The following is a 69,714-nucleotide window of genomic DNA, read 5'->3' on the forward strand; positions in this document are numbered from 1 at the left end:
AGATTCAAATTTTAAAAATATTGTTGGAAAGAACATTCATGAATTCGAACATAAATAATAAAATGAACACGAAACATTAAAAATAAAAATTTCTGTTAATTAAATATAAATCTTTTCTAGATTAACTCAAGAAAGAACTTCATTTTCATGTTATACATACATATATATATATATACATATACATTCATATATTCTTCTATACCATATATAATAAGTGTGACTCATTCATGAGTCAAAATACTATGCCGATTATAGAATAACTCAAATTAAAATTACTATACTAAAATTGATTAGAAATATTTAAAAGTTTTAAATTTTAATAAAAACAAAATCTAAAATAACATCCACTTAGTAAATTACTTTTTCTTTTCTCAAAACATGATTATTTTTTAATTATTGATATATTACATATTTAAATAATTATATTTACCCAATATAAAAATAAATTGATATATTTACTTCTTTAAATACATATAATTAAATTAAAATTATAGTTTCAAACCTAAATTTAAATCACAATCAAAATTTTATATGTATAATTGAACCTAATCAAAATTCATGTATCAAATGACACATTAAATCAAGATTTTACTAGTTTGTTATAATTTATCTTTATTTTTTAAGAAAATTATTATATGTACATGAAACAGAAAAAATATTTTCTTTTGTCAAGATACTCTTGTATATATATTCCATAGTGCCACGAAAACCAAGGATGCACACCACAAGGGAACTTGTCGCTACCGTTACATTCACCAATACTAGTCGTCTTCAACATTTTAGGAGTAGGGTAATTGAGTTACAGATGCTAATACAGTCGAGCTGGTATACAGATTTACATATTACTTCAAACCATGCGGATTCATATCTAATTCGAAGCTTTATAGCGTCAACATGTCCTTTACGAGCAGTTTGTGTCATAGCTTGCAAGCCCCAGCAGCTCAGGACCTTCCAGTCGAGGGTTTTTCTCAAAGCTATATACAATGGAAAAATAATGAAGATCAGTGACTTCGCACAAGGAAAACAAAAGAAACAGAACTGCTAATAAACTTAACCCCCGGCAGCAAAGAAACAAAAGTACAGGTGAATCTAAATAATATAAATATTAGCAATGTACTCAATGAGACAAGCACAATGACAGGGTCCATCAAACTGTGCTTCCATCAAAGCCAGTTCAAGCAGAGATGACGTAGAAACCTATAGGCAGATTATTGATAATAAACACTTAAAATTATAGAAGCTATACTCGCCCAAGACTCATCCCCGTGCACTATGGTGTAAAGGATATCAGAACACATAAGATCTTTCTGCAAAACTGTCCATTAACAACCAAGACTGATAGCAGAACCATAGAGAAGGGCAGAAAGTCACAGCCAAGGACTATGCCTCAGCTTATCTATGCCGGTTACAAATTCACCTTAATCTTTTCCAGAGGGTTTAAATGACGCAGCTATTTAGTTTTGATTTTTAAAGATTCCTTGAGTAACTCTTGACTGTCAAGGTCTTTATAGTTTTATCTCAACAACAAAATTAACTTTAGTACCACGTGTGCATGAAAAAAGAGTTAGAAATCCGGCTTAATCTTTAAGCAGGTTTTAAGGGTTGCACAGATCATTACATCCTAGTAACAGATCATGAATTTTGAAGAGATTGAAAGAAATAAAGAGAGAGTGAGAGAAGGTGTAATCTTACTTGTTCAAAGGAATGTGCTCAAATGGTCCACTGGTAGGAATTGTTCCACACAAGTCATTGTTTGAGACGTCACTAGAATGAAAGAGGTAAAGTTTAAAAGACCATAAGTCTAAGGCTTCACAAAACAATCCATATAAGAGTCTTTTATGAAAATTAAGACTCTAAAAGTCACAATACTTACACAACTTTGAGGCTTGAAATACCGGCAAGTTCCCTAGGGATTGGTCCAGTTAATTTGTTGTCATTAAGCCGTCTGTAAAATGAAAGAGTGAGAAACTAACAATTGAGGTTACAAAGATGTATAAACTAAACACCAAAAGAAAAGGGAGGGTTGAAATAACTAGAAATAGTGTAATCACAGGTCACTCTTTGAACATTAGTACATAACAACCGTTAGTTGATGGCCATAATTTACTTAAGCCATGGTCTAATTATGCATGAAGAGATTAACATTTGGACGAGAGAACTCACAAAAATACAAGAGACTTCAATTTCCCTAGTGAAGGAGGAATGGTCCCTGAGATGTTGTTGTTATATAGGTCCAAACTAATGAGGCTCTTCAAGTTCCCAAGTTCAGTTGGGATGGTTCCCTGGATGTTATTTTTGTAAAGCTCCCTGCATGACCGAGAAATAGCTAGAAGTGAATAACAATGTCAGCATCAACAGTTTATACCAAAATACCATACACCACTATAAGTTTTTAATGCATGGCAATGTATAATCAACAAGTGAAAAAATTATGCACAGATAATAAACACATGCAAATATGTTGGGAGCTCCAGAATCCAGATATTAGGGGCAGGATGGGACAAAGGTTAAAGGGGAAAAGAACATACAGATACTGCAAATGCTCAAGCTTCCCAAGCTCAGGTACCAAATGTCCAGACAGGTTAGAATTACCTAAATCTCTGCAAAAAGAAAGTTAAAAAATTACCAATTGAGATGACATGGCAAAATTCCATAATTTCAGAGGGAGGTAATTCTCTAAAGAAAAAACATATAAGTATGCAAACGTACATAAACCTCTTTCTAATTTGAAAACTACAACTAAAATTGTTTCATCAAAACCAGCAAAAAGTACCCACTTGTATATTTTTTGTCACAAAGCACAAACCTGTTCTTCTCAAAGGGACATGCAGATTATACACAAAACCAGTAGATACCCTAACTTCCGTAAAAACAAACACTAAAAACATCTAATGATCCAAATTGAAGAATAGACAAAAAAATTAAACAACCAGGCAAGAAGAAGATCTTATGTTCCATAATAAAGGGAAAGGGAGATCAACATACATATATAGTTCTTATTCAGGCAGGCAATTGTGCTACTTCCATAGACTCAAACACGCATATGCTAAAGAAATTATGAAGCAATTCTGCTTATAACATCCTAACTCGACCATAGGCATAAAACCACTATTTTAAGATCTAAAGCATCAATTAAAAGATATCACTATTGCAATAAAGGGAACTATTGTGACAAATCTATCACTATTGCAGATAAAAATACTTTAGCATGCTCCATATTTGCCTTTTACAGTGGTCACCCAATCCAACAGTTTTCTAGAGAATTTGCCCTTTTTCCCGTTCAAAAAAAGGTGGGGGGGGGGGGATAAACAAAAATAAATCAATTAACTTAATCCAAACCCAATTTAAACCGAGCAAATATACCCCCAAAATTACAAGCTTCAGATAATACAACAGTTTCTCAGCATCCATTTTACAAAATAGACATTAAATTCAATTATTTTAAGTTACCAATTCGCAAACGATCAAACAAGGAAACCAACATGTTATTACATGTCCCAGAAATCAGTTTAATTTAATTCTTTTACGTAAAAAAAGATAAATAAATTAAAAAGAAAAGGAGAAAGAGAAATCAGCATACACTCGAGTGACTCGATTATTTTGGTTACAAGTGATGTGAAACCAAGTACAAGGATTAACAAGGTTCGGATCCCAGCTCTGGAGTATGTTATCTGGATCGGTCAAACTTTTTCTCAACGTGTAAAGAGCATCTCCTTCAGAGTTTCCAAAAACAGACGGAACCAGAGTTAGGGCTACAGAGAAAGCCCATAGCCAGATCGGTGCCGCCATGGATGATGATGATGTTAGGTTCAGCTGCTCTGTTAGGGCCGGTTTTTGATGATATTGGAAAAAGAGGAAAACAAAAGAGAAAATGATGAGAATGGAAATGAAGGGGGAAAAAGTAAGCTTTTTTAAAGATGCTTACCCACTACCACTTCTTCTACCAAATTTCCAAAGAGAATCGGCTTTGGGAATGGCAGAGCAAAATATGGGCTCTATTTTTATGTTCTTTTTTTCTTTTAAGTAGTAGTAATATCAGCCTAAAAACACTATTTGGAATTATTTTGTTTATTAGTTTTGAAACTTTATATGAACATATTAATGTTTTTTTAATATTTTAAAAGGATATGCCATTGGTTTTCTAATCACACTCTGTCGCCAATTTTGCATTAATAAAGAATATCGAATCCATTGAAATCATTAATTTATAAAATAAAAATTAAATGCAACATTTGAATTTAGCGACGGTGGGAGAAGGAACCAAAGGGAAACGTTGGATTTGGGTTTGGGGTGAGTTGGTCTTTGGTTTGACTAAATTGATTAATTTTTGTCGTCGGCCAACTTTGCGTACATAACGTGCAACCACTAAAGTCTTGTGTTGACCGGACAATCCCGTGTCACCTTACGTCCACTTCCTTATCTTTACTTTTGCTAACTCAAAGCATTTGACGGAGTTTATCTCTCGAATAAATAGTAACTATTTAAAATAATAAATCTTATTAGAGGAACCTTTATACTTTTTAATAGTTTATGTATTTTAAAATTAAATGGCTTAAACTGTAGTTATAAAAATAAATCATTCAAAGAAAAAAAAAGGAAGCGGCAGATATTCAATTTTTATTTTAAATTTTGAGTTAAATTTTTAGCAAAAATTGAAGTTTTAGTTCATGAAAAACTCCTAAATTGCATTTTGAATGGGTCTTCAACCAAAGTCTAACCAAAGGAAAACGGAAACCAAATCAAACGTCAAGTTTTTAAGTAAATTTGAGGTTAAAAGGATAACTTTAGGTAGGTAAGTTTCCAACTTTTAATATAGGTGGGTGTCTAAAGTCAAAATCTCATACTTAAAATACTATGGTTTTCATTGCATTTGGAGATTGGCTCGAGTAATTTCTTAAGGTTATAATTTACTTAATTTCTTTTCCTTTTGTATATTTCAATTTGAATTTATTGTTTTTATTTTTGAGAATTTAGTTTATCTATTTTCTAAATTTAAAATTTTAGATTTATTTATTAATACTGTTAAATTTCTTTGTATGGTATTTTGAAATTTTAAAAATAAATTCATTTGATATACATGTAACACATAAACGTTTTAATTAGAATAAAATATTTAGACTAACTAATGATGTTATAAAACTGAGATGTCAAATTATGTTAAAATTAAAATAGATAGAAATCAAAATCAAATTTAACCATTCTTATAATTCAAAAAACAGAGAGATTAAAATTGAAAGAGCTTATAAAATTATATAAAATTATAAAAATTCATACAAACTTATAAAATTCTTAAAAAGTATAAAAAATTTATATTCTAAAATATTTAATATTAATATGTATAAATTATAAAAAATCATTTATTGATTCCTTAATTTGAAAATTAAACCTCTACCATTATAATGAACACATAGCATCGACCAATCATTAGAGAATAAGAACACTTGTCAAAATATTTCATTCTGACATATACTCATTACAATAGTAAGATAATGATATTTTGTTTTATAGTATGTAATCGTACTGAAAATATTTACAGCGTACAACACTTAGCAAACACTTTTCAACTTTTAAAGGTCCAACCATTACATTGTACTTCAAATATTGTAGATAAAAAAAATTGTCAATAAAAAGGCAAGGACCCAACCAATAATTCTTTTTAATAATTTTTATAGTATGATATTTTTTTTTTAATTCATTGGAATTTTTAATAAGCTTTTAAAAATATATTTTTACATATTTTAATAAAATTTTAAAATAAATGAACGAGTATATTATAATTGTGGAAGGGAAAAATGGTTTACGAATATTAGGACCAAACCTTAAACATCATGCCAATCAAATTGAAACCCACACAAGTGTCCCATTGAGCCAATGATGTAATTCACTATAAGTTTTTATGATTTCTTTAAAATAAATTTTAATAGTTTATATAAGTTTTAAATATTTTTATTGTTTTTAAGTTTTTATGAATTTTTATAATTACTTTACAAGTTTTATATTTATATATATATTTGCAATTTTATAATTTCATGTAAAATTTTGTTTTAATATTTTTTATGTTTTTTAATTATTTATGAGGACATTGAAAGATTATATCACATGTCGCTATTTGATTAGTCCATTATTAATTTTAACTAGTAAAAATAGAAATTAGTAATAAAAAGTTTAAATGATATTTTTAATTATCGACAATGACTCAATTATATGCAAATTAATTGAGGAACTTGATTGAAATTAAAAAAGAACTAATTACTTTTTATATTTATAAGTAAAAATAAATTTAACTCAAGACTAAAATATGCATTTCATTCCTACAAAATCTAGATATTTAGTTTAGCTAGACTGACAGAAGTTTCCAAATAATCAAGTCGAGATTAAATTTATATATCTGTGATTTCAATTTGAAAGAAAAATACAACTTATACTATATTCAGTAATTCAAATCACAGATTACTTCTTTCAAAAAGAGTATCACAGTTGACTACATATTTGTTGTTGGAATGGTTTTGAGGAATCTGACCAGCTCCACCACATTGTCCCCTATACATATACCTCTCGAATATGTTCCACTCCCTTCCATAATTAGGGTCCATTTAGATAGTGGTGGGTTTAATATATTAATTTACTATTGCAGTAAAATAAATAATTTAAAACCTTTAAATGAAAATAGTTAAAAAGTTAAATAAATATATGTTGTTATGCATTGGTAATAACATATTAATTTATTTTTAAATTAATAAGATTGTTTAAGGTGTTTAAATTTTTTAATGTAAAATAACCAAAGAATGTGAATGTGAGGGGACAAGATAACATAGGGAGCAAGGATATAAAAGGGGAAAAAAAATAGCAGTGGGGGTCCGATGAATAAAGCTGCAGTCGGTGCGATGGAAATGAACTCCATCATGCCATCCAAACTACTTGCTGCAACACATTTGACCCATAAAGTGCCCAAATCGTGTCACTTAGAAGGAACGTTTAAATCCAAATGAAGCATAACAATTTTAGATAGATATCATATAAAAATTTTACTGTGTTGGTATATTTTATTAAATCATAAACCTTTTTTTACATATTTTATATTTATATAAAATTTGATAAATTTTGTCTAATCATGTTTCATATTATATCAATATAATTATTTAATATTATTATTGAGATAGTGTTACTATTAATCGAGTCATAAATTCAATTATGAATTTACTAAAAGCACAATATTTTTACTGAGCAATATAAAACACATACACATAAAAAAATTCAAAACCAAAATATTATATCTTTACTCTAATTTTATCATCTCAACTAATATTTAATTATTTTAACATTATCTTGTAAAGTTATTATATAATTATCTTCGTGTGTAAAAACTAATAAAGTTTAAAACATATATTTATTCTGTAAAACACACACGTATATGTGTTCTTGTTTTATAGTGTTGTGCTTTAATTTGTCTATTTTGAAAATGAAATTAATTAAGCAATGTTCGAATATGTAAAATGAAGGTCAAAAACATTCTTTGCTTACACGTGGTCTCTCGCTCTTTTCTCTTTTTACTTTTTCATTATAGATTAGTGGTTAAATTCAGTATTAATCTGACTAAACTTGTAATTTAATTTCTGTAACTTTTAATATAATATAATTTTTATATTGTTATAATGTTATTTAGTCTAAATAGTTAATACCATTATTTTTTATTAAAATATTATATAGTTACATATACTTTGAGCAAGGGCGAATTTAAGGGGCTAGCAGAGACCCGGCCCCCTAAAAATAGAAAATTTTTTATTTTGACCCATTAAAATTTTTAAAAATTTATGTTAGTAAAGGTAAAATTACACTTTGACCTCCTAAAAATGATAAATTTTTTATTTAATCCTTTAAAAATTACATTTTTATTACAGTAAAAATTATAATTTAATTTCGGCTCACCTAAACAAATTTTCTGGCTTCGCCCTTGAATTTGAGTGCATTAAGAGTCTTAAAAACTTCATGACTTATCATTTCATTTGAGTTTGCTTTGCTCTTTGTTTTTTTTTCTATTACATTATAAGACAATTATCAAATTTTAAATTTACCTCTTATATTATGTTGAAACTTGAGATTTAATCTATATGTTTTAATTTTTATATAATTTGGTTCATCTATTTTATAGCATCACTAGTTAGTCGAAATAATTAATATCATTAATTGTTTCAATCAAATGTTGACGTAATTTTTCTTAAGAACACTACAACAAAACAAAATTATTATGTCACGATAAATTTGAATAGGTGTTTTAAGAAAAAAACATAATCAATATATTCAATATTAGTTTTATGGTTACATAACTACACTTTTGTTTTAAAGTGTCACTTCAGGAAATTTAATATAAAATTTTAATATTAATGACAACTAAACCTAGATTTATAAATTTGAAAAGTAAAGGAACTAAGCTCCGAAAATAAAAGTAAATGATAGATTCTAAATGTGCAATGCATATAAAGGCTTAGATTGTAATTTAACATAAAAAATAATTAACCCAGCACAAAATATGAAGTAAAAGAAAACAAAGTAAGAATATATACTTGATTGTGTTAAGAAAAAGTGTAAATCAAAGTTAATTAGTACTTTTGATGTAATGGAAGTATAATGAATGGGTGTGGGTGGTAAAATAAATTAGGTGGGCCAATTCATAATTGGGGGAAGAATCTAAGAAAGAAAAATGAAGACAGTAGAGTTCAAATTGGTTTCAAACTTGGAACAAAATCATAGACTTCAATGAAGAATTTCCTCATTTTCCCAACACATGAAACCATTGCAATAATTATTTCCATTCCAATTTAATAAAAATGTCTTTAAATAAGTCTTTATATATTTTACCACATAATCCTTTACCTTTAATTTGTCTTAAATTTTTTTCAATGAAAAGTTTTAATAAAATAATATTACAAGTGAATAAGAGTCGAAATTCGATATAATGAATAGTTTTAAACCCTAAATTAAATGAAAGGAAATGGTATTGTGAAAATCTCCCATCAAAGCTCTTGTATCAGTCGATAAAATCTCTCTTGTATTTAAGGGACAAACAAATGAGTGAATAGCAGGGTGGATCTAGGGGGCCTTGACCCCTTAAAATAAAAAAAAATTATTTAAGTTTTTTATAATTTATAAAATTTTAAATTAATAACAACAATATCGCACATTAACTTTTTAAAAATGATAAAATTTTTCTTTAATTTTTTAAAAATTATAAAAATATAAATTATTAAAATGATGAAATCATATTATTATTATAAAATATACAATTTAATTTGAATCTCAAAATAATTTTCTTCGCTCTTGTGAACAAAACCCTATCAAACAATTAAAAATAAATAAATATATATTATAGATGGAGCAGTGAAATTTGATTTGAAAGCAGGAGGAATGAAATTTATGAAGCAGATGTAAAGGCAGAGGAAATGTGCTCCTTGTTTGGGTAGAAATTAAATAATAAAGTAGTACAGAAGAAATATAAAATGGGTTTGATTTATAAATTTGGGAGGTGTTTTTGGTAGTTTAGTTCTTTAAGTAGAAATGAAGTCGAAACGAATTCAAAGGTAATGGTAAGTGAATATGAATCACATGGACATGGGTGCAAATAAGGTTCATGAAATAATTTTCAAGGAGCCCATTTTAAGTGGTCCTGAGATAAATCAGCACTTGTAAGTTTATTTTGGTCTCGCATCACAATTCAAGCCCATGTTCCAAGATTGGCATTGCAGCAATTTCCGGGGAAAAAAAAACATACAGCCAGCCTTTCGATTAATTTTTTAAAATCAGTTCACAGTCGAGTTGATAAATTTTATTTTAGCACTCAAACTTAATTTATTCTTTTTTTGAATTGAATCTAATCAAACGAGTAAAGTCGAATCAAGTTAACAAATCATATTATTTATACTCAATGTTGCATTTATATAGACTGATTATTTAACTAGTAGACGAAGTACAATATTATTTAACTACATAATTAATATAATAGTTTTGCCTTTTGAGTAAATATTTGTTAAAACGACATAGTTTTATCTTTTTTATTTAAATTTTGGATAACTCAATTGAGTTAAACCGAAAATTTATTTAAATTAATTCAAATAACTCGATTAACTCAAATTACTTAATTCAAAATTAAAATTTGTGTCAATTTTATCAAATTAAATTAAATTTTGCTCACCAAGATGATTTTCCTTTTTTTTGCGATTCTTTTCAAACGGTAATGAAGTCATTTTAAGGAATAAAATTTCAGCGAAAATTAAAACAAATTTAACACGTGGCTAAATTATATGTCATACTAAGAACAGCAAAATTCTCATGAAACCTGTTATAATATGTATAGATTAGATTAGAAAAATTAGGATAGTGAACATTAAATTAGGTGTAACTTAAGATTTCAATATTTATAATTAAAATTAATATTTTATTATATTAATATAATTTTCATTAAAATATAAAAAGTAAATAATAAAAAGAAAACACAAATATTTAGATATATTATCATTTTAAAATAAAATAAATTATATTTATTAAATAACAGCATGCTTTAAAAAGTTAAACCTTTTAATAAAACTCAAGTGTTAAATATGAAATTATCACAAAACTATAAAAGAAATATATTAAAAGATTAAAATTAAAGAAAATTATTGTGAAAAGTTTTGCAATTTAAATGAAATAAACTATTAAAATTAAAAATAAAAAATATACTATTTATCTTATCACTTTCAATGTTTTTCTACTGGAAATTTTTATCTACTTGTCACTTTCAAAGTTTTTCTATTGAAAAGTATCCTATGGTTTTAAATATTTGTTATTAAATACTGAAAATATTGATTTTAATAAAATATCAAACTGATCCTAATTGAAATTGATCATTTACTTTTGATATCAAACTTAGGCCTTATTTGATAAACTATGAAAATTTAAATTATTTAATTCTTTATGTACATTTGATAATCTAAAATAAAAATTATTTGATAAAATTTATTCTATAAAAATGTAGAAAATAATAGATAGATAATAAAATAAAATGATTTATTTGGAATAAAATAAAATATTCAAAATTTAAGAATAAAAGGTAGAGTAAAATAATTCATAATTTAAAATTTATATTCTTTCAAACAATTTAATTATATTTCCCACATGAATAAAAGGAAAGATCACATCACAAGAACTATCACCTGTTTTGTTTTAGATGGGTCTGTTGAAACATACCTTTCACGCATTACAACTACTTTTTTTTTGGGGGGGCCAAATACAAATACAGAGTTTAAATCTCGTTTACAGACAATTTTTTCTTAACCTAACCTGATAAACTCCAATATCTATACCACTTAGGCCTTCCTTACAAGTCATCTAATTATGGATTATTTTCTTTTTTTTCAATTCAACGATAATTTTTTAAATTCGCCATCCAATTATAGATTTATTTCTTTTTCAATCATCCAATTAATTGAGAATTTTTTCCCATTCTCGTTAATTGTATTAACAGAAGGATGATGGTGCAGTTGAAAATCGGTATAATAACAAATTTAGTTCTCGACTCTTACATATTATATCAATTTAGTTATAATTTTAAAAATGAACCTTCAAAATTTACAAATAATCTCAATTTTATCCTAATTCTAAAAATCAAAGAAATATATAAAATTACATAAATATTTTCAAAAATAATAATACATTTAAATTTTGTATTAATAATTATATTAATATTAAATAAATAAATAAATCCTCCTCCACTATCCTTCCGTTAATGAAATTAATGAAAATGGACCAAAAAATTAAAACCATATAAAAATACATAAATATTATATGTAAAAATTGAGGGCTAAATTTGTTATTATACTGACTTTTCAGCTGCCATGTCACCCTTTCATTAGTGCAATTAACAAAAATGGACCCAAAGAATATTGATTATTCAGGTGACCAATTTAAAAATTTTCATAATTGGGTGACAAAAATAAATAAATTTATAGTTGAGTGATCAAAAAATGAAATGTCCCGTGATTGGGTGACCTGTGGTGTAGTTTACCCATTTTTTTTACATGAGAAGGTGATGGCCAAATATAAATTATAATCCATATACTTTTTAAATGACACTTGTGCAATATCATTTGCTTCTTTTTTTTTTTTTTTTTTTACATAAGAAGCTAATGGCCAAACATCAATTCTAATCCTCTACTTTTTTAGATTTATAATAATAGTTAAATTCTAGATTTAATCCCTATTTTCACTCGCTTTGAAATTTAATCTTTATACTTTAATTTTAACATAATTTGGTATCTTAACTTTTATAATGTCTTTAGTTAGTCTAAATAATTTATTCTTAAAAAATGGTGATGTAAATTTTAAAATTGTTAACACTGTTAAAATTTTTAATTAAATTCAAGTCCATTACAATGTCATTATTTGTTACATGTATATCAAGTGAGATTTTTTTGTAATTTCAAATGTCACACCAACAAATTTAATAGAAAAATTTTAACAATGTTAAGAAATGGACTTAAATTATTAGATTTGAAAAGTAGAGGGACTAAATCCTTGAAAATAGAAGTATAAGGATTAAACTCCAAATATACAAAGAGTACAAGAACTTTGAGCATACTACAACTTGTAACAACCCAATAGTCAGGGGTGTTAGAAAGTGAAGCTCGGGACTCCGTTCCCATAAAACGAACTTGTAAATATTTTTATTAAATATTTACGATGTTAGTTTAGTAGCGAATTAAAATTTTGATAAGTAATTTTCATGAAATTAAGAGTTATTAAAGTATAGTGACTAAATCGCATAGGTATTAAAAGTTGAATTATAAATTAAAATAAATTAAATTAAATGGGCTAAAGTAGCCATTATAGCGTTGCTCTTCTAAGTGGACGGTCATAATGTGGCATTCATGATATATTATGTTAATTTAATGCATATATATACATGTTATAATAATAATAGTTATAATAATAAAAGCAAAAGGAAAGACACGATTGCATGCAGATTAGAAAGAAAGAAAAGAAAAAGAAGAACACGTACGACCTAGGGGTTTGGAGTTCAAATCTAAAATTGGTTAGTCAATTTAGTTTATTATTTTGTAAAATTTATGTTTTTGGAGTTTCGGTATTTAGAATTACTAGACCCATGCTATAAACTTTAGTATTGTTTAAGATTTTAGATATTGCTATTGTTGAGTACTTGAAATATTAGGGTTAATTTGATAGATTTTGAAGTTAGTGGTGAAAAAGACTAAATAGTGAAGTTACAAAGTCCATTATAATGTCATTATTTGTTACATGTATATTAAATGAGTTTTTTTAATTTCAAATGTCATACCAACAAATTTAATAGAAAAAGTTAATATTATTAACAAATGGACTTAAATTATTAAATTTGAAAGGTAGAATGACTAAATTCTTAAAAATAGAAATATAAGGATTAAACCCAAATATACAAATAGTACAAAAACTTTTAATTTTTTACTCAATAATTTAGTAAAATAAATAAATAACTACCCCAACGCAAAACATGGGTAGTAACCATAACAATTGAATGTATATTTTTTGTATGCCTCTTGCTCTTTTTAGTAAGGGCATCTCTCGCACACAAATTATAACTCGACCTCGCAACGTGGGTAAAATATCCATAACCAATAAACTAAATATTTGTATTTTTAATATCACTGTGCATTTAAAAAGTCATGTAATAATTAAATTTTAATGTAATTATTTGTATAAATTGATATTGATATAATTACTTCTAGTTACGTGTATGTGGCATGTGTTGGATAATCACTATAATTAGTGGGTACTGAAGAATCACTAATTATACTCAAATCCAATTAAACAATGGCTTTCCTTCCAAACATGTCCATGAAAGATTTAAGTTTAAAAGTTGTTTTATATAATAGTAATAGTATTTCAAATTTAGAATATATATTATTAAATATAATTATATGTTTCTTTTACGGTTTTCGTTTGAATAATTTAAAATTTTATCGATGAGAGATAATTTACTATAAACTTTACCTACTAAATAACTAATTAAATTACATAATCTTTATTATTAATTATTGTTATATTTTAATTATTTGCGTTTTTAAAATTTGGTAGAAGTTACTTTGGTATTTATTTGAATTAATTGTATTTTAAATATCATATTTATTATTAAAACTTTCATCAGCTTTTACATTTTATTTTTCTAACAAATTATTTATTTTATATGCATGTGTGCAAGCAATAAGTTAAATTGAATTTCTTTAAAGTTGAAAATATGAAGAGTTTTATATTTTATTGTTAAACATATTAATTTAATAAATTTTAATGCTTTAATTGTAAATGTTTTTAAGGTAATTCTAAATATTTAATCTTATATCTATATATAATATATTTTCAACTCCTAAAGCAGCCATTAAGAGTTAATAGAGCATTGTAGATATTTATATTAACATTCTTTTAAATTAGTTCATAAAATTATTTATCAATTTAATTCCGCTCATGCAAAAATATAAATAAAATTAATAAATGGTAATATGTCAAAATGATTTACTATAAAAATATTAGTTTTATTTAAAAGGATAAATATAAAACTATACATGAATTGTGGTTTAATGTACAATTATATACATGAAATTAGGTTTTGTGTAATTTTATACATAAAGTTTTGATTTGACTCAATTCTTGTAAATTATTAACACAATTATTGATATAATATCATTTTATATTTATATATTGCATACATAAATAATTATATTTATCTAATATAGAAATAAATTGATGCATTTGTTTCTTTAAATGTGTATGGTTAAATTAAAATTAAAGTTTAAAGTATGCATTTGAGCCACAATTAGAGTTTCATGTGTATAATTACACCAAATTAAAGTTCATGTATAAAATTATACATTAAATCAAAATTCATGTATAATTCTAAAATTTATCCCTATTTAAAGATTAAACTTTAAAATTTTAACTTCATTTACACAAAGTTAATTTAAAATTTAGTATTTCATTTTAATTATTCGTGGTTTATTTGTTATTTAATGTCCAAAATTTTCATTTTTGGTAATTAATTGTTTTTTTCCTTTTAATAATCTCTCTCTGTATTATATATTTTCAATTATTTTTCAAGCCATTGGAGTGAATAAGAGTACTCTTGATATTTCAAAACATATTAAGGGTGTTCTTGATATTCCAGGTATATTAAATAATTTATGAAATTTTATTATATCACTAATTATTATTTAATTGTGTTATATATTTTAATTAGTATTGTTTTATTGTTGAGTAAATGATTTTAATTTACATCAAAATAAAATTTTAAATTTTTGACTTACATTTTAGTGTCTTTTGGTTTCTCTTGAAGGTCTTTATTTGTGTATACATATGTAAAGAATTTGCTTATGCTTTTGCAATATTGGGTTATAATATTGATATGTGTGTATATGTCAAGATGAATAATATGTTATTGATAAATCGGTATCTTTCAACTATTATCAAATTCTAATTATTTATTATTATTGTTTAAATTTTTATTTTAATCAATTATTTATATCTAAGTTTTTATTTTATTTGAATACTAATCACTTTTTTGGTTTAGAGCTTAATTTTATAAGATATATTACTTTTAGAATTAACTGTTTCATATGAAATTTAGTCAATAATAAAATAATCATTGGTGTTGATTTTACCATACCCTAAATTGCCAACTATATTGTCACTCTTCAGGTAGATTTGTTTTTTTTTTAATTTATGTGTTTTTATATTGTATTTTAAATTTGTAAATGTCTATATTTCTTTTTCATATGAAGTTTAGTCAACAATAAAGCAACCACATGTGTTGATTTTTTCTTTTAACCTCCATAATGTCACTCTTCAAGTAGAGTTTAAAAAAATTTAATTTGTGTATTTGAATTTTTTAAATAAAATAATAACAAAAATAAGATACTTTAGTATAATAAACTTGAATTTAGTTAGATTTTAAAATTATTACTTTAGAAAATTTTAAAAGTTTAACTTTCTTTATATATATTCTTTAATTTTTTAAAATTATTATAAAAATTTTAAAATATAAAATTTGGGTTTTATAAATAATTTGAATTTTAAAATCATTTTATAATTTTTATTGAGAGAGACCAATTTGTTCATTTTCAAAATTGAGATGAACCAAAGAAATATTTACACCGATCTATTATTCAAATTATTCGAACTCGAAACTTAAATTACTTATTCAAGTTGAATAAAATAATTGATTTGATTGACTTAAAATTCAAAATTTTCTAATCTAATCAATTTTACTCACCCGTACACACAATACCTAATGATATTCTTTGTTAAAAATAGGTGTTGCATGCAGTGGAAGCTGGTGCTATTTGTTTTTGATATAATCATCAATAATAAATGATAAATTCAATAAAAATAAATAAATGATGATATAGAAAAAGATACTTTTAATAATTTTTGGATTAATAGAATTATTAAATATTTAAAATTTAAAACCATTAAACTCCTCTAAAAAAGCTATCGTAGTTCGTACAGGATAAATTTGGAAATAAAAAAATTCGTGTAGGATAATTACAACGTACCTAATTTCCTAAAATCCCAGAAATTATTGATTAAAACAAATGTATAAAATTCTAATATCATCCGCACGTGTCATCCAAATTGTGTCACAGCCATATCCACTATCACATTTAAACTCCTCACCATAACTACGTGGTCCCCACACTACTTTTCCCTTTTTACCCCCAAGTGATCGTATGCAAGCAATCTCACCAATCAACAAGATCAAATCAAAGCCGTCAATACTTGATCTAACGCTGTATGTTCGTCTAAATCCACGTCTTTGATGATACACTCACTGCAACGAAATTCAATTTTTTATAAACAGAAATCGAAAAAAGTCGAAAATATTATATCAGATTTTCCTTCTCACATTATTGAGCATAAAAAGGCAATACATTAATTAAAAAATTATTTCTGTAACGTTTCCCCTAAAAGGTTAATGCTATTTTATCTTGCATTTTATATTATTAAAAAATTAATAAAGGGATTTTCTAATTTAGGAAGATTAACATATTATAAATGCAATGTTGATAATAAATCAATAAAATACGAGATAAAAAGAGAGATTTTTGTTTGACTTTCCTTTTAATTCATATATTTCATGTGGTATGATTCCTATTATAAGATATCTAGGCATTTAATAACATATAAATTGTTTTTATAAATTTTGGTTAATGAAATTAATATGCGAGAAAAATAGGAATAAAACTCATTAACAATGGTAAACTTAGTAGTCTTTTTCTAAAAGAAAGGGCAAAGTGTTTTTTTTTTTTTTGGTATAATATTGCTCCGATTTAATTTATCTAAATATAGTTTTAATTCTTATTGATCTAAAAGTGAGAGAGTGGACGGTGGAGATGTGGTAGAGTATGGTAATCGTGTAAGACCGCGAAGCAGAGGAGACGGTAACCACTAATAGAGGGACAGAAGAAGCGTTGGTCACTTGTGTATTTTAGTCTCTCTCAGCCTTTTAGTATTTAGAGGGAGAGGGAGTGAGCTAAAAAAGAAGAGAAAGAGGGTCGTAGAATTTTGCTGTCTCTTTGAGTTCCTTAGGGTTTCTTGTTTCAATTTTTTTTTGTTTTTTCTCTCCGGATTTCAGGTATTTCCTCTGAAACCTTTTTATTTTGGATTTTTTTTCTTTGCTTTTTTTTTCATGGTTCTTTGAGGTTTTTTTTAGAGTTTTTTTTTGGAGATTTTTGGGCTTTGTTCTTCGCAATGCTGCTACAGTGCGTGTGATTTTTAAAGGTTTTTCTTCCTTTTTAAGTATGATCTGGGTTCCTTCTTCCTGTTTTTGTTCATGGATTTTTTTTTCTGTTAAAGTTTACGTTTTTTTTTTGGTTGATGTTTTTTGTTTTTCTTCTCTATTTTTTTAAAAAACTGTAGAATGCTGTAGTTTTTAGGCAGCGTAAGCATGTTTTGTCACTTCAGTAGCTTTTCGTTAACTTTTTTTATATTATTTATATTTTGTTTTTTTTATGGTTTAAAAAAGTATTTTCTTGTCACTCTTCAGAGTTTTGACCAAACTTCTAAAAGCTGTTTAGTTTTTTTAGGTGGTTTTAAACCATGTTTACAAGTTCTTACTCTCTTTATTTACTCTTCCTTTGCAATTTCTAGCCTTTGCTGTCTCTTGGTGTGCTAAAGGTATTAGCTTTTCTGCATATCTGCTTTGAGTCCTACAATGCTGATGTATATCTGGTTAAAGTTATGATTTTTATGCAAAATCAGTATATTTGTCCACTTTGTTATAGCCTTTTATATTTGTGCATACATTAAAATGCCGTCATAGTGTACCTGAGTTCAAGTTCATATTAAACGTTCCCATATTGTGTACTCTGAAGAAGGGAATCTTTGTCCATCTATACCATTTGTGTTCATCTTTCTCTATTTTTGACTGTTGATACTCCTATATATATAAATATATAATCTTTTTGGTAATAGGTCCTCTGATTTTTCAGGTCATGTTGTATTTGTTTATCGTTTGTTTAGTACACATGCCTTTCCTGTGCATGCATGTTGTTTTTCCTTGTTGAACGTTTCGTGAGAAGAAAATTTTCTTTATACTTGCTAATATTTATTTTCATGTTGGTTAGGGTATGGATTCGTTTGAGCAAGAGGGAAATGGGGCAGCGCTGGAATCCCTGCCTCCTCCGCCACCTGTGCCTCCTGATGTTGTTCCGATCAAAGCAGAATCGGATGCGAAGAAGATTGTACGACACCCTATGGCAAGGCGTGGTGTTGGAACTAAAGGGCAGAAGGTAACTATACTCACCAATCACTTCAAAGTGAGCGTGGGGAGTACTGATGGACACTTCTACCATTACAGCGTACGTGATTGGATTTCTTCTCTCTATGCTTTTGTTTCTATTTTTTGTCAGTTGTTGCTTGGAAAACATTCATAATTGGGGAAGTACTTTGTATTCGGTTCAACAGGTTTCTCTTTCATATGAAGATGGTCGCCCTGTGGATGGTAAGGGTGTTGGAAGGAAAGTGATTGACAGAGTGCATGAGACCTACAAAAATGATTTGGATGGAAAGAATTTTGCCTATGATGGTGAAAAAAGTTTATTTACTATAGGTCCGCTACCAAACAACAAGCTTGAGTTTACTGTTGTACTTGAGGATGTTGCACCTACCAGGTAGAAATGCACTTTTAATTTTTAGTATCTATACTGCCCCAAGTCATTGTTATGTCAGCTCTAACTTGGGAGTGCTATCATGTATAGAAACAATGGAAATGCAAGCCCTGATGGCCAGGACAGCCCAAATGGGCGTGAAAGAAAGAGATTAAGAAGACCGTATCATTCAAAGACCTTTAAAGTGGAGATTAGCTATGCTGCGAAGATACCCATGCAAGCAATTCAAAATGCTCTGCGTGGGCAGGAATCTGAAAACTCTCAAGAAGCACTGAGGGTGCTGGATATCATTTTAAGGCAGCATGCTGCGAAACAGTGAGTTAAAATATGTGTCTGCATGTTTACTTTTTTTTTGAAATATTGAATTTTGGTCCTAGGTATCATGTTAATCTTGACATTACCTACTCTTTCTCAGGGGATGCCTACTTGTTCGCCAATCTTTCTTTCAAGATAATCAGAACAACTTCACAGACATTGGAGGAGGTGTCCTTGGCTGTAGAGGTTTCCATTCAAGTTTCAGAGCCACTCAAGGAGGCCTTTCACTAAATATCGGTTTGGAATCCTCTCTCTCTCTCTCTCGCTCTGTCAGTACTTCTGCATTTTGTGCTGTGGTTATTGATTAATAACTCTTATATTTTATCTTTGTCAGATGTATCAACTACCATGATAATTCAACCTGGTCCGGTAGTTGATTTTTTACTTGCAAATCAGAATGCTAGAGATCCTTACTCTCTTGACTGGAACAAGGTAATAAATAACTGTTATTTTTGTAAATGTAGTTTGATTTCCTTTGTATCAATTATTAAATTTTATTTTGAAATTGCTGGAAAATCCTGAATAGGCAAAACGGGTGCTGAAGAATCTGAGGATTAAAGTTAGTCCGTCTAATCAAGAGTACAAGATTACTGGCTTGAGTGAACAACTGTGCAAGGATCAGTTGTATGGCTTCCAAATTTTATTTCACTCCCTTTTGGTTGATTTATGCTAATTGACTATTTTATTCTGAGCTTGCTGCTTGCATCTTGTGAGTAATTATTTGTTTTTGATGAGTTACTGTTCCCATGTTGTAGGTTCTCAATGAAGCAGAAAAATACCAAAAATGAAAATGGTGAAGCTGAGACACTGGAGATTACTATTTATGATTATTTTGTTAACCATCGCAACATACAGTTGCGTTATTCTGCTGATTTGCCATGTATTAATGTTGGGAAGCCTAAGAGGCCAACATATATTCCTATTGAGGTTATTTCCTGCACTGATTTGTTTTCAATTTGTTAAATTAGAAAAGTTTTGTAACTAATTCTTGTCTACTGTTTGTTGTTCACCTGTGGCAATAATGCAGCTTTGCTCTTTGGTGTCTTTGCAACGCTACACTAAGGCACTATCCACTTTCCAAAGAGCTTCCCTGGTTGAAAAATCGAGGCAGAAGCCTCAAGAAAGGATGAATGTTTTGTCTAATGTAGGTCTTTTTTTGAAGCTTTTGAATTGCGTTGTTTCACTTATGCCAAAATTTAAGTGACACAAGTGTTGAAAATTTATTTGCAGGTTTTACGTACCAGTAATTATGGTGCTGAACCAATGCTGAAATCTTGTGGTGTTAATATAAACTCTAATTTCACCCAAGTGGATGGACGTATTCTGCCAGCACCAAGGGTAGGTGAATAATGTCCGTGTATTGTTCCTTGATAGAACAATCATTTGTGTTAGTTGTTTAGACTTTCTTTTTATATTAGATCTTCCTGCTAATTGAGTTCTCTTGATTACAGTTAAGAGTCGGCAACGGTGAAGATTTCTTTCCAAGGAATGGGCGTTGGAATTTTAACAACAAGGTCATTGCTCTTTTTGATTTTTCAGCCTTCTATCCTGTATTTGTTTTATCCATTTATTTCTTTAAGAGTTTATGTATGCTTTCATAGAAATTGGTGGAGCCATCTAGGATTGAAAGATGGGCTGTTGTGAACTTCTCGGCTCCTCGTTGTGATCCAAACAACATTGCAAGGGATTTGATTCGTTGTGGAGAAATGAAAGGAATTGTAAGTCAGCATCCACTTTTTTATTTCTGTTATGGTTTGCTTGTTGGCATAGGAATAGCTATAAAATTCAACTTGTTGGCTAAAGTTCTTTCTGTTCTCTCTTTTTCAGCGTATTGATCCCCCATTTGATATATTCAATGAGATGAACCAGAATAGACGCCTTTCACCCGTGGTTAGAGTTGAAAAAATGTTTGAACAGATACAATCTAAACTTCCTGGAGCTCCGCAGTTCCTTCTTTGTCTGCTTCCTGATAGGAAAAACTCTGATCTTTATGGTTGGCGGAATCTCTCTTTTCATACATTTTGTCTGCATGTTTATCTTGAAGTGTATTACTTGCATATAAAGTTCATTAAAATTTTCAAGGGCCATGGAAGCGGAAGAATCTTTCTGAGTATGGCATCGTGACTCAGTGTATGGCACCAGCTAGGGTGAATGATCAATACCTTACAAATCTTCTTCTGAAGATCAATGCTAAGGTTTGTTTACTGTTCCTATCAAATGGGTTCTTATTGCTTTAAGCTATTTTTATTGTTGCAGTTCTAACTTCTGTAATTATATCAGTAGCTGTATCTTCCTCTTACTATGTAAATCTGGTAATGTCTTATCTTTTTATTTTCTCACAGCTTGGAGGTCTTAATTCAATGCTAACTATTGAGCAAACACCTTCAATCCCTATGATTTCAAAGGTTCCAACTATCATCCTTGGAATGGATGTATCTCATGGCTCTCCTGGGCAGTCTGATGTGCCGTCAATAGCTGCGGTAGAGATCTTGTTTCTTATTATTGAATTTCTTTTGCTTCCGTCTATTGAATTAATAATGGAAGTCATAGAGGCTTAATTGTGCAGTCTTTCTGATATTCAAATTCTGCGAGTTCTTTTAATTGCATTTAATTGTAGGTGGTTAGCTCCAGGCAATGGCCATTGATTTCCCGCTATAGGGCATCAGTCCGTACACAGTCTCCGAAGCTTGAAATGGTAGATTCTCTTTTCAAACCAGTTTCTGACAAAGTGGATGAGGGTATCATGAGGTGCGTTTGAATCATATAGTTCTTTGGCTTCTGAAGGGATAAATATTTTTCAAGAAAAACTTGAACGACTAGTTTTTATTTTTTTGCAAAATATTTATGTTTTTGTATCCTTTTCTAATCTTTAATCCTTCTCTTGTTTCCAGTTGGAGTTTGGTATGGATTGGGTTGTAATAAGAATATTGTATATGTTTGCATAGCTAACATGCTTTTCTTTTATTTCAGGGAAGCTCTCTTAGACTTCTATACAAGTTCAGGGAAGAGGAAGCCTGATCAGATCATTATTTTCAGGTTTTACTTTTTAAGATTTTTTGTCTCGCACTTCAAAAATGACAATATATATGCTGAAGAATGCTTTATTAGGAATATCAAGCGTATAGATTTTGCTGTTTTTCCGGATTTTCTATTGCTTATCTATCTTGATTTTTGTGCACTGCCATGTCTCTTGTTTGTTATTTCTTGTGAGCTAGTTTGTGGTTAAATTGCAGTTTCTGTTGAGTTTCACTGATATGCTTGTGCTGAAGTTTATTACTTGCTCATTACTTGGTTTAAATTAGGGATGGGGTTAGCGAGTCTCAGTTCAATCAAGTTTTGAACAAAGAACTTGATCAAGTTATTGAGGTATGCAGTAGTTCCTTTCAATCATTTGAACTGAAAATTTCATTGTTCTTAAATTTATTCACAGCGAAGTTATTTTGGTAGTTCTAAAATGTTACCTCAAGATCTTTATCATTTGGATAATACATTTCTACTGTAATAGGCTTGCAAGTTCCTTGACGAGAATTGGAACCCTAAGTTTGTGGTTATTGTTGCACAAAAAAACCATCATACCAAGTTTTTCCAGCAGGGATCTCCTGACAATGTGCTACCTGGTTAGGCTTACCCATTCTTTAATAAATGTCAGGCAGGACCACTGTTGTAGTGGTTAAAGCTTGTATTTTTTTTATTGTGCAGGTACTGTCATTGACAACAAAGTATGCCATCCGAAGAACAATGATTTTTACCTTTGTGCTCATGCTGGAATGATAGTAAGTTCACTTATTTTTGTTTCTGTTAATTGATGATTGATAATACAGCTGTCTCAATTTTGCAGTCATTGATAACACATTATATGATTTGTGTTTGCCGTTCAGGGGACCACAAGGCCGACCCACTATCATGTTCTCTTAGACCAGGTTGGGTTTTCAGCTGATGATCTGCAGGAGCTTGTTCATTCTCTATCCTACGTGTAAGTACAGAAACAAGCGTACAGAAACAACTTATTTTTTTACAAATAGTTTAAGCTGTTTTCACTGTCACAATCTTTGTATTCTGTCTGTTGCAGGTATCAAAGGAGCACCACAGCCATATCTGTTGGTAAGTATAAGTATTGTTTCTGATCTTTGCTTTGGGTTTTCCGTTTTTGATGCATAATTTTGTAGTTTCATTTCTTAAGTGCATTGTTTCTGATCTTTGCTTTGGGTTTTCCTTTTTTGATGCAGTGGCCCCTATTTGCTACGCTCATTTGGCAGCTTCACAGTTGGGGCAATTTATGAAGTTTGAGGATGCTTCAGAGACATCATCGAGCCATGGTGGGGTGACTGCTCCGGGAGCAATTTCTGTTCCTCAGCTTCCCAGGTTGAAGGATAATGTCAGCAGCTCCATGTTCTTCTGCTGAAAACCGTTGAACCATCTTTTTGTATAGGGCTTTTGGATTTTGGCTACCAAAAACTATTTATGCTGCTTTTTCAAAGTAGTCTCAGACTTTTGGGTTGCAACACTCTTAGGTGTTTCGTATGTTATCTGAACTTATGAACGGTTGTCTAGCTAAAGCTCACTTCTGCAGTGGCTTTTGTGGCTTTTACCTGTTTGGTTTTATACTTTGATAAATATGGTTATGGTTTGCTCTTTTGATTATAAGTTTTCTTTTTCTAGTTTTTTTCATTAGTTGAGTTGAAGATAAAACGAGCTCTGATTTCAAAGTACCGTACATTTTAAATTAAAACAGGATATAAAAGAAGAGAAAAGCAATGCTTTCAAAGTAGTATACTTGCAAAATTAAAACAAGGAGGATCAACTTTGCTTGAAAATTTGAATCTGAGCTGACTTTGTTGAGCAGAGAACCATTTGTGATTGGAAATGGTTGGTAGTTTCGGACAAATATGGCGACTTTCATTCTCTTGAAACAGTAGCCTCTGCCACTTATGAAGTGGTATGGTTTCGGCATGGTGAGATTAAAAACGTCCCTTCAATGCAATTGGTGTAACTTGTCTCGTTCACTTGCAGAACGCTATATAACTGCTTGTTGAATCCAAAGTCTACACTACTAACAATGGAGTTTTAATTTCAAAGAAAGAAAATTGATGGAAGGTTGATGGTAAGAAAGAACTTACAAAGCCAACCACCAACAAAGAACTGCTCATCAATTGCCCAGTCAGTGAAGTTAACATTTGGTTTCCATGAATATCTTCCGCCTCCAACCCTATGTAGAACTGGCTCCCTGCTGTGTGTGTTTTCAACAGTTACCATCAGCAGCACCAGGCAGGCTAATTTTATCTGAATTCTCTTCGTACTTTCTCCACTCTTTCATAAGCTTGTCTCTCTTTCAATGTCTGTTTGTTTGATATCAAAGGCTAATGAACTCCCAACACATGCCATTTCACATTCACATTCATATATATGTATATATATAATCATTCAACTCTCAAGAAACTGGTAGACAGTTATAAGAAGCACATTATAGCATGACCAGACTAACTAGCCCACAAATTTTGCATGGTTCAGTAATCACACCCATATTCGGTGAATATTTGTGACTGTTTAGTAAGCAAAGGTTTTGCAGAATGATAGAAAACATAACGAGTGTTCCATACAATAACATGGATTGAATGTTATTCCACCCTTTTCTCCCAGACTCCCACAATAATTTGCACTCAGTATGAGAATCATATGGTTATTTCTTGATAATAAAGCTAATGAACAACTCACATTACAGCACCTTTATTTCACATTGATATCTCTAATCGGAGACCTTTTAAGCTTTCATTATTGTTTCATTTGATTCTCCTAAAAAATCTTTGGGGGTAGCAATCGATTATAAAAACGGATGCGACAGTATAGTAATAACACTTATCTATATTCTGTAAAAGATGATCCGTGTTCAATGAATATCCGAATGAAAACATAATTTTGTAATGGCTTCCATTTATAGGGTTAAATTTTTTTAAAATAAAATGGTTATATATTCCTTTGAACAAGTACACTGATGGGGTTGCGACAATTTGACGGGGAAGTAGTTTTCGGTGGAGAAGGTGACGGAGCTGGCGGTGACTGCACAACGAAAGCCTCCGCTGAAATAATATGGCCTCATTTTTTTTCAGTTCAAACACATCTTGCCTACCTCTTGTTACATTTCTCCATCCCATTACATGGGGTGTGCATAATTTGGGTAAAATCGAAAAAATTCAGTTAACCGACCGAATTCGGTTAATCGGTCGGTTAATCGAATTTTTTCGGTCGGGGATCGGTTAATTTTTTTATGATTTTTCGGTTAACGGTTATTCGGTTCGAAACCGGTCGGTTAACCGAATTTTTTCGGTTAACCGAAAAAATTAATAAATAAAATTATCCAACCAAACCCAATTACCCAACCCAGTGAAACCAAAATTAAAGTCTACCAAATTACCCAACTCAATAAAACTAAATCTAACTCTTAAGTATCTACCCAATTACACATGTTTTTCTTTTTTAGATTTAATGCAAATGGAGATTTTTTGGAGAGAAGAAATTGATATGAATGGAGAATATTAAAGACTTACATTTCAACTATGTGTTAATTTCAAGAATTATGTAATATTTTTAATTATGTAGTGATTCAATTCGGGTAATTCGGGTAATTCAGGTAATTCGGGTAATTCGGTTAATTCGACTAATTTTTAACCAAAAATAAAAACCATACAATTTTCGGTTAATTCGATTAACCGACCTAATTAACCGAAAAAATTTCGGTTCGGTTAATTTTTTTTTTTAAAAATCGATTTGGTTAACGGTTAAAAATTTTAGAATGTCAATTAATTCGGTTATAGCTATTTCGGGTCGGTTAACCGAATGCACACCCCTTACATCTCTCATACCTGCATTATAAAAATGAACCTACAAAGCCAATTCCCACATAGCGTCGGTGACTAGACGAATAGGAGAAGTTGACATGGAGTTCCCAGTTCCGGGGACTCCCTACAGGTATTTTACAAACTATATTTACATTTTAAAATTGGATTACTCATCATGTTATTAAATATTATTGCATCTTTCACATTATTAGTATTTTTATAAAATAATTTAAATTCAATAATTAATATACACAATTAAATTTGAATTTTTCATAAAATTAGAAATTTAAATAATTTAATTTAATTATTTTAATCTTTAATAATAATTTAAATACATAAATTATTTTAAATTTTCCCACAGAAAATAAAAATTATATATTCCAAAAAATTGTAACTATTTTGTTTAATAATCTAATTATGTTTTGTAATTAATATTGATTTTAAGTTAAATTCAATATTTAATATGTACAATTGAATTATAATTTTTTTCATAAAATTAGAATTTAGATAATCTGTTTTAGTTATTTTAATATTTAATAATAATTTAAATACACAACTTACATTTCATTTTCTAAACAAAATTTTAGTAAAATTATATATACAATTTTACTTAAAATCTTAAACATGGAAATTTTTCTTTCATAAGAAATTTAAGTGTTTATAAAGTTTTAAAATTTGAAATAACAGTTTTGACTTGTGAATGATATTTTGTCACTTATTAAGTTTGAAAAGATTGTTCCAAATTGAAACTATCGGATAAATCTAAAATTATGAACATATATCATTGCTATTAATAAGAAAATTCAGGAATTAATACAAATAAGATGTTCATATGTTAAAAAGAAGAAGATGTTAATTATACTATTTTTAAATAAATATTTCAAAATTCAATAGCAAAGTTTTAAATAAATAATAATAATGTTTAAACTTAAATCACATTCGTATTCATTTATAATTCTTTTAAACCTGTTTATAATTTTATATTTAAATATATTTCTTAAATATGAATTTCGAATTTTCAATTGTTATGTCTAAACTTCTTTTGTCATATTAAATAAATAAATTTAAATAGAAAATAATATAATATGTTTTCGTTAAATAAATAATTTAAATTATTAAATATTTATAAATTATACTAAATAGCTTTATTCAAACAAACTCGCTCTTCGATTAGTTCTCTAGAGTAACAGAGTAGCTCCATATTTATTATTAAAATATTAATAAAATTACTTAATTTACAAAAAACCTAGTTCATGAAAATCATGAAACAAATCAACTCTTATTTGGAATTAAGTTCAGGATTAATTCGAAACCCAAGGTTTTTGATGTCTTGAATTTCAAGTTCAAATCTAACACAAAAAATATCACCACAGAAGATAGAACGCCAAACCAAAATCCCATCCGTCAAGAAACGAGCATCAATTAGTGCGCTCAAATAAATAATGTAACTCTTTAGCAATTGAAGCTGTAAACTTGAGATGAAAGACAAAGAATTACAGTGTAACTTTAAAATTTTAATCTCTTATTTGTTCAATTTTCACAGTTTCTACAACTTCTAAATTTTTTTTGAAGGTTTTCCATTTTCCCCGTATGTACATCAATGGGGGTGGGGAGTGAGCTAAAAATGATTAAAAAAAGAATTTAGGAATCAAAACCGCAGAACATCAGCAGTGAGCAGCCGCGTGGAGATGTCCGATTCCCCCAATGTACAATATACAAAAGCCATCTCTCCTCAGCAGTCAAGGAAAAAGATATATATAGAGAGAGAGAGAGACCATGAACTCCTCTGTGATCCAGTTATCAAAATTGGGATTCAACGGCTTATTGGCTGTCATCTCTTGTGCCAGCATTCCTTTCTTTGGCACGGAAATCTTCCAAGCCCCGGTATTCTTCCCCGAGTAACCTATCCAATTCAGGATGTTTCTTTAGGGGCTCTCCCTGGTCTCGGAAGTGATGGAAAGCCCTGTACAACATATTTCTAAATTCAGAAAATGATGAACTGAAAATACTACTGCAGCAAGAAAATTGTAAACTAATCCTTATATTTCCTAGAGAATAATGATAATGATAAGGGGAGAAGGTAAGTACCAGTATTTTTCAAGGCCATAAAGATTGCCTTTATGATAGAAATCAAGGGTAAGTTGCTCAAAATCCTTATAAAGATCATCTCGATATTTCTTCTCCAAACCATAGCTGCAAAAGAAGGGCAGAACTTTAAGTATTATATGTATAGGAAAGGAAGCAGTAAAATATACGCCTCTTAGGTTAAAAGAAAAATATGCAGTAAAAAGGACAAAACCAAAAAAGGGTTAAAACAAAAGAGAATCAAAATTTCAGATGTGCTTCCAACAGCCACGAAAGTGGGCATAATTACCAACGTTACCTATAAAATCTGAAAAGACACTCTAACCCATAATTGTAGTTAGCAGCAGCATCTTCAAGAGCAAGTTTCCGGAACTCATTGTACATTGAACGGACAAACATGTCCCTAAGGAAATATGACCAAAACCTGTACAGCGAATTCATTTCCTGTATATGAAACCAATGGGCACCATAAGACTAACAGTTCTATTTTTATACATCTAGAGAAATGCATGTAAAGGAAACCTAGAGATCTTGAAAAAAGAAAAGAAGGCAAATACACACAAGAAATACACCAGATTTATATCGGTATGCAATAGAGAATGAAGAGAAAGAGATATTAAGCCAACATTAACAAAAATAAATTCAGGGTTTCATTCATCCTCTGTTCAGGCACACTGTATTCAGTTTTCTATTAGAACTGGTCATGATCAGTACATGAAAGTAGGAAAAGAAAACAGACAACCCTTGTAACTAAGACAACTGATAAAAAGTTACTTAATGGCTTAGAAAGTTCAAATATAAAGGGCACCTCACTGCAACCAATTCCCAGCTTCTTCCTGTCATTCAGGCAGCGCTTGTGAAACTTTAGGTACCTGAATGTGACAACAACAGATTAGCCAATTTTACTTTGCAAGTGCAAGCACAAATACATAAATATATCGGAGAAAAAGTCCACCACCCCTTACTTCTGTTGCTTAAAACCATTTTCTTCTAACAGCTTATGACTTGGATGCTGAAAAGGTGGAAATGACTTTGGCAGGGAACCAACTGGTGGACTGCTAGAAAGAGTTCCATGCGGAGAACAGCTCAACTTCAAAGATGGCCTAGGGCTGGAAAAAATTGAAACTTAGAAACGTTACTTTAAAGTCTAGTAAATAGATTATTGGATTTCATTATATGCGAAACCTGTAATAACCTATATTCTAGCACTAAAAGCAAGAAAAGAACTTCATTTAGTCACGATATTCAAGATGAAGACAAGGTCACCAAGAACTAACCCATAACTATCAGGAGGAGTAGATCCAAAGAAATATCCAACTGAATTAGTTGGTGGACTTTCTGATATTATCGCAATTGAATTACGAGCAGTTCCATGATTCTTTGTATTGCTGGAGAAAAATCTTTGCTTATGGAATGCATGTTGCTTGGAGAAGCCTTTATTTTGCTTCCTCCGAGAACTAAGTACAACAGACTCTTCAAGACTACTGCACCCAACAGCAATTTCACCTGTCCTGGGAATTGATTCTCCTGGGGCATCCCTTGGAGACCTTGAAGTTCCATCTTTATTATCACAAATAGAGATATTCTTTCTATGACTAACTCGTTTAGTTTTTAGCTCCTGCCAACGAACAGCCATGTTCAAATAATATAAAAAAAGGAATAGCAAAAAGAAATTTATACATATGTGCCATAACATAGCGTCAAAAAGTAATAAGGCAAGGCTAGTGCTTCAACCTGTTCATAGAAGTAAAGACCATCATTTATCACATCAGCAAGCTCACTGGATATGCTCTTTGAATCTTTTGCATCAGCTTTGGATCCATCACCTGCCCCGCTATTCTGCACATCAGATAGAGTACATAGCAGTTACAAATAAGAATAAGAATAAGAAAAGGACAGGAGTGGATTGCAATGTCCTCTCTTCAAACCTCTGGTTTCTCATTTCAAAAAAGGGAAAATGTTCCTAGATTCTAAATCATCGTTGAAGTTGAAAAAATGAATATCTTTAAATTTGGACTTCAGAAAGATCACTGTCCTTTTGAATCAAGTTTATTCATGCAAATGCTTCATAAATGTAACGCCCATGATGAAATAACTGATTTAAATGAAGTAAAAGTTCATATATATTTAATTGGAAAGTAAAGCCTGACATTCATACCATTTTCTCATGAAACCAAACAATCAACGTGATACTATTGAAATATCATTATATCATACCAGCTATCATAAATTGCTAAGTTAGTACATAATGAGAGTATTACAATGATCCAATCTTTAAATATTAAATGTAAAAAACCTAAAAATAATAAGGAAAAAAGAGAACCCATGCAAAGCATAATTTCATTACCTGGGTAACAATCACAAGTCTCTGAACATCCTGATCATCAACAACCATCTCATCATCTTCATCATCCATTCTAAAATATATTTAAAAAAAGCCACTCAATATTCAAGGGAACATCAATTTATAAGTGTTTAAATATGCCTTCATACAAGAAGTAAAAAATTCTCTAGCTCAACAATAATACATGACATGTCAATTGATACCAAAATAATCACCTGTTAAGTGCTGAATGCGTCTTTGTTTTCTGCTCAAGCTCTAGCTCTTCATCCAGCATAAATGTTTGGGTGAAATCATTTGACAGGTCAGCAACATTTTCTACTGTTGCATCAAATAGACCCACACTTTCAGTTCCATGGTTGGTGAAGCTTACAGGATCAACTCCTAGTGATTGATCCACATCTGAGAATTCAGTGTGGGAATCAGAAACTTTTTTCCTATTCAAGTCAACATTTCCACCAGAAAATGCTTGCTTCCCACTGTTTAATAGAACTTGCAGAGCTGCAAGTTTTCTGTTACTTTTTTGGGATACTTCTACTGGATAGCCCTCAAGTGAAACATTTTCTTCAGTGTACCTTGAATTATCTTCTTTCACATTACCATTTCCACAGGAATCAGTAACATCCTCTACAAGTTGGCACTGAGTAGGTAGAGCTTTCTGGGACAATGTTGTCTTTGAACTAGCAGGAACCCACTTAGACCACTCATCACGTCTCCGTATCTTATCACCCTATAATAACAATTACCAAGTAAAGACAAGGCCATAAAAGCAAATAATAGCACCAGAAAACTAAATTCCTAGCCAACGTAGCCACAACAATTACACCATAAAAAAGCTTGATCCAATGCTCAAAATTAAACCTCTGGCCTGTTTCCAGCTTGTGTGCATACAATCCAAAATCAAATTTCAAATAGTGATGCGCAAGAAAGAGATAAAAGTCTAACCTGTACTTCTATAGTAGAAGAAACCAGCAGTGCATCAAGGATAAATTGTATGTCTGTACTCATTCTTTTAACCTGCAACTTAGAATGTTAAATCACAAATAATTTAATCTAATACTTCTCAAGCTGCAAAAAAAAAAATCTAATTCAATCAGCTAATGATACAGCAACCATTAATAAACAGAAATTCTGTGCTATACTTCCATTAGCATTACATATGCCTTCAACATACCCTTTTAAAATCTGCAATTTTGTAGATTGGAACCCATCCTAGATCATCCATCAAGGAAATCAGGTAATGGTCGTTTCGAAGATTTGCATCGCTGCAAAATAAAGGAATGAGGTCAATAAGTAATACAAACATACCCACATTATATATCATTGCAAAAACAAATGATTTATTACAATCTATCAGTGTAAATCAAAAGTTTATACTTTGGCTTCCCAATGGATGGGGCAGATACATTATGTATGAAACTCATACCAAAAATCTAAAATATGATTTGCTATATTAAAGCTCACAATAGCATGCAATCAATACAGCTTGCAGGTTGACAAAGTCTAAAGCGGATAGTACATAATCAATTTCTGATGAGATCTCTAGTTCTTCAAAGGACCCATAAATAACATGTGTACACAAACAGACTCAAATATGCAAACATTTATGTAAGGGATGGACTGATCACTTTCACCAACCAAGAGATAAATTGAGATACCTAAAAATACCAACACTGGCAATTGTACATAGATCAGAAAGGAGTAAAAGAGGAATTAGTAGAGATTCTAGACAGTGGCATCAGCAGTGAAGATAAAAAAACACAGGAAAAATTATTAAATAATAAAGAACAAAAAGATCCCTTACCTGAAATAGTATTCGATCTGTTTCACTATATTGGCCCGCAAAGTTACTGTCTCAGGAGGGAACATGGCAGTCCCTGGATTCATAGGGTATGGAACAAAGCGTGGAGGATGCAGTCCCCTTATGGAGCCTGGAGGAGCAACAGGCATGTAGTATATAGCCCCTTGAAGGTAAACATAAGAAATTTCAAACAGAATTCATTTGTCAAAGGCATAACATAGCTCAAACAAGAAGAAAGGCAGTATTAACTGGTTGGCTGACATGCAGGCATTACCCTGCCAGCAGACATAATTGGCAGGGAATAAAACATGCTTTAATATTTTAAATGAAGGCAATTTTCATGAGGATTGAGTTGTTACCGGGGAAATTTGGACCAACCATGAACCCTGGAGCAGGACCAAAGAATGGAGGTCTAGCAAAAGGCCTGGGTCCCATACCCTGTGGCATGTTAATAGGTTCCCTAGGATTAAATGTCCGTTGATGATTCCAGCCAGGATTCAAATGTCCAGTTTCTTGCATGTTGGGCCTTCTATTAGAGAAGTTGGCAGGAGGCTGCATATTTCTGCTAGCATCAATACCTTGAACTGGGGGACCAAAGGCATTCTTTGTTGTCTCAGAACCAGATTTTACCAGCTGAGGGTCAATGCCAGGAAAAGGTCCAGGGACAGGTTGGTAACCATACCCAGGAACTGCCATGTGCTGTGGAGGAGGCACCATAGGATGAAAAACAGGTGGTGGAATTGGGGGTTGATAATAAGGTAAGGTAACAGGAAACTGGGGTCCAGCATTAGGGTAGCGCTTAGATCCTGACTTCTGATGACGTGCTGATGAATGTTTATGAGAAGCATTGGTGTTTCTGGGCCCATTTGGTTTTTGCTGACCAGCTGCTCCCTGCAAGACCAAAATCAATGCGAAGACATACTTAAATTGAGCTACACTAAGATAACAACTTATTCCTTTCTTTTTATCTTTTTTTTCTCCTTTTGTCTTAAATGCTAGGATTAAAGACAGAGAAGTGTAGAGACAGAGATAGCTAAATTACGAGGGGATTCACTAACAGAGAAATTACGTTCCATATTACAATATTTCATCTGAGATTATGTTTCAATTCTTCCTGTTATTTGAAAACATTCCTACAATAATATTTTTATCATTGGAAGAAGGGAAGGGAAATCGGAGGTAGATGTCGCAAAACACAGCTTACTATCTGAAAATTTTTTATTTGCATAAATTGATCAAAGAATAGAAACCAGAAAAGTATTAGGCCATTTGTTCTCAACATACATTCTGGGAAATAAAAGTATTGCTTGTTCGATAAAGAATCTAAAATAAAATAAAAACTTGGTCTTTCATGTTGTCCATTTGAGATGAATTTTAGAAAAATCAACTCAAATTACACTGTATATTTTCAACTTTATCCAATTTTTACACTCTAAAAATTGATCGATCGCCTATTAAAGAAAAACACCCCAAAAAGAAAAGCAATGACTAACCTGTTCAACTGATGGAGCTGGAGCAGACCCATCAGCAACAAGCGAAGCATTGTCATGTGGTTGTTGGGTCCCACCAAGGTCAGGCCAAGATTTGGTCCCCATAACAGGAGCATCAGCCACTTTCTGAGCATCAATCATCGGAGTCTTCCATGGTGACTTGACCTCCTTAGGATCATACCCTGCTTCATTCTCAGCCATCACCATAATCTCTCAACAGGCGCCAAAAAAAACTCAACAAATCAAAAACAATCCAGGGACCAAAACCCAGAGTTCTGATAGTGGTATTCGTGATAATGAAATAGGAGAAAGAAGTCGGGTATTGGAAGATCAGGGTTTTGATAGCTATTTAAGAGTGAACTATGGTGAGAGAGTGCGTGGAGGAGTTTGAGAATGATTTGGAGTTTGCAGAGAGAAGCCGAAGTTTGCAAAAGCGGGTACCAAGGAGGCAGCGTAAAGCCGTGTGTACTTGCGTTTGTTTCGCTTCTTTAACGCTTTCTTTTATTTATATCAAATAAAAGACCGATTGTACCTACAATTAATATCGAAGTGGGTTTCTGATTGTTTTGGATCTGTCATGTCAAAAACCCTAGGTTAGATATGTAATGTCAAAAACCCTAGATTATATTTTTATTTTTGAACTTCTTTAATGGGCCGGATTCAATGTTAGATCAGGTGCTTAATAAATTGCCCTAATTAAAAAAAATTCCATGTTTTACTTTAATTAGAGTTTTATCGTAATCGTGACGGCTGAGTAAGTTGCGTACCCAAAAAAAAAGCCTATTTATCTAACTATAAATTATATATTTAATGTGTATATAAAATAATAATAAATTAACTTAATTTTTAATATAAAATAAGTAATGTAAATAAAATATACTCAAAATTTAAATAGAAGCCTCAATTACTCAAAGACAATCATGTTTAATAACAAATTCAAAATCATGCTTCCATAAAGAAAAATAAATACACATACACAATAAATTTAATTATTTTAACTAAATAAAAAACACATATAATATTATCGATAATTAAAATCCTAAACATTGAAATGAATTTTAAATTAAATGAGGATGAAATTGAACTAGTTAAAACTTAATTAGTATCAAACAAACCGCACAAGAAATAAAAAAGGAATTACACCATCCACCTTTCAATATAAAAGATATGTTTTTTATTTTATATCTTTACGGAATAAAATTTTTAAAAAAGTTCTTTTCCCCACCTTTGCTCTTCAATTTGTAAATTCGGTGATCGGAAAATTCAAAGCCTCGTTGAAAAAGTTAAAACTTTCCATATTCCGATGAGCTTTTCTAGATTCCGACGAACTTTTTCTTTTAACAAAATTCTGATTTTTGTAAAAAAGCTTTTTTTTTTCTTCTCATCTCAAGTCAAAAACTCATTAAGCTTTTGGATCAAAACTCAAACTTTATTTTTTAAAAGAGAAATACCTTTTATATTTTAGAGAAAATCTGCTTCTAAATTTTGTTTTCTAAATAGTACACATGCATGTATTTTTCCAAAAAAAAAAAAACCTTGATGAAGCTTGGATTTCTTATTTTGGTTCAGTATTTTCTAGATTTACCCATGAATGTTTTATTTTAAAATAAAACTATTTCATTACAATTCTTAATTAACTTGAAACTAAAAAATTTATTTTTGAAATAAATTTTAAAAATTAATATCTTTTATTGGTTTTTCATTGATACTGTTTTTAATATTAGTAACCAAATGTTTTAATGAAATACTAACTTAATAATTACAATACCTAGTAATTAATTCAACATTAGACAAAGCACATTGCAATTTTTTTTGGTAATCCATTATTTATTTATTATTTATCTATTTAACCTTACATACGTAACCATGGAATTAATGTTAGTTTACCTAGTAATTAATCCATTACGTAACCATTATTTACCTAGTAATTAATCCAAATGTTTTTTTAAGAAAATACATTACGTAACCATGGAATTAATGTTAGTTTAATTAGATAAATTAGCACGATGACTACAACCCTATTTAAAACTCATAATCAATTTGAACCTGTAAACCAAAAAACGAGATTCACGTACAATTTAAAACTAACCATAAATTTCAGATATTAGGCAATAATGACTAAAACTATAGTTTATACATATTCTAAATCGAACCCAATAAAATAATAAGATACAATTATTTTAAATGAGAAATTAAATTAATAATTTATTTACCATTTTCAATTGAAGTTTATTTCAAAATTTAAAGTATTTTAAATTACAAATTTTCATGTATTTTACTTCAAATTCATCACTTCAAACCTCAATTTTAAAATTTAAAACAATATACATTGTGATGATTATAATTGTTTAAATTAAAAAGAAATTAACCATACTATGTGTCAATAAAATAAACCTTCACGTCAATTAAAAACTTAAAACCTTGTAATATATACTATATCTATATATAATTTAAAAGAAAAAAATTATATGTACTCACAAATACATTAAATCTTATTTTTAGTCTATTAGTTGCAATTATTCGGATTTTAAAGATAAACAAATTTGCTAGCAATAATCACAAACCTAAAAATTCTCCAAGAAATTATTACTTATAATCTATAAAACCAAAATGAAAATGGATTAGATTTAAAATTATATTTTGATATAGTTATAAACATGAAACTTTGTATAATTTTGATTCAATTATACACATTAAAAATAAATATATCAAATTTTTATATAAAATAAATATAATTATTTATGTATGTAATATATAAACATAAAACAATATTTATTAATAATTATATTCATAATTTGTGAAAATTAAATTAAATAAAAATTTCACATATAAAGTTATACAAATATAAAAACTACACGATTGACTAAAATTCATTTATAACAAATGACTAGATACCTTAATTCCATAAAAAACACTATAAATTACAAAAATTAAATAATTAACATTTTATCTCTAGCTATCTTAGGAGAATCTCAAATTTATTTATATATAAATATAATTGCAGTGTTCTTTTTTTTCCTTTAACCTCGAATGAATGAATCTCAAACTTCAAAATAAGATTCGAACCATATTTCCTCCGAAAATTTATACTAGTTATCCAAACCTTTTGTTGTAAAGCTATAATTTGTAAAGAAGCTTATCATCCAGGACTCCAGTTCTAAATGCATCATGAGAGCAATAATCAGAAGCTACAATTTCAGTTGGGCAAGCAACCAAGACTACCTTCATATCATGCCTCTAGACAGGATACATGCTTGGGCTTCCCCGGTCCCGCTGTCCCATCAACTCAAATATTGCCCCATCCAAGCTATTATAGGTAAAACAATATCTGGGACCTTCTATGTCAGCAACAACACCCTACCGGGAATCCATTTCCCATCACAATATCTTGTTTTCTACTTTTTCATGAGCGCCAAATGTTATTGAAGACAGAAAACCATTTCATGAGTCTCGACAGAACAACACCAACCATTCCATTTGTTCCCCTGCCTAAGGCAAAGGTTTCTCAACCAATGAGACCAACACAGGGATAAGGGAGAGGTATCAGAGCAGCAAATTTAGTAGAAGCTGCAGACGTTAATGGCCATTGTACCTGCAGTTCAGGACTACATAGCCATTGTACCTGCAGTTTGAAATCTCATATCATCCAACATTTGCGGTTAATGGCCCCATCATCTGCTATGCAAGTAAAGGAACAACAATCTATTCTATATGAAGTTAGACAGAGGGGAACTATACAAGAGGAAAAAGATTACACACAATTTAAGATAAGGTAAAAACAAATTTATAAAAGCACAAGAAATCAAGAAAAAGGTTGTCTCGCATAAAACTAAATAAGAAATAGTCCCCATAAAACATCAGTCAATTTAAGAGAAAAAGTACGAAATCGTTATTGTTTAACACAGTTGAAAACCTGAAAGGCATTGTGTCCTCTGCCAGGAAATTCTAACCGTTCCCCCAACAATTTTCAAGAAACAAATCTTCAAGCCGAAATAGTACATCTTTTTAAAACAAGTGGAGGGGAAAGTACTAAATAGAAACAAAAATACAGGTTTGAGGTTTCTGATCTTTATAGTAGGCAAATAGTAGCAACTTTTGGTTACAAATTTAAAGACCACGTTTGCATGAGTTCCTGAACTTCAGAATCACCAGAGTCGAAAACAAAATGATTGGTGCATCTAGGGAGAATCTGCACAATGAATAAAATCATAAAAAAAAAAAAAACAAGTTTCAAAAACAAAAAGATTTATGGAAAAAGATCCATGAAAAAACCAAAATGAAACTTCATACCTTTGGCAAAACCAAATAAGATTTTTAACATGGTTTAACCAACTAAAATTCAAATTACAAAAAGTGTGATGAAGGCAAGTGGAACGTTTCAGAATAATTTTAGAAATGAGGTAACTAAAATTACAAATACAATTTAACAAAATATAGATAAAAAAAAATTGTAATAAGCCTTATGTATAGTCAGAAACAATAAGATTTAATAATATCCACCATCTTAAAAGGAATAATCTATCTCAACACCGCCAGGCAGCTTGTAAAATTAGCATTAAACAGTTGACTTCAAAGTAAAACATACCGCGAGCTGTTGTCTTTCAATTGTGCTGCATGTAAACATAATATAAGCCCTAGTGGTGAATTATTTACAAGCCGTCAACAACTAAATTCTGTTGACAGTTAACAACAAATCTCCACGTCCTTCAGAAACTAAATGCAAACCTGTACTAATTTTTAAGCGATTCTTTTTCAACTAGGCAATAACCAAACCTGATACTAGACACAGCCATCCCCACGCTGTGAGATCATGTTTAGTCATGCAGCATAACGTGTCAATTAAATTGGATTTCTCATTTGCTAGGTCTATTATGGATAAAGATCATGCAAACATATCAATTAACATGTAAAAATTATATTCAGTTACCTTAGGGCTTACCTACTATCCCATGTAAGGAGCACCGCCACCAGGTTGAGTCCTGCCAGCACCTCCCTGCCCCATCTGTGGGTTCTGATACCCACCCTGTACTCCCATCTGGTTCCCATAGCCTCCGGCAACCTGACTCCCATAACCTGCAGCAGGTGCTCCCTGGTTCACAGGGGCACCGCTAAGCCCTCCAAGCAGATTACCAAGCCCCAAACCAGCTCCCTGAGAGGCTAGCAATGCAGTCAAAGCCTGTCCAAGCACAGGGTTTAAAGCTGGTGCAGCAGCAGCCACCCCAGGGTTAAACCCAGCAGCAGCAACTCCAGGGTTGAACCCCACTCCCACTGCAGCAGGCCCAGATGGAGCCATCAAATGGCCAGTCTCTGATCCACTAGACGAGTATTTCCCCTTCTTAGAGTGATGGTAACGAGGCTGATTTTGATGTTGTCCTTGCTGATGATGCTGCTGGTACTGCTGATGATGCCCGGTAGAAGCACCTCCACCAAACCCGCCTTTCGTCTGTTTTGGCCCATCAATGGCCTTCTGGCAATGCAAAACATGACCTTCAAAATTCTTATGAGGCTCCTCTAAGGCCTTCCTTGCACTCTCAATTGACCTGTATACAAAAAGTGCAAAGCCTTTCGGTTTCCCTGTATGCTTATCAAGCCCCAATGGACCTTCCTCAATTTCCCCAAACTGTTTAAAAAACTCAAGCAACTTCTCTGGGTCCATTTCAGCTGACACGTTACTAACAAAAATCTTCCTCTGAGTGTACTCAGATACAGGTGGAGCAGTAGGAGGCGGTGCAGGAACCGGCCCTTGCGAAGCCAACTGGCAAGAAGTAGTTCTATTCCCAATCTTCTTCTGCGGCTGTTTCAGAGCCCGGCGTGCTCCGCTCCGATGTTTAAAGAGGATAAAAGCATAGCCCTTGGATTTCCCGGACACCCTATCGGTAACCGCTTTGCATTCTTCGATTTCCCCGTATTTAGAAAACTCGGCGGTGAGGGTTTCAGCAGTCGTATCCCAGCTAAGACCATGTACGAAGATCTTCCGTTGAGCCGGGTCCACATCCGCAAGCTCCCGAACCGACGAGATGAATTCCGGGTGCTTCTCGACCGCTTTCTTAATAAGGGTAATCAATTGATCTTTCCCAAAAGGTTCTAGAAGCTTCTCGAACGGCTCGTCGTCCAATTCCTCGTCTTGACTCGTTCCTTTTGGAGCTCCATTTTGAACGGCGGCGTTGGAAGAACCGACTAGGGTTTGGTTTTCGGCTTCTTCATCGTCGTCGTCTTCTTCGTTCTCCTCTTCCTCCTCTTCCTCTTCCAGTTCCACTTCCTCTTCTTCTTCAACCTCCTCTTCTACTTCCTCTTCCACTTCCTGTAGTTGCTGTTCCTCTTCTACTTTCGGTTTCGGATCTTCGGGTATGTATTCCTGATGTTGTTGTTGCTCTTCCTCTTTGATTGGTTGAGGATCCGCCGTTTCCTTAGTGGGTTCGACCGCAGAAGATCGTTGCTTTCGCTTCTTGGCCATGGAGAGAATGAAGATTCGAAAGATTGGCTTCTTAGGGAAGAACTAGGGTTTCTGGGAAAATGGCGGAACTCAGCAATCACTCACGTCATCTGACTCGTTATGGAGCTTGGTTTTAGGGTCGGATCTGCGCCCATGATTTTATTCGGACCCAATGAAAGATGGACTGGGCTTCCTTTTGTGTTTTTATATATTTTAACGTGATTTTTATCATTTTTATTTATTATTATTAATGTATATATTATATAAAAACAGCTCCTAAAAGAATTTTTAGGAGTTAATAGGGCATTTTAGACGATATCAAAAAATATTAAGGATGTTTTAGGTCTTATAAAAATTAATAGGGATAATTTAGACATTAAATTTTAATAAGGGCAATATTAGATATTTTGTAAAAATTCATTTATTTATGTTTTAAATTGTTTTTATTAAATGTATATAGATATATTAAACTGAATATTATTTTACTTTTTATGTAGATACGTGTTTGTATATATAATATAAAATAATTATTTTAGTTAAACATTAATTTTATTGAAATAATACAGTTATTTAATAAATGTGATTAATAAATACGTTAAAATGATTTGTTCTAAATTTTGTATATAATTTTCTAGTTGCATTGATAAAAAAGATTTGACATATATAATTAAAATTAAATAAAATATTTATATCTATAATTTTATATAAATCTTTTCTATTCCTCTTAATCCTTTAAGTTTAACGAGGTAAAACAATATTTTTAGTTTAATTCTTAAACAACAATTTTTATCGACCATTTTACCAGGCCCATTTCCAATTTTATTTATGGAAATGGGTCAATTTTTTCATTATTTACCGGAAAAGGTCAATTTTAGCAAAACGCGTCCACATAAGAGCGTTTTTGGGATAAATTTTAGCAAAACTCTTTGGGGGAGCGATTTTGCCACATCAGCAGAGCGTGTCCAATGGCTATTTGATTTTTTGACCGTTGAATGGTCCAACGGTAAAAAAAAAAAAAAAAACCTATAAAACCCCTCCTATTTTTCACACATTATTTCTTCAATATTCTCTCAAATTTCTTAAAGCTCTCTTTAATTTTGGCAAAAAAAAAAAAAACTCTCTCTGTTTTTTTTTTTGAATTAGTATTTTTTTTAATTTCAAAAATATTTGATCGTGCTAGCAATGGCCGGGGAATTAATTTGTCTCGATCATAAACATATCTTCGTCGAACAAATGAAAATGGTAAGGGTTAATTTTAATTTTTTAATATTATTTAATATTTTTTCATTTATGTAGTTTTAATTAATTTTAATTTATAATTTTTTATAACAGTCTGTAGATCGGGTGTTACAATGCTATATTCGTAATATGTCTAGTCCTTCATCACCGTTGATAGAGAATTACTTGCGGGATGCAAGTTTTTGGCACGTGGCCATTATAGGTCGGGGTACAAGTTGGACCCGAAACTCATCAGTGCATTGATAGAGAGGTGGAGACCCGAGACGCACACATTCCATATTCCATGCGAAGAGTGTACCATCACTTTGGAGGACGTGCAGTTACAATTGGGATTGCCGATGGATGGGTCCGCACTCACCGAGTCCGTCCAATCTGTTGATTGGGGAGCCGTATGTTACGATCTTTTGGGTGTGATTCTGGATAATATTTACGGAGGTCGGATTGAGATGGGCTGGTTACGAGAGACATATTCTCGGAGCCGGGGAATGATTCGACTGAAGTAGAAAGAGTACCATATGATCGAGCATACATTCTTGAGATGATTGAAGGTTATCTGATGCCGGACTTGTCACGAAACCTCATACATTTGAGGTGGCTACTGAAACTCGTTGATTTTAGAGTAGCTGGCGAATTTAGTTAGGGGTCTGCCGTGTTGGCAACATTGTATCGGGAAATGTACAGGGCGACGCCACAAACTAAAGCCAAAATCGGAGGTTGCCTATCACTACTACAATCATGGACTCAGTTTCGCTTTCTATTTTTACTGTAACAACCTAATTTTCAGTGGTTTCGGAAACACTGATTCGAGATCACTAAATCCGACCAATGAGTTAAAATTTAATAAACTAATAATTATGGGTCAAGTGTGAATTTAGAAGAATTTTTGAATTAGTGAATTTTGTGATTTATTGAATTTTGTGATTTAAAAAAAATTAATAGGTAAATTGGGTCTAAAATGAAGTATCGAGACCTCGAGTTCATAAACCAAGCCATAAATATTTTTATAAATATTTATGGAGTGTCATTGAGTTAGTATAAAAGTTTTGTTAGAAAATTTTAACGTTTGGATAGTCAATTAATTAAAAAGGACTAAATTAAAAATAGTGCAAATTTTGTTAAATTGTGATTAAATAGCTTAAGTGATAAACACGGGCTAAAACGCGTCCCTGGGGGAGCGATTTTGCCACGTTAACAAAATGGGTCCACGTGGGCGCGTTTTGTGCTGGCATGGCAAAATCACTCCCTCAGGGACGCGTTTTGCTGAAATTTCTCCCAAAAAGCTCCTACGTGGACGCATTTTGCTAAAATCGGCCCTTTTCGATAAATAATGAAAAAATTGGCCAATTTTAGTAAATAAAGTTGGAAATGAGCCTTTGATGGTAAAATGGTCATTTTTATCGATTACTTTTTATTATTTATTGTCACTCTCTCTCATTTACGTATAAATTATTAATTTATAATTAATAAAAATAATTTAACTGAGAAATTATTAAATATGTGATTTTTAACGATAAAAATGTTCTCAAACTTTTCGAACTTCCTAATTATTAAATATAAATGTTGAAATTGAATCCTGTTTCTTATCATTAATTTTTAAATATTAACTGATTACCTCTCTTATAAATTATTTATTCTCTTTATTTGTTATGACATCTTAGAAAGCCCTTAAATTCATGGAATTCTTTTTCCTTTTATTAGATTTGCATAGTGTTATTTTTGGCCTTAACTTTACAAAATTGAAAATTTGTTATTACATGAACAATTCAAATATTATTGCCTAAATTGAAAATTTTTAAAATTAAGTAACTAAAACAGGAATGTAGACATAATTGAGTGACCATTTGTATAGTTTACCTTAATTTTATGTGATGTAAGTTAAATCATATATAAAAATAAAACAAAATTATATTACAAAAGCATAAAAACGAGTTGGGTCAGATTAGACTCAGACATTGAGTGTTGAAACTCAAACCCAACTTATATTTTAAATGGTTTCTTTTTTTGCCCAAACTAATTTTTTTAGGCATTGTACTTTTGTTTAAAGTTTAAACCCTCTCATATTTTGCGCAAACATTTGGAATTGAACAAGTAACCTAGCCCGTGAATAGGTCTAGTTTATATTTTTTTTTGGTGATAAATCAAGTTTGATAATGAACCTCGTGGAGAAGTGAGATGTGCTTAGATGCTTTTCAAGTTCTTGAGCTAAGGGTGCTTACGTTTATGCTCAGGAGCACTATCGAATGCAAATGTTAATCCATGATCAGAGATCAGATACAGGGATTAAGATCTCTAACCTTTATGCTTGGTCCAAAAACCTTTACCTAGTTTGCAAAATGGTCCTGTACTAAGCTGTTTTTGACAGTTGACTCTAATAATATCACACTATAATAATTGTCCCTCTTAAGTCTAAAGCATGTTAGGAGATAGCTTGACAAAGACTAAGACAAGCAAAATATATTACTAAATAAGCGAGTGAAGAGCATTAGAGATTTTGTAGTCAAATTTGTATATTTGCGTGATTGTATCTCATGAAAGATTTTGTGCATAACCGAGCTATGTAACTGAAGTGTTTATGTGGAAGTCAATTCACTTTGGCGCAATAGTATCCTTCTAGGAGTTTTGATTGGTGTAATTGTATCACATGAGAGAGTTTGTTGCGGTTAAGGAAGAGAGATTTGTTGTTAAGGAGCAGGACTTTACTATTGAGGAGCAGACGAATGTTAGCAATAAGCGGAAGTTTATTGTTGAGTAGCAAAAGTTGTTTGCTGCTAAGGAGCGGAAGTTTACTGTTGATGAGGAAACGTATGCTACCGAGGAGGACAATTTCATTGTTGACGACAGACCTCTCGTAATGAAATTAATACATCTGGCCTTTAAGGCTTTTCCCTTATTGACTAGTTTGCAAAGTAGTCCCACACTCTAGATGTAACAATATATTGGTATAACTTGTTGTTTGTATTATTTTTGTATTAACTTACACATATATTTAAGGTATATTTGAATGATTTATATATAAAATTGTTGTTTTATTACTTTCTTGTATCACAGTGTCTAAAACAAGTAGTGAAATAAATTTATTTACAAGTCAGCATTGATCAATTATTACTATTTTTTCTAAATCATTCTAATTCAGCTCAAATTATTATTTGGAGCAGAAAATCGCATGTCTCTCCAAAATTAAGCCGTCTTTCAGTTCCATTTTCATCATCATTATATTTGTCTTTGCTTGTTCTCTTTGGTCAAGCAACGCAACTTGAGCTACAATCATCTGGATGCGAGTCTAAAGTTCATGTATCACAACGCAACTTGAGCTACAATCTTCTTCTGGGGTAAGAACATTGCTTCTTAGTTAGTTCTTGCTCACGCTCAATTCCCTATTTCAGCAACCACGTACCCCACTTCAAACGTGTTGAAACCCTGCGTTTTATACCTCCTCCGAAAAAAAAGGGACAAAATTGATGAGAAGGTGTTTGAGTTTTTGACCCAGACAGCAAAAGAAGCCATTTTTGCTTTTTTTCTTCTTCGTTAGTGAGAATTTCTTGGAGAGAAATGGAAGAGAATAGAACTTCGTTATTGGAGAGAGAAGCAGAGTACCGTGAAAAATGCCCAGGTTGTAAGATGGATCGTCTCAAACAAGAACAAGCCGGGGTCCCTTACAAGCTATTGTCTTTTATCTGGATTGTCTCTCTCTGTACTGGTCAGTACTTAATATCCATAAACGTGTCAAAGACAAAGGTTCAAGCATTCTTCTGACAGTGGTTAATAATATTGTGGACACCTGCACTCGAAAATCTCACGATTTTGTCTTAATAAAAGCACTACATAGTCATTGTGGATACTCACAATGTTTCAATGTAAGATTGAGGTGTTACTGATAATTGCTTTTGGGTTGTCCTTGAATGGAAATAATCAAATCATTTCAGCTTTCCTATATTTTACTTTGCTGTACCTTGAACTCTTCTTAGGAATGTCTTATGATTTCCTTTTTTCCTGTTGGTTTTTTTTTTTTTTGTTGTTGTTGTTGTTGTTGTCTCTTTTAGTTTTAACAGTCGTGTCTTATGTTATTATTTCGTTACAAATTTTCAGCCTTGCAAATATCATCACTATTCCCGTTTGTTTACTTTATGGTATGTTATCTGCCTCTGGAAAACCTATTACATACTATAACTTATTACTTCTTATTGAAGGCTGGGAAATTTGGTTTTTATTGTTAGTTTGCTATAATTGAAGATGCTACTATGGAAACTGAAAGTGTTATTTTGTATACGGATTTTTTGGTTGGCAGATCAGAGACTTTCATATTGCAAAAAGAGAGGAAGACATTGGCTTCTATGCAGGATTTGTGGGTAATATCTTATCCTAATATTCATTGTAAATTAGATTCAGGATGGTGTATTGGTATTCAGTTACAGTAATTTTTGCCCATTCTAGGGTCTTCATTTATGGTTGGAAGAGCTTTGACATCTCTTTTCTGGGGAGTGGTTGCTGATCGATATGGTCGTAAACCTGTTATATTGATAGGGACATTTTCAGTGTCAGAATCTTTTCCATCAACTACCTTTCAAACTTATTTTATAATTAAAAAAATGAAGTCTTTTGATGCAAGTGATTGTCAATTGGCAATTGTATCATCACAATTTTTTTATTTCAGGGTTGTGTTCAACACTCTCTTTGGCCTTAGCACGAACTTTTGGATGGCACTGTCCATGAGATTTTTTCTTGGGTGCTTTAATAGTCAGCTTGGCACAATAAGGGTATGTGTTCTCAGTCTGCATTTTTGAACTCATTTACATTTACTTACACAACAAGCATTTCCGAGTATTACTTACTCAAGAGGACTTCAATACTTTACCTTCTTGGTTGTTCTTCCAGGCTTATGCTTCTGAAGTGTGTAGAGAAGAGTATCGGGCTTTGGCACTTTCAGTTGTAAGATGATTGATTTTGTAGTCGGTTGGGTACATTATCTGGTTTTTGCAGTATTATATTTATATCAGACTTCGCATTTCAGGTTAGTACATCGCGAGGCATAGGACTGATTATTGGCCCTGCTATTGGAGGATTCTTTGCACAGGTAGAGACGTTCCATCGCTCCACTCTTTACACAGATTGTTAAAGAAAATTTTCTTGCCTTCTAACCATATTTATTACTTCATGTATGGCCTCCTAGCCTGTAGAGAAATATCCAAATCTTTTCGTGGAAAGCTCCATTTTCGGGAGGTAGTCCACATTGCTTTTTTTATCCACATGTCATATTTTTTCCCATTTTCTCTCTATGTGGTGATGTTCTAATGTGCATACAATTGCAGATTTCCCTACTTCCTACCATGCCTCATAATATCAGTTTATGCCGTTGGATCTCTTGTTGCCTGCAAATGGCTTCCAGTAAGTTTCAAACTCATTTTCTCATCTTTTGCATTTTCTTGTTCCCTCTCTGGCTTGGGGAATTGGTAATTACAATAGAAGTTCATGATCAATAAAGACATTGTTCTATAGGTTTGAACTTTGGATATTTGACTATTAGACACAGGTATCCATCATTCATCCCTAAGTCTGAGCAACATAGCTGCGCATTAAGATTAAGTTTACTTTCTATTTCTTTCAGTCTTCAATATGTTTTTCATTTATTGGTTGTTTACTGGTTTATATGCATGCATTTGCCTCCAGTTTGCACATTATGATTTGATTCTTAGAGAAAAAAAAGTTGCATTTGGCACTGAGACAAGTTTAATCCTTTTATGGGGTATGCTTCTTATATAGGCGATTTATAAGATTTCTGTTGTTTATTTCTTTCTCCTTTCTGGTGACAAACACTTATGCAGGAAACATTACACAAGCATGCTGAAAAGGCAAATGAGAGAGCCGATCTACATGATATTTCAGAACATTCTTCAAATGATTCTGGTCAGAAAGATAACATAGTAGAACTAGAAGACAAACAGATTCACAAATCAAATCTCTTAAAAAACTGGCCACTAATGTCTACAATAATCGTATACTGCGTTTTCTCACTTCAAGAGATGGCTTACTCTGAAGTAAGTTATATCCCTTAAACACAATTTATTGTCATTCCCCATGCCTATCTGACTTAAGTACAAACTTCTCACATTGTCTAGGATTCATCATGATCTGATCTTCACATATTCTTGATATATATACGTGTGTGTGTGTGTGTGTGCTAGAGTTGTTCATGTTTTACATAAGACACTTGACATGTCTTTGCAGATGTTTTCATTTTGGGCAGTTAGTGATAAAAAATATGGAGGATTAAGCTTTTCATCCCAAGATGTTGGTGAAGTTCTTGCTATCTCTGGTATATCCATAACTTTCAATGTTGCAATAATTTCCTAGAAAGTATTTGCAATTTGATTTTTTCTTTTTCAGAAAGCGTTAGTCTAATAGCATGCTTTCCACCATTTCCAGGATTTGGTCTTTTACTGTTTCAACTGCTGTTGTATCCACCAGTTGAGAGACGCCTTGGGCCTCTCATGGTTACACGCCTTTCAGCTGTAAATTCTTACCTCCACATCACTGTATTCCTATACTTCTTTTCTTTGGGTTAATCTATAAATACACCTTTTAATTTTTAACCATTTGGCACCTAAAGAGAAAAATAAAATTTATAATCAAATTATTATATTTTATTTTCATCAAGTAAATTAAACCAAATTGACTGATGTTGTTCAATAATATGCTGACGTGTAACTTCATTGACCAATAGTAAATCCTCACTTCTTGGATCACTGTTAGAAAATATTTGACTTGACTTATGGCGGATCAGTATTGGTTACAATTCCACATCACCATTTTATGTGATGGATTTTTATTATTTGTTTAGTAAAATAGCTAGTTGATGCTACTTTTTTGTAATCTTCAGGTAATATCAATTCCATTGTTGTCATGTTTCCCCTATATAGCAATGCTTTCAGGGGTAGTCCTGCATTTGGTGATAAATTGTGCAGCCATATTAAGAAACAGTCTATCTGTAAGTGAATCTAAATCCTAAATATGTACAAATACATGGAGAAGTTTCTGGTGATGAACTCCAGGTTCTGAATCCAATGAATACACTGAAATGAATCAGACACGCTTCTTTTAAACTGTTTTTCTTTCTTTGTTCTTTTCGGTTGAAACTGTCTGATTTATGGGCCAAATTCATTGGTATCGTGTAGGTTTCACTTGTTACTGGATTATTCATATTGCTGAACAATGCAGTGGTAATGTTTTCTGCCTATATTTTGGGAAATATTTCATATTAAATCTATGTTGAACCCTTCATTTTTCTTTTCAGACATGGGGGTGGACATACAACCCTCCAAATACATAGAAACACCGAGAAAAAACAATTGTATTAATTGACTTTGATTGTATATACATGAATTATCATTCCTCTCTCTGGTTTCAACATTGTTTGTTTATTCTTTTTCTTGTTTCAGCCTCAAAGTCAGAGAGGGGCTGCTAATGCCATTTCAATAACTGCAATGTCTGTTTTCAAAGCATTTGGTCCAGCAGGAGGAGGAGCGCTGTAAGTATCTTTTTTCTTTCCATTTTCTGTATATATTTTAGCTTTTTATATGTGAATCACACTAGTCTATTTGAGCAGCAAAATCTGAACAGTTCAGCACTTTCAATTTTTACAAACTGACAATGCTTTTGTGCCACAATATCGTCGACATATTCGAGATTTTGAAGGAGAGGTCTTAGTTTAAATTGTTGATAAAACGCTGAACTTAATTAATTCTTAAATTTCAAAGGTCTTGAAGGGCAAAATGTGAGGGCTTCTTATTATGGTTGATTATATTGTTAAAATGAAATCTATAGAACCTGAACTAGGTCAAGTTGAAGCATGTGGTCACCCTTAAAAAGTGATGCAGTAGATTTAGTGTTCGATTCCTGGAATGTGCAACATCTTCCCTTCACCTCAAGCCGCAACCTTTTTTATACTCATTGCTTAGAGAGACAAAACCAAAGATTAATTCAATCTTAAATTTAGCAAATGTTTGTTTTCTTCCTGGCCAATTTATATACCAGAACTACTATTATTTCTCGACTCAATAAGGGTCTTATCAACCTTTTTTCGTTCATGAAAATGTAGATTTTCTTGGGCACAAGAGCGACAAGTTGCCTCATTTCTTCCAGGTTTGTAGTTGAATCCTAATAATACAGCTTCAAAATAGGCTCGGATCAATTTACTATATATACATGTGGGTATTGAATACAAGACATTTCTTTGATTTTTGGATTTTGGAAACAGGTGATCAAATGGTTTTCTTTGCGCTAAACGTGGTTCAATTTATTGGGTTGCTATTGACTTTCAAGCCCTTTCTTGCTGAACTGTACCAGGGAGAATAGCATCAACAATTATTTTTTTAGTTCACTTCATCAGTATTCTCATCATATGAATCATTGTTAATTAGTGAATTGACTCGAATAAAACCTGGATCTCACTGGATTGATCATTTCAGTTTTAATAACGATGTTAAAAGCAAATTTCGGTTCAGTCTTTCCAAATTTAAACTACAGAGATAAGTTTAAAGTATTAATAAAGAAGTCAATACATTATTGTACAAAACCGAGTTATTTCTTTAAACAATAATATTTTATCAAACAAGGTTGACTTTGTTAAAGCTCTAAACTAAAATGAGCTAAGCTACCAAAAAGAAAAAGAATAAAAAAAAAAAAAGAAACTGCAAATGTGTTCAAAAAAGGTTGAAGTAACGCAATCTTTTTAGTGAAAATACACTACAATTCGTAAAGCTCAAAATTGCCACATCGAGCACAAGAAGAAAGCTGGTTACGTGCAGATAAATACTTGATCACTCCCCCCTTCCTTGCCTTGAATACTCTATAAGGACTAGTTGTCCAGTCGTCTTGTTGGAACAAGCTATATCTGTAAGCTGCTCCATATTTATATTTTGATGTTGAAGTAATCCGGGTCAAAATGGTGTAATCGAACATAACCATCCTCACCACCGCTCGAGAAACTACAAGTTCAAAAGACAGAGACTTGTAAAAATGACTGAAGACTGGGCAAATACAAAATAGAGGGAAATAGTGCAAGTGAGCTATACATGCAAGTTGTGAAAACTATAAAAAAGCACAATTTGCCTCTTACCTCTTCCCATCAGGGTTAAAAGCCAAGGCATTTATGGGCCCAAAATGACCTTTTACACCTCCAATTTCTTCTTGAAGAATCTACCAAGGCAACCAAACAATTCGATAAAAAGGGAAACAAAATTGCAAAAATAACAAATCTTCACCTCATAAAGAAACATTCTTTTGATAAACATAAAACTAACCTTGTCAAAGAATTTAGCTTCGAACTTCCCAGCACGATGATCTGTCGTTGTGACAGCTGATGCATCCTGACCACCTCCAAGCACCACCTAGATGGAGAAAAGGCATTCAGAAAGATTAGAGTGAGATGTAATTATTGAGGCAAATAGAAATATTCGTGAGTTTGAATGCAGATTACTAGATCAGTTGTTCGCCCACTTACTATAACCAACTAAATCCAGACAATTGAACATAAGCATTTGACGATAAAATGAATAATTTTTCCATGCTTGAGGTGCATTACAATATTAGACACCTTTAAGCCTTAGTGCTAGAAGTTTAAATGTTTCAAGTCCAGAAGTTATTACAATACTAAGAAACGAGATACTGAACTTCAAGAACTAGAAAAAGGCTATGTCAGATTTTTAATGCAGCCAACTAAGGAAAGATGCAGTTAGGGGCAAAGGGAATTGCATACAAGTTATGCTGCTCATATTTGTTCATACTTACATGGTCGAGAAGTGGAGACATAGCAACAGCATTGACTGGACGTTCAGTAACATAGGTCTTGATAAGAGTCAACGTTCTTGTGTCCCATAGCTAAACATTTACAGAAAAATGTAAGAAGAATCAGGCAGAGGAAATTTTAGCCAAAGAATAAAGAATCTGGGGTTATTTCAGAAAATAGCCACAAATGCTCAAAAAACTTGTGAGGTTAATAAGATGCATCACCTTGGCAGATTTATCTAAGGAACCGGTAAGGAAGTGTGAACCGTCTGCAGATTTTGTAAGTGATGTTATTGTCTTTTTGTGACCCGATTCCTTGTCAGCCTCCCTAAGTAGTTTTCCAGTCTAGAAGACAACATCGACAAATCCAACCCGAAAGATAAGATCATTTCCGATGTACAGATTAATAAAGGAACATGACAGAGGATATTGAAGAAAGATAATTAAAAAATAAGAAAAGATCTAGTTTGAAGAATATCAAGAAGTGAAAACAAAGTATTACATCAGAATATTTTCAATGTTGAAGACAAACCGATCAATTGTGCAACATTATAGAACAAAAATAGCTTCCGTGCTCACAAAAAGAACTATTCATATCTGACAGCAATTTACCTCAGAATCCCATATACGAATTACAGCATCTTCTCCAGCACTAACGATAGTCCTATTGAGGGGTCCCCAAACAGCTCTGTTTATTCTACCTTGAGGGCCCTTGATGACAAGCTCAGACTCCTCAGTCTCTGCATAGTTATTTCATAACGTAATGAACCAGAATATAGACATCAAAGAAATCAGCAGACTAATACTCTAAGTAAATTTTTATGAAAGAGAAAGAAAAACAAATAAGTAGATTGACAGACTGTTACAAATACATTATACATTCTACTGTCAATAACTTATTACCCTGTTTCACTCCCGAACCTGATTATATTCATTACTTTAACAAATGACTCCCAATTATTGCATAATAATTATTTTATCATTTTTGTGAGAACCACGCACAAAAAAAAGTGCATATTTTTTTCTTTAACAATATTTGATCTTCTACATTGTAACTAGCTTCAACATCTCACTCAAAAGTTCAAAATCCCTACCTAAATATATAAATACAAAATTTAACAAACTGAGCAGCAATCACTTAGAGAGAGAGAGAGAGATAAGAACTTTAAGCTTACGTTCAGTTGGGTCTCTAGCAATGCGTTTAACGTGAATAGCGGAAGTCAATTCCATGAAAGGATCCGTAGTAATTACAGCTAGTTTATCCCCTACAGAGAAATCCACCGACCTCGCAGGAGAACCGAAATTGAAAGTATATAATTGAGCTCCCGTCTGAACATTCCACAGCTTCACAGTTTGATCGGCACTTCCCGTAATAAGCCTCATCGAATCCCCTACAAGTTTTGAGGGAGGGGACTAAAAATTGGAACTTCAAGTTTAAAAACTAAAATAAAATAAATAAAGAACAAAAAGAACTTACTTGAGACGTCGCAAGACCAAACGGCGCCATTATGGCCACGATAAGTGCCGAGACGCTCGCCATTGTCGGCGAACCAAACGGTAGGGGTATGGTCCTTAGCGCATGAAAACAAAAGATCTCCATCTCTGTTGTACTTGAGAAACGTCAATGGCCTTTCATGACCTTTCATCAAAATCGGCCTCATCTTCTTCTTTTCTTCTTTTCTCGCCAAAAATTTAAAGAAAAGAACTTTCGTCAACTAACTACTCTGAGATTTAGGGTTTTGAGCTTTTTCTGCTTCTACTAATTTTTGTTACCTGATTTTAACATATGGATGAGCTTAACTTAATAACTTAATATATGGGCTTTTAGCCTACTTTTGACTCAGCTTCGGCTCTGTCAAAAAGCCCAGCTTGAGTCATAGGTAATCCTGTTCAATAACTGGGCGGAAGGCTGGAAAAATCTTTACGTATTTGATCTGAACCGTGAAAATTGTTAGATAATAAAATTATGGGATAAAGTAACAATTAGTTCTTGAACTTGTCAACTTTTCTCACTTGAGTCCCTAATTTTCTTGTGTTCATATTAGTCTCATAACTTGGTATTTTTTTCAATTAGATCCCTAAGCATAGATTCTATTTAAGGTTTGATGATATGGCACTCTCATATCATGCCCATCTCACCATTGAGAAATCAATATCAAATTAATAGAATATGTAAACATCGATTGCTAAATTTATTAAATTTTTAAAATAAATACCAAATTAACAAAGCATGTAAAATTTACTAATTAAATTATTGTTATGCCAATAAAACATCTGACATGTCAACATTCCGTTAGGGGTTTGATGGTAGAATGACTAAAATTTACAATTTTCAAATTGTAAAATATATATAATCAAAATAAATGTGCCCTTAAACTTGAGTGACAATCCTGATATTTTACCCTTCGTTATTTACATTTTAAAAGTTACATAAATTTATATATGTATTTTTTGTTTGTTTGTTTTTATTTGATAAAAGTTGCATATTTTAGTTTCAAAAGGTAACAATATTAATTTTTAGTATTCGATTTAGATTTTAAGGTTGTTTTGATGAAAATTAATTGTTAATATTATTAGGTTTGAATTTTCATAATTTTATTAATAGAATAAATTTAATATTAATTTTGAATTTATTTAATTTTACATTTAATTTATCAAATACAACAAGATGAATATGATTTAATTTGGATTTTAGGGTTGATTGATGAAAGTTAATTGCTAATATTATTGGCTAATTATAATTTTCCTTAAATCAACTCTAAAAGCTAAATTAAACACTAAAAGTTATTACCGTTAGCTTCAGGTACCAAAATGTATATTTTTTGTCAAATATAAGAACCACATTGAAAAAGAAATTATATCACGTTAAAAAATATTTAAACTTAGATACCAAATCATATATTAAGCCTATAAATAAAAACAGGTGCCAAAGAAAACAAGGCACCACATGTTTAGACACAAAAAGATAGAGGGGATGTTTGATAAATAGAGTTTTGGGTATTTTTTAGTTGATTTGGGCACAAATAGAGGATTAAGTATTCAAATCCCTTAATTGTTGTGTTTGGTGTATGGAGGTTTGTAAGAGTTTGTTGAGCTAAAACCTCTACAACAGAAAACACAAGGATGGATAACTTTTTTCATAGCTGATTGGGAATGAGATATCTGAAATGACATATCTGACCATACTTGTTCAAATTTTACTCATTTTGCCACATGCCCTCAAACCTAATGAAATATGTGGAATGAGATATGTATCTATTTCTTAAATATTTATGTACTCTTAATTTATTTTCAATTTACTTGCATAAAATGATTTATTATGCAACTTTATATTAATTGAAATATGTTACTTGACAAATTTATTTAGAGTGTGACATAATTACCACTAGTTTACATGCTAAGAACATGACATAATTATCACTAAGAATACAATTTACAATTATATTTATATGTTATTAATATTTATCAATTTCCATAAGGTTAATATTTACAAATAAGACACTTAAGAAATTTGTTTATTTAAATTTGAAAAATATTTACTTATTAATTTCTAGAATTGATGTTTTAATTCGATGATAATAGTATTTTATTTCAATAATTTCACCCAATAAAGACTGAAATATTATAAATAAATATTTAACAATAAAATTATCATACACTTATTTGTCATTTTACACATATCAACTATCAACTAAAATTTATCAAACACTTTTAAATAAATAATTAATAGAATCAATTAATCAATTATTAATCAATTTTCAAACAGAACCCATTGGAAAAAAAGAAGCAGCACCAAAGCGCATAAGAGGGCCGACAGTCGAAGCCCAAAGAAGTGTACTCAGCTCCAACCAAAATGAAGATGACGTCCTTCACCAAATAACCAATCCAAGCAGTTATCAAGTTGGCGACCGGGCAAATCAAGGACACCGAACCTCACAACATGGCGCCAGCATGGTACGAGTGAGTTATCAATCTAGTTGGATACACATGTGATCAACAAAATTTATTACTCTTTTAATCATGGCCTGACCCATCCATAAATATGGGTTGAAGGATTTACTTTGTTTGAAAAGGAAATATATATAAAAAAAATAAATCTATTGAAATTAAATAAAAAGACTATTTTAAAACATTTTATAATATAACAGTTTTATGGTTTTTATGATTAGCTTATGACAAAAGAAGAGAAAGGAGATAAGAATAAAAGCTCAAAAGTAAAAAGAAGATAAGTTCAACACATCTTGTAGTTGTCATCATCTGACAATTGCGACTCGCAACATTATCCCATTATTATCTAATTTAAGACTGATTCGTCGGTGAATTACGTAATTAAAATAGGATTACTCATAAATAAATATTTGATTAATTTTAATTTTACTTAAATAGAATTTTAAAACGTACGGACACTAATATAGTTACCCAAGAGTCTGGTTAAGTCAATGAGCTTACCTTATCTAATCAATTAGGTAGAGATACGGTTAAAAATACATTTAAGTCAGGACAAGAAAACCTAAAGAATTATTAAAGAATGATAAAGAAAAAATAAAGTGATAAAAATGATGTTTTAATAAAAAATTTAAATTTTTATATAGAAAAAAACGGTTGAGTTGACATTTTCGAGAAAAATTACGCCTTGATCAGATCAGTCTATGATTCTTAAACGTTAAATAAAGAGGATGCACGATACAGAAATAGGAATGGTTGTGTATTAACGTTCCCCCTTTTAATTTATCCAAATAGCTTGTCTGCCAATGGAAGACAAATAAAATACTAAAAAGAAAAAATAAAAAAAAAAGGTTTTTGATCAGAACAACGTTTCCCGGCACTTGCAGTCGAACACGTTCCTAGTGTCAATCTCCGTAAATAAACCGAAAACCAGTGTTCTTTAATCCCTGGCTTCACTTTATTACTGAAACAAGTTTCTCCTTGTTTTCTTTTATTTTTAATCTAATTTTTGTTTTCTTTTTGGATATCTTTGAAAAATTAAATACTAAAGGACTGAAAAATATGGGGAATGCAAACGGAAGACAAGACGGAGCTAACGGCGGTGTCGACGATCTATCCGGAAGATCCAATGGCGGCGAGGCCGTTGTTCCTGGAGCCGCTGCAGTTGGAATTCGCGTGCCATCGTCTGATTCAATGGTGAATACTCCGCCGCAGAGCCCTGGGCGGTCTCGATCCCCGCTTTTATTCGCTCCTCAGGTTGGCATCTTCAAATTTTCAATGATGGTTTCAGGACTTTGAACTTATTTTAAATTTAGTAATCCAATTTACTCAAAAATATTTACAAGTAAAATAAAAGATGTTTTGTTTGAGAATATGTTTGAATTAGGAAGATCTGAGCTTTGCTTGTGAATTTGAAACAACTAACTGAAGAACAGTTCTGTGTATTGAGTGACAGGTAAGGGGAATTAGAAATTGTTAATGGTTTCAGGGAATGAAACGTGGAAGGTAGAGTTTGAGCGTGTATTTTTTGTCACTGTTTGGGCAATTCTGCAAACGCTGGTGGATGAGTGTGTTGATATCTTTTAAAGTTTAAGCTTTGTTGCTTTTTGAGAGATTGTTAGAAGCTTGGAACGAAAAGTGACTTGTACGTAAAAAAAGAAGCTTAAAAGCTAATACTTTTGTTGGATCCTTTTCGTATAGCATGCTTTGATTTTGTTTGGTTCATTGCTTTTTTTGAAATTTGTTTGAGAAAGTTACTGCGTTTGCACATGTTGTAATCCTTAAGAGGGGGTACTTAGATGTTAACGTCTTTATATCATCTTTTGAGCTGTTGATTGGTGAGAACTAAACTAAACACATATATGACACATGGTGAGGAGGAAGAGTGAGTGATAAGACTAACCAATGCTAATACCCCTAAAGTATTCAACTTTTGGAAACATGAAACAGAATCTTCTTGACTGTTGGAACCCCCAATCTCATTGATGTCTACATTGGTTTGGTCTATGAGAATTTTTGCCCTTTTATGCAGTGTGTGTGTGTTTAATTTTCATTCATAGATTCTTGTGGAGCTTTAGACACTTAAATTTTAGGGGTTATTATCCACATTGTTTTTCAAGTAAAAAATTGTGAAAATTATTATTTCAATTAGTTTCTTTGATTTGTTAATCTCCTGTCCTAGTTAGATAGTAACTTTTATTTCTTCAATAAAAAAAGTTGTTTTGGGGCCGTAGACATATTTTTTTGACATCTTTTCATCGGTTCAAGGTCTATTTGGATTGCCAAGTGAGGAGAGGGAGAAGAAGTTTGCTGATGGTTACCTATGAACTAAAGAGTTTTGTCCATCTAAGTAGTGGTCTTTAAACTGATAGGTTGGTTGCTTTCGATGCAATTTCAGGTTCCTGTAGCTCCCTTACCAAGGGCTGATGGCCATTCCTTTTTCAACCAAACTTGGCGGCATGATTCTCCTGTGGTTGCTGATAGTCCGTCAGAGAAAGGAATCCCTGTCATCATTACATGGAATTATGGTGGTAATGACGTGGCCGTTGAAGGTTCTTGGGACAATTGGAGATCAAGGTAGGTCTATAGTTCATTAGTATTGTAGATGCACTTTTGCATGCATAACGAAATTTGCTGTTCCTCTTTTCATCCAAAACCTGAGCACATGGACCTCATATAATATAGTCTGATGTTTTCTCGTTTGCAGGAAGATGCTGCAGAGATCTGGTAAGGACCACTCAATTCTTTTGGTCCTTCCACCTGGCATATACCATTACAAGTTCATTGTCGATGGTGAATGGAGATATACACCTGATCTGCCTTTTATAGCTGATGAAATGGGCCGCATTTGTAATCTTCTTGATGTTCATGTATGTATCTTCTAATCATGTACCTTTGTTTTTACTTCATCTAATTCCTGGGATGGTGTAGCATGCAAAACTCGGAATTTACAAATTTAACATATATTGTTGCTTAAAAACTAAAATTCAGAGGTTGAATATATTGTTTCAACTTTTGAGCTGACATGGAGAAATTAGAAAGATATGTGTTACATAGGTTCTCTCTTGTCTAAGACATCTCGATAATGATTTTACTATGTCACCCTTTTTGCTTGCCCATAACTAAGATGGTGGTGATACTCGTCACTGGTTTTGTTGCCTTCATTTGTTTAATTACTTGTCACTATTTCTTGCAGGACTATGTACCTGAAAATCTGGATAGTGTAGCCGAGTTTGAGGCTCCAGCATCTCCAACTTCCAGTTACAGTCAGGCATTTCCAACGGAGGAAGATTTCGCAAAGGAGCCTGCTGTGGTTCCATCCCAGCTACATTTAACTGTCCTCGGTACAGATGACCAAGATGGAGCATCATCCTCGAAGCCTCAACATGTTGTACTTAACCATCTTTTCATAGAGAAAGGATGGGCATCACAGTCTGTTGTTGCCCTCGGATACACCCATAGGTTTGAGTCCAAATATGTGACTGTTGTACTCTATAAGCCACTAAAAAGGTAACATGTGCTTTTCCCATGCTTGACTCTGTAAAGAAATCAAAGTGACTTTCATATTCGTTTGTGAAGGTACACCTCTGTTTTATAGATGATGCTTCGACATTTTTTTAACATGAACAACATGAACTTTGTTTATAAAGTTGTGCTTTTAACATTTGTTTACCTTCAAATGTTTGGACATGGAAAGCTTTTACATCTTACTAGCACTTGAAACTAATGCAACTGCTATACTATTTTTTGCTTCATCCGGACCTTTTAAGGCTCTATAAACCCAAAGGGAAAAGAGGAACAAAAGTCGGTCTAGAATTGTATTATCTGTATAATCGAGAACTTTAATAGATAATGCTACCTGCAGTCATGTTTATGTAGGTTATTGGATTTTTTGAACCATTTATGATATTTCAGTTTAGTTTTTGGTTTTTCAAGTTAATTTTGAATTTTAGGTTATTGGATTTTATTTTAATAAAATGGTTTTGTTTATGGCTGTTGACATTATCAGTCTTTTACATAAATATTTTTAAACTTTTTTTATTATTTTAAATATAAATATTTATTCTTATATCATGAAAAATTTAAATATAATTATGAATAATAAAAAATCTGCTTTTAGAACTTATAAACTAAAATGGTCAAAACATCAATTGATTTTTTGTTTTCTCATACTTGCAATTGCCAAAACATTCGAGTGAAATCATTTTCCTCCATTGGGTTCTTTTGGATTTACCGTAATAATTCCAAGCCCATGATCCAACCTCTCATACAAATACAGTGACTTAGTGGTTGTGGTAAATCATAATGTTTGTAACAACCGATTTTGAGTTTGGACCATTTTCCTTTTTCTTTTTTTTTTTTAATTTTATATTTAAGGTGACTAAATTATTAGTAAATTTATATTTTAATTATTTAATTTTAAAAAGTTACAAATAATTATTAAATTACTCGAAAATTTTTATTTTAAGTTATTGAACAATTAAAATTTTCTTTTAAAGGAAAAATCCAACTAACAAGCTCCAAACAATAATTCAACGATTAGTATAATAGATTAAATATTTATTAACTAGTAGAAGAATATACTTTAAAGTCAATTCGATTTAATGATCAATGTCGGACAATAAAGTTACTTAGATTTTTGTTTACTGATTCAAGACGTCTAAAATTATCTCATTACAAAAATTGAATTGCGAATAAAAAGAAAGGTAGCTCTCGCATATGTAGACAATACAAATAGAGAAGATTTTAATAGGTTTATGACTTTAATAATAATGATTGAATAGTTTGAATAACTTTTAAAATTAGAAAATATAAACTCGCATAATTTAACGATGTTGTCACCTTTTTCTTTTTGTAAAATCAACTCTCGAAACTCTCTGAGCTTGAAATTTCACTCTGTTTAACATGTAAACTTATTTGATTTTAAAATTTATACTTATTGAATATATTAAGTCACATCACAGTTCACACTAAGGGAGATGGTGGAGAGGCTCTTCAAGTCGCATCAGTGTTGATACAGTACCAGCCTTGCTTGCTTCATTTGCATTGCTTGCTTTTTTTCTCTCAATTTCTTTCCTGTTCACACACAAGCTCCATCATATCCCACTTTAACAAACGTCTTCTTTTCCTTTTAGGGGTTTGATTTGGGATATAAAATCACTTTTATCTTAATAATATGTAATCAGAATCTAAAACTATTTAGCATATTACATTATTTTATTGAGATAATTAATAAAAGCTTATATTAACTCTGATTTAATATGTAATTTGATATGTAAATTTTAATTTCATGTAATTATATATATAAAATTATGTTTGTGTTTCATGAAATTTTAATTTTGATTTAATTATAAACATTTTAAAATAAATATAATAGTTATATTTGTATCATATAAATATAATTATTTGCTTGTTACATGTTAACATAAAATGATGTATTATCTATAATTGTTTTAATAATTTATAACAATTAAATCAAATCAATATTTAATTAATATGATTGTACAAAATTAAAATTGATGTATAATATTGGATATTAAAATAAAGTTCGTGTGTAGTTTCATACTTTATCTTGGTTAATTTGAATATATAAGATTTGGAGTTTAGTTTATTAAATATAAGATTGTTTGAAACACATCTTACTTAATTTTCCTTACTATAAAATTTTGTCTTTTAGTATTTTTTATCTCAAATTTTTTTGTAAAATTATAACAATTTATCAAATTCATTTTATTATACATTTATTTAGAAATTGCTTCAATGAACAATCATTCATTTTTTTTTTGAAAACCAAACCTAATTATTATCACTTATCAATTATTTCAATAATCAAGTGTTTTGTGTATACGGTAGTAAGTCGATTGGATACTAATTGACAAACTACCAAAAGTATAATATTAAATTTTGTCTTTGATGTTTATATTTTTGTCAATATAATTCTTTTTAGTTAAATTTACTCATCAACCTTTTAAAAAGAGTCAAATTTGACTATTAGCCTTTTGAAAAAGAATCAAAATGATAATGTAATATCCCCTACCCGTATTCGTCGCTGGAATAGAGTACGAGGCATTACCAGATTTTGCCGAATAAATTTTTTCGTTATTACGAGTTAAACACTATTCATTTATCGAAACATGTCATGACATCCCTTGGATGGGCCTCCGAAGCCCAAAACATACATCAGAACCAAATCGGGATTAAATTGAAACCATAAGAAATTTTTCGCAAAATCTCAAAGTTTTTTTTAAACTCAATATAACCCCTTTATAAATATCTAATCTTCCCTACAATTTTAAACCGAGACCAATCCAACACAACCAATCCATTTCAACATATTTTCAAGATAGATTTAACGTATTCATAAGGTAACCTCATCACATACCAAAACTAAAATTTGTTAGCCATACCAATGGTTAACCATACATTCATTTCACATTAACATTTACTTTACTAGCTTATACATGCCATTGATTTTCAAAATAAAGTTTCTTTATATACCGAGATCTTAAGGTTGATAGTGTGATACATCTCTGACCGAATCCAACCTCCGAGCTCTTAACACTACAAAACAGGGGAAAAACAAACAGGGTAAGCACTTTGTGTTTAGTAAGTTCATATAACAAGAATTATACTTACCTAATATTTTCAATACAATGCAATAAGCATTCATACACCCATTCAATACATTATTCCCCTATCATGCACAAACTCAACATTCAAATTAGTCCAATAATTTCCATGTATCAATAATTTATATCATGATTGATGAGCTCATCAATTCCATGATTTCAATTCCCTTGTTATTTTTCCATATTTATCTTGTTGAACTACTTGGAATTTCGATGGATTTTCAAGGGTACACCTAAGTGTACAAATCCGAGTTCGTCAATTCATATTCATGTGCGCACATTTCCATTTCAGAGAGCACACTCCCGTGAACCTCATCCTTACAGCGGGATTACCAGTCTAGGCTAAACCCTCTGTAATATAAACTCATAGAGTATTGTCGGGATTACCAGTCCAGGCTAAATTCAGACCCTAATTCGGATTACCTGTCCGGGCTAAATCCATTTTCCACATTCTTCGGGAGGGCTATATCAAGATAGGATCACTCGTTCGGGCTAGATCATTTTTACCGTCAATTCCTTTTCAAAGATCCATCGAATTTTCCTTCCATTCAACCGAGATTTCTTCCCCTTTTTATCAAATATATCAATGTTTTATCAATTTTCATATAATGAACATTCAAATCATATTCACATCAATAACAAACATTTCAAGCATTTAAGAATATAATTAAAGTTACACGAACTTACCTCGATACTTGTTCGTAAACAAAAATCTACTAATCCCGAACTTTTTCTTTTCCTCGATCTAGCTTCGTATTTGAATTTTCTGGATCTAAATAAATAAATTTAATCATTAATCTAATACATTTCATGTTCATATGTAACATTCTCTAGAATTCCATTATTATTCATAGTGCATTCAAAGTTGTCTCATTGAGTCATAGTCATTAAATTATTTATATCTTGAGCTACGGAACTCCAAATTAAGAACCGCTAATTTTACCCGAAACTAGACTCACATATCTTCTTACCATAAAATTTTCAGAATTTTTGATTTAGTCAATAAGTACAGTTTATTCTTTAAAGTTTCTCCTATTTCACTATTTGACAGTTCCGACCCCTCTTCACTAAAAATTAATTATATCATTGTAAAGAATTTGGATGATGTTCTCGTTTGTTTATTTTAAAAATAGTCTCGTTAAGGATTTTAAACATATAAATTTAAGCCCCTAATTATTTTTCTCTAATTTTTGATGATTTTTCAAAGTCAGAACAGGGGAACCCGAATTCATTCTGATCTTGTCTCACAAAATCTATTATATCTCATGATTTACAATTCCATTGCTTACACCGTTTTTTTATAAAAAAATTAGACTCAATAAGATTTAATTTCATATTTTATTCATCCTCTAATTCGATATCTACAATTTTTGGTGATTTTTCAAAGTTAGACTACTGCTGCTGTCCAAAACTATTTTAGTGCATGATGTTAATTACCATTTTCCCCTAAGCTTTCAATAAATGATAATTTCATCCCTGCTCAATTAACCTCTAAATTGAGCTTATTTCTCTCAATTAACACTTTATTCTATCACTTTAAACTACTTTATAACCTTTGGAAATCATAATTTTAGCACTAGATTTTAATTCCAAACTTTTTCACAATTAGGTCCTACAAATAAATTTCTATCGAAATTACCTAATAAAATCATATCATAAACAAATTAAAGCTTCAATTTCATGCTATTTCATCATAAAATTCCAGCACATATTCATAGAAACTTTAAATTTCATTCATAAAATCAAAAACTAATGAATTTAGTAATAGGACCTAGTTGTAAAAGTCTTAGAAACACAAAAATTACAAGAAAAAGGCAAGGATTAACTCACTTGGTGCAAAAATTATGAAGTACCAGCTTGAATAAACCCATAGGACGTTTTTTGACTGATGATAATGAAGAAAATATGAAGAGAATTCTAGATATTCAAATCTGGTCCTATTTTTATGTTAGTAAAATTTGTTATTTTCCCATTTTACCCTTATTTCATCAATTCTCCTAATTTTTCTCAGCTTATGCCGCCCGTCTCCTTTTGGGATTATTTGCAATTTATGTCCCTCCTCATTTAACAATTGAGCTATTTAATCCTTCTAGTAACTTTTACAGCTTTTTCAATTTAGTCCTTTTCACTTAATTGACTACCCAAACATTAAAATATTCTAACGAAATTTTAATACCATATTACTAACATTTCATAAATATTTATAAAAATATTTTTGACTCATTTTTATGAGATCAAGGTCTTGATACATTGTTTTTACCCAATTTCTTCAATAAATTATTTTTCCAACTAACCACTAAATCGGTAAAATTCTTCTATCTATATTTTCATATGATTTTCCTATCATATCAACATTCATACAAAATATTAAAATAAATTTATCTTTAAATCAGATTTGTGGTTACGAAACCACTATTCCAATAACCTTGAATTTAGGCCATTACAGATAATACTAACTAAAATGTTAAAATTTTAAACACGACAACTTGCATGGCAGTTCACACGTACTCCATGCCATTTTTAAAAAAAAAATTATGAACTTTTTATACATTTTTTTATTTTAATTAGGATTAATTTATTTTTTATTTTTATAATTTTTGAATAATTTGTTGAGTTGACATATAATAGTATGTTAGCATGATAAAAATCCCCAAAATTTTAAATTTCACCAATGCAAGATACCTAATTAAGGAAGAGATTTTATATTTTAAAATATTTTTAATATAATAAAATATAAGATGAAATTATTTAAAATTGAACCTAAGGTCTCATGACTCACGAGTTACAATTTAATATTATAAAATACTAAATACATTTGCAGTGAACAATCCTTTTGTATCCACAAGTCATTTTCGAGAAACCAATCATGCATGCATACCCTAACATTTAAAACTAATTCATTGTCGCCCCAAAAGAAAACTTAATCCATCGAACGAAATCCGTTACACGCTCAGTTGGTTGGTAACAACCATTAGATCTCCGCGTAACTGATCCTAATTCAATAGTCCCACCTCCAACGATGTGAAACCGGAAATCGTGAGTCACATATTTTGACGTTGAAAAGTGGTACGAATATGGTCATTTTCATGTTTTCATCGTCATTCTTCAATTACTTTATAGTATCAATGAATAAATAATTATAAAACCCTAGCTAGTGGAGGAGGTGGCGTTTACGGTTAACACTTAGCGGCCATTAAAGACTTGTAAAGTCTTGTCAACTTCCCTCCCTCATTTCCACCCTTTTACGGCCCCTCCATTCCTACCATTTGGATTGCCATAATCTTCATTGCAACATCAATCATTTAAATCCAATTAACACATCTTCCCCTTTCCTTTCCACTTGACTGCACTCTTCCACTGTTATTGCAGCTAAAAATTCAACATCTAACAATTCGAACTGTTTAAATCAAAGAACTCAAGCTCTGTCAATTTGCCAAATCTGACATATAATATATATTTATGTTAAAATTTAAAACTTGCGTAGATTAGTGTCTGATTAGATAGAATTAAGACCAAAGTTTAAGGGGATGAGTATGAAAACAACAGTGACAGACCATTTTGGACGTAAAGCAGACGTCGTTTTTGAATAAAAAAGCAAAGGCAAAGGGTGACCCATTTTTTACTGTTAATCCGACGGTTCACTCACCTTCTTCAAACTAAGAACTTCCTTTTTTTGCTTCTCTTTTAAAAGGAAAAAGCAAAAAAAAGAAAAGAAATTTTGGTTTCTGTCGTAATAAAGTTAGAAAACAATAAATGGTAGCTAAAGCTCAAGGATCCGAGTTTCATTTTCAACCCAGAGTTTGAGTTTTAAATGTCCAAATTAATTACTTTTACATTTAAATTAGATTGTGAGGTGTCAATACATCCAACTGAGGAATTAATATTAACCGACTTTGGAACATTTCACTTGGTCACGCCACTACCTTATTATCCATTTAATTTAGATTTAGTTGTCACAACAATACGATTTCAATAATTTTCATTAACATTCTGCTTACAGATTTTACTAGACAAAATCTTTAACTTTATAATGGGTATCAATAAATTATATTTAAAACTAAAGATATATAATAAAATTACAATCTAATTGTGGAGCTAAAAATTCCAGCTCTTATATACCAAATAATTAGCTTTATTTTTATTTATCCAGTGGGAGTGTTATTATATGAGTAGGTAGGTAGTTATTATTAATAAAAATAGAGTTTTTAGAGGAATTTTTTCTTCTAAAAAACTATTTAAGTAGGTTTTAGATATCATATAAAAATATAAAAATACCTAAATAATTTTATAATAATATTTGTTGGCTTTCTAAAAATAAGATTTTCTTGATTTTATAATTAAGTTGATGCTTGATTATCTAGAGACCTCAACTCACCGATAAACATAACGAGAGAATACATGTTTGAACATTAAAATGACATTATTAAGAGAGGCAATCACAGATTGTAAAACGAATTTGAAGAATATAAAAAAAATTAGTGAGACCCATTGAATCGAAAGTTCAATATACTCGTTAGTTTATTTTTAAAATTAATGGCAGAACTTTAAATCTTAATATTTTTTATTAAGTAATTTTTTAAAATACAATTTTACTACTAAAATAATATTTAATTAATTCATGAAATCAACTTCTTTATATTAATACTAGATTTATATAATAACAAAGAAAATAAATTTCTTAAGTCAGTTTTCAAGAAAAATTATTACTAGCCTTTTGTTTTATTTTTTACTTTTTTGTCATGTCGAACAAACCCAACTGTAATTATATAATTTAATCAAATTATCATGTCTCTGTTCAAATGAAAGGAATGGCCAAAATGCAGGACCAATGTTGCTTTGCTGCTTTCCTAATGATACCCACCACCAACAATTGATCATTGTTCTCGATTGAATTATTACAATCCTTGATAAATATTTGCCAATTGGTGCCAAAAGAAAACAGCAGATCTTCTCCATTGATTCAGTTCATGATTCCTTTGTTTTTTTTGTTTATTCAAAGACTGATACTTTAATTTCTCTAATTAAATAATAGAATGTTGTAATAATAATAAAAATATCATACATGATTACATTTAAAAAAGAAGAGTTCAATTTAATGTTTTACATCAAAATATATATGAAATTTGTGTAATTATAACATGTACATAACTTCCCATTTGAAAGAATGAATCCTATTTCTTCTATAGTATTATCAAAAGGAATGCGTGTATGAATCCAATAGGCTGAAAAATTGCATTAATTATAATCCTTCCAATGAGTTGATATTATTAATAGCAACAAAGTTCCTATTTCTACGTAGATGTATGGTATATGAGAAAATCCTTTTTATAGGGCGAAATTCTCACGAGAAAGCTTGATGCTTATTCGAGACATAAAAACACTCTTGAAACCCAACAACAACACGCAACTTGTATTAATACCACTGATCTTCAGCTGCTTTGAAAAGAAGAAGAAAGAGTGGAGCCATGGTTGCAATCTCGCAGATGTAACAAGGTCTTTGATTAAGCCAAGAGTTGAAAAAAAATAAATTGGGTTTTTGTCCATAAGCACTGGGTGAATGAGGTCAGACAAGTTAGTGAAGTGAAAGTTGTGGTAAATTGTGACATTTGTTGATGTTGTTGTGGTGGGGAAGAGAGAGTATGTGAGTAAGTAATCCATGTCTAGCCCACCATCTTTTTTCTTTGCCTTAAATGAGAACTCTTAAAATTACTTAACTTCTTCATCTCCCACACTTTTCAAGATAAAACCCACCAGCCTACAGCAACTCCTTTTTTCTTATCTTCATCCCTTAACCATGTTCGTATCCTTTTAAAGTTGTACAAAGATTGTTATTTTTTTCTATTCAAAAGACTGTTTATTTGGGTCATTTAGTTTCCGTGGGATTTCTTTGATTTTTTTTTGAATGAAAAAAATGGGGACTGAAGGGAAACATGTGTCTGTGGAACATGAACTTGGAGGTGGTCCAAGCCAGAGAACTACTCCAGTTCAACAGGTATTTTCCAGCTTCTTTGTTTTAAGTTTTCGTTTCTATCCCCCCCCCCTTTTGTCTTTTTGGATTGAGTAGGAACTGTTATTGTAGAGGATTTAGTTTCATTCCAAAGGTTTTGAGACCTTGAAGAGAACTTTCATGGGTTCTTTTTTAATGTTACCAAATGATATTGATTGTTTATATTTTTTGGTTGTTTTCTTTTTGAACAAAAGAGTTAGCTGCAATTGAGGGTGTTAACTAGTTTAGCCATCTTTACTTTCCTTCTTTTCTGGGATCTGCATGGCTTCTGACGACCTTTTAATTTAGTTTTGTTTGTTTAGATGTTTTGAGGTGAAGTATTTGGCGGTATCTCTATGCCAATAGAGCCCTGGTTGATGTTCTATTTGTCTTATTCCTCTGAATACGGCCTAGTTTTATAAAAAAAAGTAAGCTCAGAACCTGCCGGCATTAATTTATTGTGAAAATTCATAGCTGGAACTGTGGAATTGCTATGAGTGAACGTGTCTGGTTTACCTAAGACGCAGATCATGCATGTTTATTTGATCTAATATTAGGCTGTTTCCATGGTCATTTCGTTTTATGAGGAAAAGACACCACCACTTTATTATAGCTTCAGAGACTGGCCAACTGAAACTGTGCTATTGATCTTTTCAACGTTTAAGAGGAATACTTGTACAGGCGAAATCGGAATTGCAGAGGAAGTAGTTAAAATATGAGCTGAAATCACCCTGTCATGTCATCTTTGGTTTCAAAGTAGTTTCTCTTGCGACACTAGCCCCTTAGATCATAGCTTGTCAATGTGCCAACTGCCAAGGGCAGTTCATTTTTGTATATTTTTCTTGCACAATAAAGATAAATGGTTATCGTGTGTTTTCTTTTCAGGTTGATGATTCAACAGGAATAACCGAGGAAACAACTCGTTCTCATCATTGGAGGCGAAGCAATCTCTCTCTAGAGTTACCCTCGAGAACTTTTGAAGACTCCTCTCAAGAGTCTGTCATAATAAAGATGCCCCCAACGCCGAGTCTGACTCCCAGGAAAGTGAATTTTCTCTTGACACCGAGTCCATCTGATGCAAGAATTAGTGGATCCCCAGGTCCCTCCACATCTAGAGGCAAATCATCCTTGAAGAGTCTCTTGCCAAAACTAAGCTTCAAGCAGAGAAATGTTAATTCAGATATCGAAAAGGCTGCAATCTTTGCGCCTGAATCTTCTTCTACTTCACTAAGAGAGAAGCCCTCCATTGCAAGGACATTGTCACTTTCAAAGATTTTTACTCCTAGGATAAAAAGGACAGCGTCACTACCTGTAGTAACTCAAATTGCAAATGCGAACCTGGAACCTACGAGCAGTGGAAGCCTAGGTGGCTCTGTAAATTCTAGTGTAAGTTTTTGCGATATTTTGTGGATGACCATATATTATTGGGTCCGGATCATCTTTTCTAATAATGAGCACGGTGAAATTTGGAGTATATATTATTGGGTTGACTTAGTTGGATGCTCTGTTCTTACTTTAGTGCATATGTCATGGTATTTAGTTGCTAGAATTATTGAATTATGTAACATACACAATCTATTGACCTGGTCAACTGAGACGGCCTTGATGTTAAATGAAGAGCATCTAAACCTGTGTTAATGTGAAGTAGAATGA

General features: G+C 31.3%; 8 protein-coding genes across 19 annotated transcripts in view; 4 read left to right on the forward strand and 4 right to left on the reverse strand.

Moving 5' to 3' along the window:
• Positions 1–716: 716 nt before the first annotated feature.
• On the reverse strand, positions 717–4,084 carry LOC105768050 (leucine-rich repeat protein 1). The gene is made up of 7 exons (XM_052631404.1): positions 3,926–4,084; positions 3,581–3,818; positions 2,529–2,600; positions 2,164–2,307; positions 1,874–1,945; positions 1,693–1,764; positions 717–974 (listed from the first exon to the last, which is right to left on the reverse strand). Exons 2-7 carry the CDS (start codon positions 3,787–3,789, stop codon positions 902–904), a joined length of 642 nt encoding a protein of 213 aa, XP_052487364.1. The 5' UTR covers positions 3,790–3,818; positions 3,926–4,084; the 3' UTR covers positions 717–901.
• Positions 4,085–17,483: 13,399 nt separating this feature from the next.
• Positions 17,484–24,143, forward strand: LOC105768316 (protein argonaute 4). Of its 3 annotated transcripts, none has more exons than XM_012588189.2 (23): positions 17,484–17,650; positions 18,642–18,875; positions 18,982–19,187; positions 19,275–19,499; positions 19,600–19,736; positions 19,834–19,931; positions 20,026–20,123; positions 20,255–20,426; positions 20,527–20,643; positions 20,730–20,837; positions 20,951–21,013; positions 21,101–21,217; positions 21,327–21,492; positions 21,582–21,694; positions 21,842–21,979; positions 22,117–22,247; positions 22,470–22,535; positions 22,802–22,865; positions 23,005–23,116; positions 23,199–23,272; positions 23,378–23,472; positions 23,569–23,600; positions 23,726–24,143. In XM_012588189.2, exons 2-23 carry the CDS (start codon positions 18,645–18,647, stop codon positions 23,899–23,901), a joined length of 2,739 nt encoding a protein of 912 aa, XP_012443643.1. In that variant the 5' UTR covers positions 17,484–17,650; positions 18,642–18,644; the 3' UTR covers positions 23,902–24,143. The 3 variants fall into 3 exon arrangements, with proteins under 3 accessions (XP_012443643.1, XP_052487165.1, XP_052487164.1); XM_052631205.1 differs by lacking the exon at positions 17,484–17,650 and adding an exon at positions 17,777–17,796; XM_052631204.1 differs by lacking the exon at positions 17,484–17,650 and adding an exon at positions 17,793–17,814.
• A 3,690-nt stretch (positions 24,144–27,833) lies between these two features.
• LOC105768317 (la-related protein 1A) lies at positions 27,834–34,591 on the reverse strand. The gene is made up of 14 exons (XM_012588190.2): positions 34,053–34,591; positions 32,919–33,450; positions 32,563–32,722; positions 31,933–32,023; positions 31,704–31,775; positions 30,977–31,488; positions 30,765–30,834; positions 30,152–30,256; positions 29,695–30,035; positions 29,383–29,526; positions 29,226–29,289; positions 28,716–28,861; positions 28,421–28,525; positions 27,834–28,295 (listed from the first exon to the last, which is right to left on the reverse strand). The coding sequence occupies exons 1-14, from the start codon at positions 34,254–34,256 to the stop codon at positions 28,154–28,156; spliced, it is 2,688 nt and encodes an 895-aa protein (XP_012443644.1). The 5' UTR covers positions 34,257–34,591; the 3' UTR covers positions 27,834–28,153.
• Positions 34,592–37,010: 2,419 nt separating this feature from the next.
• On the reverse strand, positions 37,011–40,607 carry LOC105768843 (UBP1-associated protein 2A). Of its 3 annotated transcripts, none has more exons than XM_012589061.2 (2): positions 38,989–40,607; positions 37,011–37,671 (listed from the first exon to the last, which is right to left on the reverse strand). In XM_012589061.2, the coding sequence occupies exon 1, from the start codon at positions 40,501–40,503 to the stop codon at positions 38,992–38,994; it is 1,512 nt and encodes a 503-aa protein (XP_012444515.1). In that variant the 5' UTR covers positions 40,504–40,607; the 3' UTR covers positions 37,011–37,671; positions 38,989–38,991. The 3 variants fall into 3 exon arrangements, with proteins under 3 accessions (XP_012444515.1, XP_012444514.1, XP_012444513.1); XM_012589060.2 differs by lacking the exon at positions 37,011–37,671 and adding an exon at positions 37,852–38,238 and having other exon boundaries at positions 38,977–40,607; XM_012589059.2 differs by lacking the exon at positions 37,011–37,671 and adding an exon at positions 37,852–38,238 and having other exon boundaries at positions 38,989–40,606.
• Positions 40,608–44,807: 4,200 nt separating this feature from the next.
• LOC105768924 (probable peptide/nitrate transporter At3g43790) lies at positions 44,808–50,405 on the forward strand. Of its 6 annotated transcripts, none has more exons than XM_012589193.2 (17): positions 44,812–45,418; positions 45,808–45,848; positions 46,007–46,067; positions 46,153–46,255; positions 46,373–46,475; positions 46,594–46,647; positions 46,730–46,792; positions 46,889–46,938; positions 47,028–47,103; positions 47,541–47,753; positions 47,944–48,031; positions 48,142–48,227; positions 48,596–48,703; positions 48,891–48,935; positions 49,155–49,243; positions 49,814–49,857; positions 49,973–50,405. In XM_012589193.2, the coding sequence occupies exons 1-17, from the start codon at positions 45,271–45,273 to the stop codon at positions 50,068–50,070; spliced, it is 1,470 nt and encodes a 489-aa protein (XP_012444647.1). In that variant the 5' UTR covers positions 44,812–45,270; the 3' UTR covers positions 50,071–50,405. The 6 variants fall into 6 exon arrangements, with proteins under 6 accessions (XP_012444653.1, XP_012444647.1, XP_052487346.1 ...); XM_052631386.1 differs by having other exon boundaries at positions 44,816–45,050; XM_012589198.2 differs by having other exon boundaries at positions 45,279–45,575.
• On the reverse strand, positions 50,230–53,279 carry LOC105768926 (eukaryotic translation initiation factor 3 subunit I). The gene is made up of 8 exons (XM_012589206.2): positions 52,979–53,279; positions 52,677–52,892; positions 52,114–52,241; positions 51,727–51,846; positions 51,505–51,594; positions 51,018–51,104; positions 50,834–50,913; positions 50,230–50,702 (listed from the first exon to the last, which is right to left on the reverse strand). The coding sequence occupies exons 1-8, from the start codon at positions 53,160–53,162 to the stop codon at positions 50,627–50,629; spliced, it is 981 nt and encodes a 326-aa protein (XP_012444660.1). The 5' UTR covers positions 53,163–53,279; the 3' UTR covers positions 50,230–50,626.
• A 2,943-nt stretch (positions 53,280–56,222) lies between these two features.
• LOC105768927 (SNF1-related protein kinase regulatory subunit beta-1) lies at positions 56,223–59,110 on the forward strand. Of its 2 annotated transcripts, XM_012589210.2 has the most exons (5): positions 56,223–56,360; positions 56,498–56,703; positions 57,845–58,023; positions 58,154–58,316; positions 58,643–59,110. In XM_012589210.2, exons 2-5 carry the CDS (start codon positions 56,509–56,511, stop codon positions 58,958–58,960), a joined length of 855 nt encoding a protein of 284 aa, XP_012444664.1. In that variant the 5' UTR covers positions 56,223–56,360; positions 56,498–56,508; the 3' UTR covers positions 58,961–59,110. The 2 variants fall into 2 exon arrangements, with proteins under 2 accessions (XP_012444664.1, XP_012444662.1); XM_012589208.2 differs by having other exon boundaries at positions 56,275–56,703.
• An 8,377-nt stretch (positions 59,111–67,487) lies between these two features.
• The window catches only part of LOC105769847 (uncharacterized), a 4,913-nt gene continuing 2,686 nt past the window's right edge, over positions 67,488–69,714 (forward strand). Inside the window, exons 1-2 of one of the 2 annotated variants that reach the window (XM_012590764.2) lie at positions 67,488–68,067; positions 68,947–69,447. In XM_012590764.2, coding sequence (XP_012446218.1) covers positions 67,978–68,067; positions 68,947–69,447 — 591 coding nt within the window. In that variant the 5' untranslated portion in view covers positions 67,488–67,977. The remainder of the gene's footprint in view (positions 68,068–68,946; positions 69,448–69,714) is intronic. The other variant, XM_012590763.2, reaches the window with a different exon arrangement.

The sequence above is a fragment of the Gossypium raimondii genome, chromosome 5 (genome assembly GCF_025698545.1).
Source record: "Gossypium raimondii isolate GPD5lz chromosome 5, ASM2569854v1, whole genome shotgun sequence".
Classification (NCBI taxonomy): Eukaryota; Viridiplantae; Streptophyta; class Magnoliopsida; order Malvales; family Malvaceae; genus Gossypium; species Gossypium raimondii.

What these genes read in the sequence shown, in the direction of transcription:
- LOC105768050 (XM_052631404.1), bottom strand. Translation starts at nt 3,789, where the DNA reads ATGGCGGCACCGATCTGGCTATGGGCTTTCTCTGTAGCCCTAACTCTG. An exon ending in CTTGAGCATTTGCAGTATCT is followed by an intron (nt 2,308 to 2,528) that starts GTATGTTCTTTT and finishes TCGGTCATGCAG; the next exon opens with GGAGCTTTACAAAAATAACA. An exon ending in GAGCACATTCCTTTGAACAA is followed by an intron (nt 975 to 1,692) that starts GTAAGATTACAC and finishes CATTGTATATAG; the next exon opens with CTTTGAGAAAAACCCTCGAC.
- LOC105768316 (XM_012588189.2), top strand. Translation starts at nt 18,645, where the DNA reads ATGGATTCGTTTGAGCAAGAGGGAAATGGGGCAGCGCTGGAATCCCTG. An exon ending in GAGGATGTTGCACCTACCAG is followed by an intron (nt 19,188 to 19,274) that starts GTAGAAATGCAC and finishes TATCATGTATAG; the next exon opens with AAACAATGGAAATGCAAGCC. An exon ending in TCCTGACAATGTGCTACCTG is followed by an intron (nt 23,117 to 23,198) that starts GTTAGGCTTACC and finishes TTTATTGTGCAG; the next exon opens with GTACTGTCATTGACAACAAA.
- LOC105768317 (XM_012588190.2), bottom strand. Translation starts at nt 34,256, where the DNA reads ATGGTGATGGCTGAGAATGAAGCAGGGTATGATCCTAAGGAGGTCAAG. An exon ending in CAGCTCCATCAGTTGAACAG is followed by an intron (nt 33,451 to 34,052) that starts GTTAGTCATTGC and finishes TTGGTCTTGCAG; the next exon opens with GGAGCAGCTGGTCAGCAAAA. An exon ending in ACTCCTCCTGATAGTTATGG is followed by an intron (nt 29,527 to 29,694) that starts GTTAGTTCTTGG and finishes AATTTTTTCCAG; the next exon opens with CCCTAGGCCATCTTTGAAGT.
- LOC105768843 (XM_012589061.2), bottom strand. Translation starts at nt 40,503, where the DNA reads ATGGCCAAGAAGCGAAAGCAACGATCTTCTGCGGTCGAACCCACTAAG.
- LOC105768924 (XM_012589193.2), top strand. Translation starts at nt 45,271, where the DNA reads ATGGAAGAGAATAGAACTTCGTTATTGGAGAGAGAAGCAGAGTACCGT. An exon ending in TTGGAGGATTCTTTGCACAG is followed by an intron (nt 46,793 to 46,888) that starts GTAGAGACGTTC and finishes ATGGCCTCCTAG; the next exon opens with CCTGTAGAGAAATATCCAAA. An exon ending in TGAAGTTCTTGCTATCTCTG is followed by an intron (nt 48,032 to 48,141) that starts GTATATCCATAA and finishes CACCATTTCCAG; the next exon opens with GATTTGGTCTTTTACTGTTT.
- LOC105768926 (XM_012589206.2), bottom strand. Translation starts at nt 53,162, where the DNA reads ATGAGGCCGATTTTGATGAAAGGTCATGAAAGGCCATTGACGTTTCTC. An exon ending in TGCTAGAGACCCAACTGAAC is followed by an intron (nt 52,242 to 52,676) that starts GTAAGCTTAAAG and finishes ATAACTATGCAG; the next exon opens with AGACTGAGGAGTCTGAGCTT. An exon ending in TTCGTATATGGGATTCTGAG is followed by an intron (nt 51,847 to 52,113) that starts GTAAATTGCTGT and finishes GTTGTCTTCTAG; the next exon opens with ACTGGAAAACTACTTAGGGA.
- LOC105768927 (XM_012589210.2), top strand. Translation starts at nt 56,509, where the DNA reads ATGGGGAATGCAAACGGAAGACAAGACGGAGCTAACGGCGGTGTCGAC. An exon ending in CGCTTTTATTCGCTCCTCAG is followed by an intron (nt 56,704 to 57,844) that starts GTTGGCATCTTC and finishes ATGCAATTTCAG; the next exon opens with GTTCCTGTAGCTCCCTTACC. An exon ending in TGGGACAATTGGAGATCAAG is followed by an intron (nt 58,024 to 58,153) that starts GTAGGTCTATAG and finishes TCTCGTTTGCAG; the next exon opens with GAAGATGCTGCAGAGATCTG.